Source organism: Sinohyriopsis cumingii, chromosome 15 (genome assembly GCF_028554795.1).
Source record: "Sinohyriopsis cumingii isolate HCF-2022 chromosome 15, ASM2855479v2, whole genome shotgun sequence".
Taxonomy (NCBI): Eukaryota; Metazoa; Mollusca; class Bivalvia; order Unionida; family Unionidae; genus Sinohyriopsis; species Sinohyriopsis cumingii.
Genome location: NC_142975.1, coordinates 61,612,880 through 61,684,968, shown reverse-complemented (window position 1 = coordinate 61,684,968; position 72,089 = coordinate 61,612,880). Strand labels below are relative to the sequence as shown.

Here is a 72,089-nt window from a genome sequence, read left to right as displayed (position 1 = left end):
ATTCAGTTATGTTTATTGTGCAAGGTGTACGCACTATATTGTTGTGAACAAATGATCAACATTTAAAAAGTTTCTTTTTTTGGCAATTCTGGCAAGAATGCAATAGCAAGTCAGCAGTAAACATATACATACGTACAACTATTTTAATGAAAACTAGCATAGAGATAAGAGGTAAACAACATAACCTAACGGAACTATACACAACATTTATCATGTTTTCAGAGCAAAAGTAATGTTTTCTAAGCCTTGTCATTTGACCTTTAGGCATACATTGCATGAAAACGCACAAATTAGGATGTATATTTTGGCAATATGCGTGATAGGAGCTGTTTAGTCATTTTTTCTATTTTCCACTAATATAGATACCACTAAGAAGAAGAAAACCATAGCCATTTAACTGTTATTTCCTTTTATTAAAAGCGGTTATGGATAAAAATCAGATTTGTTTTTTAAGGAAAATAGAGAGGCACATTTTATTCATATAAGCTTAATATCGATGCGATTATGGGGGAGGGGGGAATGACTCTTACAGACCGAATGGACCACTTTATCACTATAAACAGAGTTATTCAAGCGTTTACATTTCACTTGCCCTCTGCATATAGTTAAATAAATATTAATCCGAGAAGCTTTCTTTCTTCCAGTAACATCGTTTGACTTTTTAATACCCACTAAAGTTAATGAAAACGTCAATATATATATATATATATATATATATATATATATATATATATATATATATATATATATATATATATATATATATATATATATATATATATATATATATATATTTGTGTGTGTGTGTGTGTGTGTGTAAGGATTGTCGTTAATTGTGGCGGTCTACATGATCACAAATGTAGATAAGGCATTTCCATTTTTATGTCTAAAGATTAATAGAATCTCTGTTGGTGCAAACCCAGGACAAGAAAATCCCAGTCGCGGGGCTATGTGATTTGCATCACTACGAGGCCCTTCCTTATTATTTTACTCACCCATTTTTCCAATAAAAAACAAACATGCATCATGTAGTTAGCAGATTCAACACATACATTACTAATCACCTACAAATTGCCTCTCACTGTATTTCAAGGTCATCAGGTCTTGTACTCTTATAAAAATCTGAATAATTATGTAAGTAGAATCTAGCTATATATTCAGGTCTTAGAAGAAAAAATCAAGACAAAAACTAACTTATAATAGTTGTGTTCCAAGTATTGCATCATGACCGTCTCGGCCCACGTGCTATTATTTGTAAACGAATATATTAATGAAGGCAGTAGGGAAGTACACAACGTCTACACATGAGAGAACAGAAACATAAAATCATCTGATATCGTTCCTATATTATCACATTTAATCGATTGATGTCATATGAAAATAACAATGAATAATGTTATATAAGGAAAACGTTTGATTTTTTTTATCAGTTTTAATTTGGGAATGTTCTTTGGTAGCCAATGGTATGATAAAGTACACCGCTCTAACGAAGTGTGTAATGACTGCGAAGAGATTTCTATTTCATGATTTTCTTGGAAAGTTAGATTGTCTGTCCTGGAAATATGGCAAGTGTTGCTATTACTAGTGCAGTTATAAGATACATGTAAATCTTCTCGTGGAATAGCTTGTGGATTGATAAATGAACCACTCTGACTGGGAAGTACATGGCTTTTTATCTGCAATTACATTACAGTGTTTGTTTCAATTGGGGGTTGGTTGAGGGTGTTGGCAAAGTTGGAAGAACGTACGTCTGATACAACAGATTTTTGGTTGTTTCCGGCTTTGCCATAGCTCTTGAGAAACTTATGATTTTTGTAGCCTGTGATGTATTGCCCGTGTGTGAGGAACAGTGTTTTCTGTTATAGTTCGTTCTATACAGCATCTCGAATGCTATCCTATCTGATGCTCAGTAAATGATCAGGTCAGCTTCATTAAGTCTTCCGTATTTTCACGTTAAGTAATGTATTCAAATCAAGCAAGATATTTTGATATAACTGTTGCTCATTTTTTTTTTTTTTTTTTTTTTTTTTTTTTTTTTTTTTTTTTTGATGTTTATTACAGATTAACTAAATAGTTCCCTGTTTAAATGACTGGTTGACTGACTGACTGATTAAATGAGCAAATAAATTAAATACCAATTGATCAATAGAACTCGGTTCGTGTTGATCTCTTTGTGAGCATACATGTGTACAATGTATAAATGTAATCAATGTTAGCCAAAGTGTTTAAACGAGTTAATAACAATATTTTAAAGGTGGGCATCATATGGATTTGAATGTTTACACAAAGCTGGGTAATAGGTCGCATTAATTGCCTCGAGTTATATATGCCACATTTTTCTTTTCATAATTTTTTATATAAAAATTCTCTTCAAATATCAAGTCACTCTCAAACATATGGGACCAAATTCTTTGTTTCGTTACTGGTCGACCTGGTGTCAGGATAATGTGACTGGGTGGGACATCATGCTACATGTCTGCGGCATGATGCCCCAGTGCTAGACATCACTATAAACTGCCACACTGCAGACACCACAGCGATATGCCTGAAAAATTGTTAAAGCTACGTTAAAAATCCAAATCACACACACTCTTTACTCTTTACTTACCGTTTGTCCGTCCGTATGTCTGTCATTCCGAACGTAACTCAGTAACGTTTTCTCCTCTAAAACCGCTAAATACAATAAAACAAAAATACAAATCAAATATGCATCATTTTGTTAGGATTAGATATAAATCATTTCGAAAAGCGGGGCCCCGTGTGGCCGAGTGGTCTAAAGCGCTCACCGTTACAAATCATTGCCATCTCACCTCTGTCTGCGTGGGTTCGAGTATCGGGCTCGGCCAGTGTGGGTATGTGAAAAAGCTAGTAGCTTCTAATGGGTCAGTGGTTCTTCCTGGGTTTTCCCTGGTTCTTCCTCCGCCATTTATACTGGCCGCCATGTATAGCCTATCTTGTGTTGAAAAATGGCATTAAACTCTACAACAACAACAACATTTCAAAAAGTGTCCTCAGCTCCATGTTCTGTTACATAATGATGTGGATCGAATAAAGAAAGATGCACGTAATACAAAAGACTCATAAATTCTTACACATTATTACATACTTAGAGAGAGAGAGAGAGAGGGGGGGGGGGGGACTCGTGTTGTATTTGTAGAGTGTTGAATATTCCACAAGCATATATTGATAGCAGCGGAGGAAAACATGGAAAAGACAACACAGTCTAGCTCCAGAGAATGGGACGATGAGTCCGTGCATACAGTTTACATCTTTTGTTATTGTTGAATGTTAAAAAACCCAACAGAAAACAAGCTATCTCGTGATCTAACGGCAAACTTAACTGATCACTTTCTTCCTCGCTCTCAGTGCTTTCTATATAATAAAGTATCGGTTGCTGTATAAACATAATGACATCTATAAATTGATTTATTTTCATACGAAATGAAACAAAGAGAAAACATGATGTTAATAACCTATAAAATAGCAAAAAGTGAGCGGTATATAAAATAATTTATTTAGTAAATATATATTGTATTTCGAGATTAAGTTGAAGCATTCATATACAAATATATAACGTGTAAAGAAGAAAAAGGAAAGCAAATGGGGTAAGTTTAATTGCTTTTATTAATTAATTTTAAGGTCTCCATGTAAAAACGAAGGGTTAAAAATAGTGAAATTAAGTTGGTCAAAGTGCATGTATATGTTGTTTACATGTCCTAATGGGCGCTATGCAGTCTAGTTTGGGTCGATATGTAGGAAGCACATTTGCCTTGAAATGTGCTCCGTGATGATTCTGACTTAGGTTTTATTCTATTTGTGCCTATATTTTTGTATTATTTGCCCTTTGGGGGATTGCATAAAAGCTTGCACGGCACTATATAGCCAGGACTGTTTTGACGTGCCGTTACATACATACATACATACATACATACATACACAGTAGTAATCTTAATAAAGCTTACATTGATAAATATCATTACATGTAAGTGGAAGTAAATTTTCTGACATATTATTTTACGTTTAGATCTTCAACATAATGGCATGACATTTGTTTCATGATTTACTTTATAAAGACAACATAAGCATCTACAGATTGTTGATCACTTCATTGGAGTTAGATATTGAAAGATGTGTTATTGATTCTCATATATTGAACATGGTGATAAAGAAATTGTTATCTAAAGAATGTCGCTATCAAAATTATTGTTTAAAATATTTCACGTGATTTCTTCTTTTTTGTGCCTATTTACCGAAAGAACATGTCATACAAGTGCTTAAAGATAGTTTATATATATATATATATATATATATATATATATATATATATATATATATATATAGAAATTAGAAAGTCTACTCAGATAAGAGCATATTGTACCTGCATGTGATTTTAATGCCTAATTATTGCTCGTCAGAAAGAGAAGATCTACAAACAAAAACAAAAAAAAGTAACTGCTGTTTTGTTTCAAATTGTTTTTCCTTTTTTTCCTCCGTAAATTGTAAAAAAATAAAATAATTAAGATAAAAATTATATGTTGTTATAGATCAAATGATGATAGACCAAATATTACTAAATTCTTTATCTTTGAAAAGAAAGTTTGATTGGAAAATGTGAGAAGTTCATTTATTCATGACATTTGGCCATTTGCCCATCTGTCTCAGCCTTAATGCAGGAGTGCGCAGCAAAAGTTTGAACGAGACGCTCGCGCTATAAAGGATTACTAGTATAAATCAAGCAGAATGTTGTCAATGTTAACAGGCCGAATTAAAAAAATTAAAATTCATTTTCAATTCAGAATCTAGCCTTGTTCAACCAGACCACTCAAGCAGCTCCGTAAAAGCTCCACCTAACGAGGATCTGGTATAGTAAACAAAGAAACTACTACTACTACTACGACTACTACTACTACTGCTAATAATAATAATAATAATAATAATAATAATAATAAATATAACTTTCCCTTGTAATGCCAGACCGAGGTTTCCCTAAAATTTGGAAAAATGATTTGATTGGTTGTTGAGACGACGTGACATAATGTTATTGTTACCATGATATGATGTCATGTTCTTCGGTAACATGGATAGTATTATTGGGTTATTGAAACACGTATCCTTCATTGCCGTCCATTTACAAAGTGAGGTTCCGAAATACTTTCTTTTGGAGCTAGCAATTGATTGTTGGCTTTAATAACGGCCGACAGTATTTCTAGATAAATAGCGAGAAATGTCTTAGTAGTTTCGCTTCAATGAAGTTTGAGGAAAACGCATTCTCTCCGTACCATCGATCAATTAAACATTTACTAGACATTAAGTTTGGCGGAGATCTTACGTTACCTGCTAGAGTCTAACTGAACAAGAATAGTTAGAATTCAAATATAATGACTCGAAAAGAGAGAGCTACTACAAAACTAATACATGTTTCAAATTTGTTTACACAATCCTCTTAACTGATGCCCCTTCAATATTATCTTGAATCAGAACGGGTTGTACGTAAATTGATCGCAGCTTACCTTGACACGTCAATTCAAAAGCGTCTTTCCATTCATGGGTGGGCTTTGATCTAGCTGAGATTAAATAAAACCGTTCCGAACTTTGTTACTCGCTAACTAAATTGTATTGTGACATATGTCATCATGGGAACGAAATGTAAATTGAAACAGTTTCAGGTATGAGAAGGTCTTCCGTGATATTTGGCTTTTACTATGCGTGTGTGGCTAATATATGAATATATGTAAGGTGCGTGATTAGAGTTTACCAGGACACATCAAACCAGAAAGGTTGCAGCTGAATCAAGTCTACCATAAGACAGATGCCTTTGTTTGTTAACTATATTTTTTTTCCTTTCAAAAATAATTCGTGGTCATAAACTGCATGCTACAATGCCTTAAAATGTTCCCACGTTTATAACACAAGTGCCTAGATATATGGTAGTGAAAATATTTGTCCTTTTCATTAGTAGTCTTGTGAATCACGGTACGTAGTACACAATGGTAGTATTAGTAGCAGTAGTAGTAGTAGTAGTAGTAGTGCTAGAATTAGTTATATTATTGTAGCAATAGTAGTGGTGGCAGTAAAAGCAGCAGAACCAATAATGGCCTACGTAAGCTTTCTTTTGTCGACAAAAGTAGTAGTAGTTGTAGCAATAGCAATAGCAGCAGCACTAGTGTTTGTGATGACTGTGTTTGTAGTGGCAGTTGTGGCAAAAATAGTGTTAATGCCAGAAGTAGCAACCATTGCAGCAACAACTCGGAGTAATTGCAGTAGCGTATGACCATGCTTCATTTTGTTCAATCAATTTAGGGGTAATTTCAAGAGAATGGTCACAACCGTAAGTGTGTACCGTATAGCATTAATCAACTAAAAAGGCAGACACATCAAGGAGAGGTCACGTAGCAATATGTAATTTGCGAATCACAGGAGCGATGGTCCTTGTGAAAGAGTTATTTCCCGTTCCATATGACGAACATCCCCCATTGAGTCATATAAATGTAACTATACTTTTAAAACTTCACCTTCATATGAGATTGAAACAATTAAAAATACTGTGGTCTAAATGACACGAGGATATCTGCTAAAACAAAAGAAACATTTCTTTTGAAATATTTGGGCAAGGAATTGGCTTAGCAATGTTTGGGTTCTGAGCCCGTCATTAAAAAAAAGGACAACTTTAGGTAAAATCTGCATTTAACCGTTACTGTTGGTAAATGGTATATTGTACCTGAGTATACAAAACATGTATGAAGCTATTTAAATCTATACCTGGCACCAGTCTCAGGGCAGTAATGATCTAAACTTGACATCAATCTCACAGGGGTCGAAGGAGGGAGATTGACTGCATTTAGCCATTTTAAATAAATCAATTAGCAGTATTCGTAACTGAGTATTTACAAATATCATTCACAAAATGTGTTTCCAATAACAGCAGTCATACGCAGAATGGGAAGTTCAAGCGTTTTACAGGATGTTCAGCAATGATTTGAACCCAATGTTTCACCTTGAAACGCCTAACATTTTCATTTCGAATATAATGTACAAACAAAACAAACGTTATATGTTTTCTTTATTTGTTCATTTTGAATCAGATACTATTGCTATATACTATCTGAAGGAAGGCCCACATATATGAAGATGTGATTAAAACGCTGTGAACAAAAATATCCACTTAAAATAAACTGACCTGATTTGTCCAATCATGTCTGTCTGTTTGTCTGTCTATGTAGAAATGTGTGTGTGTGTGTGTGTGTTGGTCTAATTCATAAGCAGAATTGTTCGTGTTAAAAGCAATTACATATTGATATATTTCTTCAAAATCTCAGCATATTTACGGTCTTTTCATTGAAAATAAAGTAGTCTAAAGGGGGTTCTTCCCATATCAAATTAAATATGTCACAGGTTGTGATGTCGGCTACATAGAAGACCGATACACTAGCTTTGTCTGTTGTACGAATTTGCAGTTAATAAAACATTAAAATAAAACAGTCTTGTCTTTTTGTTCCAGAATTAATGAAGATCTCTGGCTTCTAATGTTCAGAAGAATGGATAGTGTCAATTAAACTTACCTGGAGCAGGAATGAGAAATCTATCCGAATAATATTTGGATGAAATCGGCTCCAACTAGTTCAGAATTGGGATAGTTTAATTAAAATACAAACATTATCTACAAGTTGTGTAAATACATCCACGAGACATGTTTTCAGCCAATAATGTTATTTAGAAGCTTCTATCGATTTTGCCAGACTTACGCCTCACAACTCCATGAAAATTGTAAGCTAGCTAGAGAAGTTATTATCTGTATGAGGAATTTTCATTGGTGTGACTCGTACTTCTGTTTAGATGATATATACATTCATCTATTTAATTACAGCATATGACTTTCATCACAATAAGTTCAGTGAGACCTCTTGCATTTACGCCTTGCTAATCAGCAAAGAAACATACACAACACCGCACTAAAGACTGTGACTGAATTCAGCGTGGTAGAGCTTGATAGTGTATGATCAAAAGACAACTGTGCAATTACAGTGATGTTCATTTTTCATTTGACTTTATAATAATGCCTTGGACTTGTCCTACCATGACAGCATGCATGGTGGGGAAGGCGCATAAGCCTTACTGTAAAGATATTACCCGTTTGCCGATACGTCTTCTTTGCATTGCGATACTGTTACTTCAGGATGCCATTATAAACTTTTACCTTATCTCCTATTATCACGTATATTGTCTGGGCTGGCTGGAGTCAGATATCGTTGTTATTATCATCTTCAGTGCAACATTCGTGAAGTCTTACATATACCTCACTACGGAGAGGACAATAAAACTAGACAATTATCCATTATACACCAGCCATTTGCCATTGGGCGTTATTTCATGGGTTTTATTTGCTGTTGTGCTCAGCTCCAAGTATGCCACTCTTCTAAAATACGTAGCAACGGAATTGAATGAATTAATTTTCTTTGGTCCCAATACTTTGAAGACATCCGCCGCTCTAGCCGGGGTTGTGTTTTTGCTCTTGCTATCATCCCAACACGACGATAAACCTGGGAGCGACAAGAGGAGGTACATAGACGAGTTAACATGCACGGTAGTCTTTGATATTCTTGACGGTGTGGACAGCACGGAAATTCTTTTCCAAAAGGATGACAGAGATTTATTTATGCCAGGGATGGATAACGTCATTATTTCATTTTGTTGCTTGAATTTCTCCTCCCTACTATCCCACTTATTACGCTTTCTCGAACTAAATTTGGTGAGGAAAAAGTCTCACATAGACTCGTATTGATGATACACAAGCTGTTTCTAGCATACTTAGTGAATCTCCCGCTTCTAATAACACGACTTATAATTTGGCATGGCAGTGGCAGTGCCGTTTCCATTTTCTCTCTAAAAAATATCATCGTCATCTCAATCATATCATATGATGTCTACGAACATTTCCACGATAAGGAAGAATCATCAGTCATTAGCCTTGATGGTGTCGACGGTGGTGTTGTTGTTACGTATATTTAATTTGTATTGTTTATTGGCGTTTCTTAATGATTATATATTATTTATATCTGTATTTTGCACTTGTCCTTTGTCCAAAATCAAGTTAGTGAATTACCTGACTGGTGCTATTTAATTTGTAAGCAACGCAATACATAACTAATATTTCTCTATGATCTGGATTAAATATACAGATCAATACTAGTAGTCAACATGTTTACTTCAATCTGAGTTTAATATACAGTCTTGATTCTGACCTTAGAAACTTCCAGAATGGAAATTTCTTCTTAAGTTGACTGAAGAAAATGGTAATTGCGACCTAGGTCAAGTTGAGGGTTATGTAATCTTGTTTACATTGGGATCATTCATTCTTGCCTTAACATCCGAAGCATAATCAGTCTTGTTGTTGTGTTCAGATTTTAATTTGGGCTGATTTATTAATTTGAATTATCCACTGGAAATACAAAGAACTCAATAATATTCTTAGACTAAAACATTAATCTGGAGTTATAGTCAATTTAGACAAGAACATTTATGATTTTATTATTGTGATACATCATAAGACTGTTTACACATCGCCTCATTCTAGGCCATTGGCAAATTAGTACGATCCAGAATGGAACCACATCAACACGTTCAATATTGGAATTTAATTGGAATACCACTCAATTTTAACTTCATACTGTTGGACTTGTGATTGTCCGTTTGGGACTATTTGGGATTTATTTCACCATACTGTAAGTCCTTTATTAAAGTTGTATTTTCTATTCTAAGGAAATAAATTATTTGTTGAATTTTACAAAATGTTTCGGTTTTCGTTCTTTTCTGTTAATTAGTTTAAGAGCATAGTGTCGTAACAGGGAACTTGGGGCTCATCTGGGATTCGAACTGCACTAAAATGTTTCAGAAAAATTTGTTTTTGAAATTTAAATTCACTTTGTTTTAGAATTTTCTAAGTCTCAGGAAGTTTATTTTCACATATTTGAGAAATTTATAGTGAAACCAAAATGTTTTCACAATGTTATCTAAAGTGAAGAATTTTCTTTTTATCTTAAGCAGGAAGATTTGGAGTCCTTAAGAAGCATGAATAGCTCCAGATGGCAAATAATATGATCTTTCTAAGGCTTCTGTATCAAAGAAAATATAGCAAATAGTTTGTTCCAGTATCATGTAGAAAAGGATGTTTTGATAAAATGATTTAGGTTTGATTAGTTAGTCTGTATCGGGCTCTGAAATGAAAGTAATAGAATTGAAGTTAAAGCACCAGATGGAAATGGAGCAACAGCTTCAGATAGAGGAAAGAGAGAAAGAAATGCAGTTGCGGAAAGAGGAGGGAGAGAGAAAAGAGAGACAAAACGCAAATGCAAATGAAAAAAGAAGAGATGGAAATGCAATGTAGACTAAAATAATTAGATTTACATACAAGTTCAGTTCGTGATGTTCCCAGAAATAATAGGTTTGTACCCCCTTTTAAAAAATGAAATAAATAAATATTTTCCTCATTTTGAACAAGTTTCTGAAAATTTCAAATGGCCAAGAGATCACTGAAATCTATTATTACAAAGTGTTGTTATCGGCAAAGCTCGTGAAGTCTGCACTTCCCTGTTAGTACAACAAAGTGCTGTTTATAAGGTTGATGAAGAATGTATTTTGAGAAGATATGATTTGTTACTGGATGAATATCGACAAAGGGTTAGGAGTTTGTCATGAAATCATTTAATCAGCAGCTTTTCGGTAAGAAAAAAACACTTCCCAGTCTCACGCGAGTACTTCTGGCAAACCTTGTAGGAATCATATTTCTGATATGCCTGATAAGAAATTCTTGTCTCGTCCTACTTGCACCTCTTTCAGAAAGAAAAGTCACGTTATTTCTGATATCTGCAGATTGAAAAATGGAAGAGTATCAAGATAAAGCTATTGCAAATGCCCCTTTTTTGTACGAGGTCCAGGTCATGGTCATATATTGAAAACCATACATTAGTTGGGTGAAAAAGAACCCCCTCTTATAAATAATTATAAACCATTCATGTCGAATGGTTCTATATCATTTATTGGAAATTCTGCCAATCCTATTAATATTAAAATCTTAAGGAATACAGAACCTTCTCAGATTCTTTGATTATTAGGTAACTTGCGTTTTTTGAGAAGTCTTCTTCTAATGAAAATGTTGTTATTCGGGGAGTAGAGTGCGACTTTGTTATTTTTCCTTTCAGGTGTGAAAATTTGTCACCAGAATTAGTTGCAGGACCCGTTAAAGTCGGAACAGTGCCATCTTTACCCATCGAAGGTATTCATTTATTACTAGGCAACGACCGAGCTGGAGGTAAGGTTGTGGTTAATCCACTTATAACTGACAAACCTTGTTTGGATCAGAAAGTCCATTCTGTATGAAAAAGAAATCCCTGATTACTACGCAGCTTGTGCAGTTAGTGTTACTGTATATACACATGTTATACCTGCATATACCCATTTTATACCTATACATACTCATTGCATACCTATACATACACATTTTATACATATACATACACATTTTATACCTATACATACACATTCTATACCTAAGTAATGCGCAGATGATCACAATTAATCTGGGAGATTCGGCGCTGCCCTTAACCTTCCCTGCAACTCAGTTAAGTTGACAATTTACTAGACAAAAATGTGAGTTTGCCAATAACTCTTTAATTCAATTCTACACAAATGAATACAAAATTGATCCTAAAAAAGACTTCTTAAAATGATTTAATGACAATGTGCATTGATTAAGAAAGAACATACATTTATTTTCCATTTTCATAATAGCGATTCATCTTGCTTTATGTATTGATTAATATATCCTATTACTTTTTTGAGTTATTTCTTTTCCTTTGTTCTTTTATCTTTTCTATTTCTATTGTTGTAAATGATTCACTTGAATGTGGGTTGGTTTATTGATTTTATCCTGCCTGTCTGTTTTCTGATTGTGACTAATTCGTCTTCGAGATTTTCTACCTCACGTTTGCAATGCTTCACCCTACAAGGTGTAGTTGTTGCATGCTAATTAGATCCAGATCCGGTACAGTATCTTTCAGGCACGCTTCATTGTCAAGAAAATAAATCATGTTCTTCTTTCTATACACCCGTCTGCCCATCCATTTTTTTTTAATGCAACTATCTTATCTTCATGAGCTGCCTGGACATTCACCGAACATGTGTTAGAAAATATCGGTAAGGTAAAAATATATAAAGGGTGGTGTATTTATTTAAAACAAGTTCCTTTCCATGCGATCCAAGAAGTGAGATACTTTTAGGCAAGGTTTGCATAACTAATTCTTGAATAAAGATATATATATATATATATATATATATATATATATATATATATATATATATATATATATATATATATATATATATTACGTATATCTCTTGCTCCTCTCTCTTGTTTGTTTAAAGCGCTAAGTTAATAGTATTATTGTTATTTATTAAATAAAATTAGGGCAACACATTCCTTGCTGAAACGGAGGAGAGAGCATCTTTAGTGTTTTGCTAATGGGAACTCTTTTGTAAAATGCTAAATTGGACGCACGAAATGTCTTGCTCAAAGCTTTTACGAAGCATGCATAACAAATAAGAAGATATTAATGTTGCCTATTAAGAAGTACGATATATTTCATTTGTATATTTTATATTGGAAGAAGAACAAATATGAATAATTCCAGGTGTTTATTTATGCCCACACGCTGATTAAACATTGTGTCATTAAAATTTAACAAATGCTTTTTAGAAGAAAGAAAATCGATTACTTGGTACTCTTTTGTGAAGTAATCCACCCAATCAGTCGTCAAGGTATTTGTTGGATTGTTTGCATACAAACAAGCAATTCAGAGTATGAACGGGCACATCAATTTATATTGGTATTTCGTAGGGATAGCACAAATTTATAGTAGGAAGTGTGAACGTTTATGGGCAAACAATGCGTCGATTTACTTTTGATCATTACAATTATCATGATCCTATCTGAATAACCTAGGTTTTTGATTTCATATATATATATATATATATATATATATATATATATATATATATATATATATATATATATATATATATATATATATCACAATGCTACATTCTGTGCACACGAAATAAGTATTAGAAACTAAGGAAATGTTTCATTTAGAGGAGAGGGTGATTGTTCACGTTTAATAGTCTTTTTATTTTCAGTTACACCTGATAACTAATTTGCGATGCGAGTAATTTGAAAGAAAGACGATGCAACAAAAGAAAAACAAACACATAAATAAAAAAACCTGATATGCAGCCATAACATATCTTCTAATAAATGGCAAACGTGAAGAATGGTGTCATTACCGCCAGAGGAAGTATTCATGAAAACGTGAGACCTTTAAGTAACTGACGTCTTTTGTCCATCAATTCCGGAGGAGTAACGATAACAAGAACTTTTAGAATGCCGCTGTGGTAGTCGTATTGGATATCATATCGGAATGATTTTATTGAGGATCAACTAGACACCATAAGAAATCTTCCAGTGAAAACCTCCTGTTGACACGAATTTTCATTAAGTAGACGTAGCGATAGAATGAATTTTAAGCTTTCTATCCTGGCGGCAATATTTGAGGTCATATCGGCATCTGTTTTTTTTTTGTTTTTTTTTTTATAAATCCTATTAGATGGTCTAATTTGTCTTCTTGTGAAAATCCCATTTCATTATGGCTTTCTGTTTAGGAGGCATATCACACAAGTTGTCAAAGCGAATGCGTTTTAACCGTCCAGCTCTGGTCCAAACATTTGCCATTTTACACTGATATAGGAGGCCAAAGCACATTGTTCATGCTATGGAGTGATGCTGTCTTCCATGAATGCATCACTGGTTTGAATCAGAGGTCAACAGCTGTTGCATACCGTTACGACTCTATATTATATCTGAAAAGAAAAGTAAATGATTCTTCAGACTGAGCTTATGGTGGGAATAAAGATTTGTTTTACACCTATTTACATACAAACTGTCACTTGACCCACGACACAACAGAATGCCCTGTATTTGGAACATCTATAATGGAAGATTGCCAAATTATTGTCAACACGATCGTTTCCAGAACAGTATAAGATTGTAATCAAGGTCAGTTTTGAATTCAGATTCAAGTAAACAGCTTAAACACACGACAATAATCACGTAGGCAATTACTTCCCCAAGCGAGGCAGCTGCTAGTAGCATTTTTATAATTCTTTGGTATAACTCGCCGGGATTCGAACCCGCGACCTCCCGCATCCGAGGCGGACGCTCTAACCACTTAGGCCACCAAAGAGGTCATAAGGGATGCACCTCTATAATAAAACAAGACCATAGATTAGATAGGAACGACTTCAGTATTACTCGTCAACCTTTTGTAAGTCTTTCCACTCAACATCCACTAATCTTTGCAATGTTCTTATGCTACATGCTGAAGTCGTTAATGAAAGGCTGTTAGTAATAATAAAAGGCTATTAGTAATGCGAGCAGGTGTTAGTGTGTGTGTGTGTGTGTGTGTGTGTGTGTAAATGGTGTGAAACGGTGACATCGGTGGACAAACACACCAACAAACCGGGGATAAACCTCGAACTGTGGACGTCCCCGTTAGATAATAGTGGTAAAAGTGGATTCCTACAATGTTACTTAGTTATAAAAGCCTTGAACTAAACGTAGCTGAGCACGTCCCCATTTGGTCGGTAAATTTTTCACATTATACCTTGCGCAGAAATAAACAGGTCACATTAGACTTAACATATCGTTTGTATCAGTCGGAAAACTCAGTTCCCGTTCACGCAGTAAAATTCTCATTGTCATCCCCGCTGCTATTTCGCTCACTTCGGTACCGAATTACTTGGTGAAGCTGGTATCTAGATGGTCTTGCAGGAGTCAGATCAATTATGCAAACACATAAAAATATTATCATTTTTCACGGAAAGGAAGATCCATTATATGTTTGCGAATGAATAGCCCACAGTAGATAACATAATTTCGCCGAATTAGAAAGATCAGGAACAAATTAAAATTGAAAAAACGGTTTTGCAAATGGAGTACACCACTTTTCCAAATAAATTAATAAAAGTTCTGAGAAACAGTACGATGGAAAAGATAAACGAGACACTCACTTATGCTTGTGCAGTTTATATTTTGGTTATATGTAGGCGATTTGCATTCCAAAAGATATACATCGCAGAAAATGAATACTTGAAATGTTTGCTATATGATAGTGTCTGCATGATTTGGATTTGTAACGTAGCTTTAACAATTTTTCAGTCATATCGCTAGGATGTCTGCAGTGTGGCAGTATATAGTGATGTCTAGCACTGGGGCATCATGCCACAGAGATGTAGCAGTATGTCCCACTCAGTCACATTATCCTGACACCAGGCCGACCAGTCTTAACACTAACCTTTTAATGCTGAGCGCCTAGCGAAGCAGTTGTTAGTACCATTTTAATAATTCTTTATTAGGACTCGGTCGGGGTTCGAATCCGCGACCTCCTGCATCCGAGGCAGAAGCTCTAACCACTATCCCTCCGGAGAGGTCCTTGTTGTATGAATGATTGTTATTATCTGTCAAAAGCATGCGTTCTATGAAATGAAATTTCATTTAGATATTGTAACAACGGTAAAATGTTACATAGGCATACAGTTTACAAATTTGCATTAATCAAGTTTACAATTACTATAAATCATCATCATCATCATAATGACCAGGACCACTACCACCATCAGACCACCAACACCACCATTATTATCATTGTTGTACAGGATCATAACAAATGTCTACACAGTAATCAAATAAATAATGTTAACTGTTCCTTTCTACCACTTTAGAGGGTTTGAAATGAATCTGATAAGTCGATCTAAAGTCCACTGGAACTATACGTTTTGTAAAACGTGTACATGTGACACGTCACAACATGAACTATAAAACAGTTTTCATAATTATATTAAGTGTTTCTGTTTGTATCTTAACTGGGCGACCATGTTTTTGTATAAATAATGTAAAGCAAAATATTTATACTTTTGCTGACTCAAAGCTAAATTGTCGAATATTTCTTTCTTTACTTTTTTCTTTTTCTTCTGTCTTTCTTTTTATCCCTTTCTTTTATTACTCAGTTGAGTCGGTACTTTTTATATTCTGTACATGTTCCCAAATTTTCTTCTTTTATTTTTCTTTTTCTAACAGACTTTCTTTTATCCTTTGTGAAAATCCATAGATAATAGCAATTTTTTAAGATTTAAGCACAACTTAAATATTTGTTCTTTGACTTGTTAATACCATTGATCTATTAGTGAGTCATATTACACTCGTTGTCGATCAACGTTACTTTTCACTAAACTGAAACAATCAGCTTTCATTTCTTTAAAAACATATATATCTTCCGTGATAATATGACAGCTTTTCTTATAGTTTAATCGAAAAAGTCCCCCTTTCTTATAAAAAGTGCCAATCTTGGTTTACTTATATACGAGTCATCTATTATACCGTTAACGGTGGTAGTTTAGTCGTTTTACTTGGGTTGCACCGACATCGTCTTAGGTGAGACAATACATTTGCAAATTGTTTTATTTTGTTGTTGTAGGGTTTAATGCCATTTTCAGCACACGAAAGGCTATACATGGCGGCCAGTATTAATGACGGAGGAAGAACCCGGGAAAACCACGGAAAGAACCACCGACCCACGAGAAGCTACTGGCAAGCTTTCTCGCATACCCACATTGGCTGAATCCGAGACTCGAACCCACGCAGACAGAGGTGAGATGGTGAGATGGCTATGATCCGTAACGGAGATTGCGTTAGACCACTCGGCCACTGCCCGCAAATTGTTTTAAGTTACTTTGTTGGAAAATAAAAAGTTTGAATTGCTAATACCAAGATAAGTGCGAATTAACTAGAATATACAGGCGTGTTATTGTAGTGTGGGTCTTAGAGCTTGCGAACGGCGAAACGTAAATAAAAACATTGATTTTCAGGATATAATTTATGAGGGAAAGGATCGATAAACAGACGCCATGTATATTTTAGGTCCTGCAAGGGGAGTTACTATGATGTCACAGTAATACTGAAAATATATTTTTACGATTGTATATACCCGGTACTTGTCCATATGTAGGGGACTTGGTGTATATGTTGCACAAAGTGTAAATCAACTTGAAAATGGATTCTACTTCCATGGCACTCATTCTGCTACCTATGACATCCAACATAAACTTTTCTGAGAGAATCGAAGAAATGCATATGTAACCACCTGTGACGAGGTGAGTAGCGCCGGGATTGTCGCTGAGAATGGACCACCAACATGAGCGTAAAAGCACATGTCCACATCAGACTATTTAAGGAACGAAAAGTAATGCATTGTGTATAATAAAGTTTTAAAGTCAATACCTTTCAATTGCGAAAACAACCAGGAAACAACAACCGTTCATAATTCACATTTTGACTCGTATTTGCTACGTTATATTCGATCACTTGGATCTTGAAAAATAGGGTAATAAAGTGATATAACTCTTGCATAACACCATTGGACATTATCAGACGACAAACTCGTTAACCGATTTGTTGCAGTGATAGAGAGTATAAGAAGATATAGATTCTAATTGAGAACATGGGGCACGTCCATTATTTGGAAACAGTGATACTTATGGATGTATTTTTTAAATAGTGTACTCGCAAGCAATCCCGAGATTCTCCCGATATCAGCTGGTGATGCAGAACGAGTAATGTATGGTCATGTGGTGTAGATAAGATAAGTACACGATAGGTGGTTCTATGCAGAAAAAATACCGATAACTTCGAATACCGCTAATCAATAGAACCCACGATAGCGTAGGAAGCTGCCATACATATCACTAAAAGTCAAGCTTGATCATGATGAAAGACAATTGGCCCTGGACTAATCCGTGTGTATGCGTATGTGTGTATGTGTGTTTATGTGTGTGCGTACGTGAGTGTGTGTATATAAATATATATATATATATATATATATATATATATATATATATATATATATATATATATATATATATACATATATATATATATATATATATATATATATATATATATATATATATATATATATATATATATATATATATGTGTGTGTGTGTGTGTGTGTGTGTGTGTGTGTGTGTGTGTGTGAAAATATGACCAAGAGCTCACTGATTCTTCAGTGAGTGACAAGAACTGTTTGCAAGAACTGAACTGATATAATGTATTTAGTGTTGCGGAATACGGCCAACAATTGGTGTCAGCAAACTAATACAGTCATTTGTATGTGTGTATGTGTGTGTGCGTGTGTGTTTATGTGTGTGTGTGAGAGAGAGAGAGAGAGAGTTCATACTCTGCCAGATATCGAGCCAAGACCACGAATAATAGCGTCCATCGCCTTGCCTCTATGCACCAACTCCCGTACCCTCTCGGCTAAGCGGGTTTCACTAAAAATAGATGGAACCTTGAAATAAAAATTGTTATTATAAATAGAACGTTTGATGGAACATTTACAACCGATAATCTATACATAAGTATCGTCGTCATAGTTAAAATAATCAAAGATCTTTTCATACGTAGTGGGTACTATCATTAATTAACTATCCTCTAAACACAATCATGCTTGGGAACTTTTTATGATGTATAGCATCAGTAGTGCACTCTTGTCTAAAGTACGATTATGTCAACTCTCCCACATACTCCATCCCTGTACGTGGATGTAGAACCAAGAAATGGGCAAGAATATGCTTTTCCGCAGTAGACCGGAAGTTCATGTTTATTATTGCACTGTTACATAGAAATGTTTTGCATGCATGCATGTATATATATATATATATATATATATATATATATATATATATATATATATATATATATATATATATATATATATATATATATATATATATATATACATATATATATATATATATATATATATATATATATATATATATATATATATATATATATATATATATATATATATATATCGTGTCGAAATTTATCATTTGAACGTTATGGCGATGCAATCAATACACCTTTATCATGACTATAGTAACATAAATGTTTCATTTCTTTTCTATCACATTAAATAATCTAATGGGGATTCATGTTATAAACATATCAAATTCAATATTGCGGTACAGGTGATATATAAACCAATGATCGATAAAGTACCTTTGCTATACAATGCAGTTCCAATTAATAAAAAGGTCTTGTTAATTGATAGTTTTGTGATATATTAGAATCGAATGCAACTGGCAAGAATAGCGAGAGAAAGGACATTAGGAAAGTACGCATTGGACTTTAACCCCGAGATACTGACTACCGGTCAATAAAGTTGTTCATGTTACGTCACATTTTCTCCTAAGAGACACTGACGTTATTTTCACATTCTTTCTTGGGAATTATTGTCCTACATAATATTCTGGTGGTGTAAGGTGCCAAAGACGAAAGACAATAAATTCTAACCACTAGGCAATACTACAGAGGAATAAATCCCTTTTAATAAGCAAAATTAAAGTAATTTATCATACTCTGGAGGGTGTCAGAGAGACCACACATGTAGAGTTTTCAACAAGTTTATGGATTTTTTTGGTGACTTTTAAAAGAGTCGCGTTTTTATATGCATCGTTATTTTGAAATTTGTATAATTTCTTTCGTTTTGAAGAACTGTCTATGCTTTCTTTGAAAATGAAGTACATGTAAATTATATTAGATTTCATGCAAAGACAAGTGTTTCAGAACTACCATGCGTTTCTGCCGGAGAACAGATGTTGCGAAAAGTACGGCTCTGTCTGGTTATGGATCTTCGTGGAATATTTGGGTGAAAGGTTATGGATTTGTCTTGAAATTTTTTTAGTCGCCCTGAGATACCTGCTTGAGATAGATGGTATATGAAATATAAGAAATGAAGAACCCGGCGAAATCAGCGAACTTTTGATATGCAATCATTTTTGCAAGTGCTGTTACCTTTTATAGGAACCGCAGTTGCTCAGTGTTTAGTGTATTGGACCCGCGACAGAAAGGTACCGGTTATAATTCTACCATCGGATCAGCCCGGCTCCATTGCCGTAACGTCATATGTTTCTAATCTCCCATTCATATAAAAAATCTTAGAAAAGGTTGTTCTATCCCAGCTTGTATCTCATCTAAATTCAAACAGTCTTTTTAGCAATGTACAGTCTGCATATCGCCCTTGCCACAATACTGAAACTACTCTTCTAAAAGTAGTTAATGATATTCTCTCTGTGCTGGATAGTGGAAAGATTACAGTCCTCACCCTCCTTGATTTGTCTGCATCATTTAACACAATAGACATGATATACTACTTCCCCGTCTTCAGTATGTATTTGGCATTCATGATACAGCCTTACTGTGGTTCAAGTCCTACTTGGTCAACAGGACACAAATTGTATCTGCAAATGGAATACACTCCAGCCCAGTTGATCTACATTGTGGTGTTCCACAGGGGTCTGTTCTTGGACCTGTTCTCTTCATTCTGTACACTCAGTCGCTCTCAAGTGTCATAGATCATCATCCAGTGTCTCACCAATTGTACGCTGATGACACCCAAATATACAAATCTAGCCACCCAACTGAAATTGATGCTACCATCCAAGGTGTAGAGAGGTGCATTTCTGATGTGAAATCATGGATGACATGTAACAAGCTGCAGATGAATGATGATAAAACCGAGGCCATTCTGATCACAACACAAAGACTTTCTCATTCACATCCTTTACCTCAAACAATAAATATCAGCAACACCAACGTTAAATTCACACAATCAGTACGAAACCTAGGTGTTACTCTGGACAGTACTCTCACATTGCACCAACATGTCATGAACATATGCAAGGCTGCATATCTTGAGCTGAGACACATCAGCTCAATTCGCAAATATCTTTCAGTTGATGCCACTAAAACACTTGTGTGTTCATTAGTACTTTCAAGACTGGACTATTGTAACTCAATTCTGTCTGGTTCATCTCAATATCTGCTCCAGAAACCTTAAAAAGTCCAAAACACAGCTGCTCGGATCATACTTAGAGTACCACGATCAGAGCACACCTCCCCGCTGCTCTGTGCCCTACACTGGCTATCCATTCGATCCAGAATCAAACACAAAATTTGTTCTCTGTGCTATGTTTCACTGTCGGACTCTAGTCCAACATACCTATCTGACCTCACCCATGTGTACACACCAGCAAGATACTTACGCTCCTCTTCTGACAATCGTATACTCATTATTCCCACTCTGAAAACAAAGTCATATGGACAGCGTTCTTTCGCATTCCAGGGTCCAGCAACGTGGAATGAATTGCCCACTGAACTTAGACACAAAGACACATTGATCACATTCAAGAGGGCTCTCAAAACTCACACTTATTTCGACTGCAAGAACAAAACTTAAAGACCTAATAATGTTTCCTACCTTAAATATTTTCATCATGTTTTTTTCTATGTTTTCTAATTTCCTGGTGTTTGTTTTTATAATCATATCATTATATGTTTATTACCTTATAGGTGTTGTCTAATGTTGTAAAGCGCTTAGAGCTTCTTAATATTATGTGCTATACAAAGTCCTCATTATTATTATTAATATTATTATTATCATTATTATTATTATTATTATATGTTGATGCGTTATTCATGCCAGTATCACTAGTTTTATTATGATGCCCACAGGGATAAATGTAAAGCTTTGTTTTTTCTTCTTACGATACGGTACGGGATATCTAGTTCCGGGCAGTCTTGTGACTGACGTAGTTTAACGATCAAATATGTCCGCATAAAAAAAAAATCTTGGATTTTTATTTTATATCTCATTGTATCCATTTGTTCAACTTGCTGAATTAATATACAAATTATGTTAACACAAATTTGTTTTTTACAAGGCTTCTTCTATGCAGACTTCATTGTAATTTCTGTCTTTATATGTCATTATTTTGTACATTTGAATGGGAGGTGGAGAAAATAAATTCAAAGATGCAGCCTCACCAAATATGAAAGATTCATGTAGAGAAGAACTTGGTAGACAACTTACAAGAGAGCTAAAGGAGTACTTTGAAGATGAAAAAGATCGATCAAGATAAGCCTTATGAAGAGAAAAGTATATGGATAGCGGAGCAATTATAGTTTTCATTGTGATATATATTAGGATAGGAGATTTCGACTATTCGAAACTTGCTACAACATTTTGTACACAAGGTATGAAAAATGTAGTAGTCCTATCCTAGGCGTTTGAGACTGCGGTTCCTGATCCGCCGGGTGCGCATCTTCGTTACCTCATCACTTTAAACATATATGCCAGGGCAAACAATGATCCTGCATGCGCACACAAAAACACGGTTTCGCGCAAAACCGTTTACTCGATTTTTACTGCATGTAAATCAGTTATTTGTTTTGGGGATGCCTCGAACGCACTAGCGTCCCAGTTCCGTATATGTGCACTTTGTGTAAGAAGTTTTCAGCTTGGCCGTGGTAATCATTTCATTTTTGATGGGTACAAATTATCGTTTTCTAAATGTACTCAAACTGCTTTGGGCATCGGCAATGTTTTGGAAATAAACGCATTCTCATTGATGTAATCGTTATGAAATTTGTTTTTCCTGTGCTTCCTGTCGCCAGTTTTAATTGATAAAACCGTGATGGCAAATCCGCGTGACTATGATAGTCGCCAGCCACACCCAGGTCAACGGTTGTTGCTACGACCAGTCTACAGATTTCAATGAATCAATATTTTCGATGGGAACAATACACAATAAATTTAAATGCTGATGTTTTGATTTGTACTTATATTTCCATGCTGACCAGAATGTATTCTGTTGAGTTCATTATGTATTGTGCACAGATTGTGTATTCGACTTAAAAAAAAGTGCAAAATTTCTAACTAATCTGTTCAAACCCAGATGGGTTAAAATCGTTTATTCTTTTTTGAAGAAATTCTCCACTGATGTATGTATGGTTGCAAAAACATACTGATATATATATACATATATATATATATATATATATATATATATATATATATATATATATATATATATATATATATATAATTCTTAGTGCATAGATAGGACAAAAGCGTGAACAAACACACTTAGATATGCATATTGCATATGCACGTTGACATGTATTTTTCTTTTACATGAAGTTATGTTATTTCATTAATTCTTTCTGGGCCTCAAGAGCATCGAATCAACAAAGATGAAAACTCAGCTGGAGGGCTTTAATATGCAAACATTTATCATTTACTACCTCAAATGCGTGGTTTTTTTCATTAGTTAATTTTGTTGATCGAATCAATTGAAGTCATTGTGATTCTAAAATAATATAACCATAATAATAAATGTTCAATACACGTTTTAGAAGTGTATGAGAGAATATGTCATTGTTGTTTTTTTATCCATACTTTGCTAAAATAACTAATGTTTCTAAAGTAATGAGATATATCACAACGAAGGAAGCATATTTCTAGAAAGGTGAAAGCAAGTGCTTAAGTGTCTCAAACCCGAGGAGTCCATGATTCTTGTATTGAGGTACGGTAAAGCATCAAAGCAAATCTACGGAAATGCAGCCGAAAATTCACATATAAAAAAGTTAATCTGCTTTGCCCACGAGAAGACAAAATATGACTCAATGACTGTATCAAGTTCCATTATTAATAATTTTATCATTTTTTACCTCATACAGACGTATGAAATAAGGCTTTTGGTATGAAAACTGTTACCGATTTTCCAATGTTAAATATTTTCAAGGTTGTGGATTAAATTGGTATGTAAAATCAAAAGAAGCAACTCCATCAAGAAAAAAAATGAAATAATCCAAACCACTTACTTAAAACTAAGGGAGAAGCTTAATTGTTTTTATAAAGAGAAACCTCATTTCATTAGTCAGAGACTTGGAACTGACCCTAACATTTCTCCACACATTGAATTAGTGGTGCAAGGAGACTACGTCGTAAGCACGTGATTTTAAAGCACTGAAGTTGAATTTTCAGTTCGTGAAATTTCAAAATTGCAATCACTGCACCAGAATATTTTTGATAGATTATATTTGGTATTTTCTTCGGAAATCATAAACAATCTGTTATTGATTTGCATGTAATGTTGTAAAATAACACAATTGTATAGGACAGTGTACCGACCCAATTCGACTGGCAGTGATAGGAATTAGAATAGGTTCGCCGCCATCTGTTAAATTAAGTAAAGAAACGTCTTTTATTGAATTGTTGCATTTCTCTTAGAACGTCGTCTTCAGCATTAAATGCTAAGAGGGAAAAAAAACTGAGGTCTAGATAAACAACTTAGTTTATTAGTCTGGTGCAACTTCCCATTCGACCGATAGTGGTAAAACGGGATTGCCGCCAGCTGACGAATTGTGTAAAGAAACAGGTTTTATTTTTGTTATACTGAATGTTCCATTTCTTTTACTAATACATGCTCAGTATCAGATGAAATGGAAAACAGGTTAAAAGAGAAAAGAACGGTGTAAAATGTGTCTTGAATATTATTTGGTCTCGGCTCACAATTATTACTGTCGGTTCAGTACCCACGAATGTAGTCCCAGTCTATTTTCGGAACTTTTGTTCCTCTCTCATTTTGGTAGTGATACAAGAGCTAGACTGATGTATTCTTTGTATTGATTTAAAGCTAGTTGCTTTTTCTGTAAAATATTAGCATTATGGTTTGGTTGCTTCTGTGGATTTTGGCAACAGTGCACAGTGAGTAATGATGCTGATCCGGAAGTGAAATCTGTGAGTTGCTTTTTTTTTTACAGTCCACCTGTCAAGTAAGTGCCGGATAACCTATGACAAGAACTTCACAGAGAATTTATATTTGAAGGTATTTTAGATTAACATATGATTTATTATTTATCAATTTAGAAGTTTAGATGCAGTCAAGTCATATATATATATATTGAAATGCAAATGCAGATGCCTTCATTATAGTTCATGTTATCATTGCTGTTTTTCAAGATAAAAATGTTATGCTTTAAAAAGAAGGTATTTGTACGCAACAATGTTAACTAGATTCCCTTTACTTCACTGTGCCACAATCTTCCATGTATCAAGTACCAGTATAATAGAAAGGTCTTATGATCGGGAGGTTGTATTTGTATCTAACCAAAGAAATATTTTTCTCCTATAACCGAAGAAGGTGACACTTACTCCCAATTCATAAACCTTTGGAAACGTTTAATTATTGGGTAGGAAACTCTTTTGAAATAATATGTTTTCAAAACTTAACCACGCATTTACCTTTCATGCTCCTTTTTTGTCCATATAATTGTCAACCCTACAGATATCCCTCCATAACAATACATATGTTCATTGTTTACAGATTGAGGTTGGTGTGATGGTGGATACATAAAAAATGTTAAGTAAAACAATGTGTGTGCTGCAATAAAAAATATCTTACATGTAGCACTTTTAACGTGTGAACAAACTACTGTCAACGGCATGCAACAGAAACCAATATGTTATCTCATTCCGAATAACAATTCTTCTATCAACTGTACCAGAACTGCATGTTCATTCTGACACATTCCCTTAGTAAAACAGTTAAAACGCAAAAGGATGGCACATTAGATTTAAAGTTTCACTTTTTATTTTCTCCAATAAATTTATTTGAATTATATCAGCCATTTTGTTTAGAATAGATACTGTTTCCGTAGCCATTTAGTTTTAAGAAAGGTCAAGGTTGACATTTACCAATACTAGTCGTGATTAGATGTATAAGTATGATAGAGGACCAGTCTATATTAACTACTATTACTAGGGATGGATGAGTAGGGATCTTTTATCGAGTCTGTTTAACTTGGTCGGCTTTGTTCTCTCCCATTTAGTCTAGTTCCCCACCCTCTTTCCCGTCCGCATTTGTGTTAGCCATAAAACGGTTTTTCGTATTTTTTATATTATTTTCGATGGGGGGTGGTGGAGGTGGAGGAGAGGTGAGGGAACCTGGCCAGGCAAGATCAAATTTTTATCTTAAAACCCGGGCGCATCCATACCTAACTACAGAATTCCCTCAATAACTCGCGCACAACAAAGGCGAAAACATCAGCTGCACTATAAGCGAGGGCGCGAGTTATGGACGGATCTATACAAATAAAATAATAAAAAAGGAAGGAAATTGACGAAAAGAGGCGAAAGTGGTGGTGAAGTGGCAGATTACTTTGTGCGGTTCTTATTTTATAATGATGTTGAAATTGGTCTTTAATAAAAAATCTTTTTATAATGGTAAGATTTGTCTTTCATCATAAATTTCCTTTATTTTCAGGATAAACTATATCGAAAAGATCGTTAAAAAGAATATTCCAAAGGGTTTCCGCAAACTTAACATGTGTATCCTTGATCTGTTATGGATATATGTTTTGGTAATTGTAAAAAATGTTTGGCCTTTGCAATTGTACATGGACTCTGCCAATATAAAGTAATTCAATTTCGTTTGAAAAATTATCCCATTCCAGCGTTTAACGAACATGGTACCATCTAGTATAGATGGCTGTGATGCGTACATCGATGACGATATCATAAACAACAACGCATGGGAAGATCGCCTGAACACGAGTAATCTGGTATATAATATTCATAAATTAGCTGTTAAGAAAATACAGTAATAAGAGCTTCAACAGATTTTACAGACACCAACTGCAATATTAACAGGCTTTGACCATTCATCTAGAATGTGTGTCCGCACAATTGCAAGCACAGGAGTGCCCTGTTTTCAATTTGCTTTAATTTCCTGGCACTGAATAAGAAACAAAAAGAAAAACAAGCTAAAAAAGGAAATCGACAGGAAGATTTTAAATATTTAATGATTTTGCTGAGAGAATTTATTAGAAGTATGAATTTCCATTATTGATTGAGGAGACTTTAGTGTGGACATTCACTGTCAAACTGATCATGTTAAAGAACCCTTCTTCTTGCCCAAATATCAAGCTTCACAACGCCAGGAAGAGAGTAAAGTGAAAGACTATCTTCTTACCGCGAAAGAGATTGCGCTTTCTGGCATTAAGCCAGTCGACCTCGAAAGGGATTCATCTGAATAAAACTTGGCATATTTGATCACGATCCGTTCATAGCAAAAGTAGAGTCGATCAAACGTCATCTTTTGACAGCTGTTCTACTCTCATCAGTATGGGTGAGAGCCACAAGAGCCCGGAGACACGAGAACACAATACGTAATTGTGTTGAGCGAAGTTACACTTACAGAAGACTGACCGCCTTACCCCATAATTCGCATGACACTGTTGCAGCTTCGGCTAGCCAGTGAACATGCAGCAGATATGGTGAGGCAGGAACTCAGACACGAAAGGATCATTAACATCAAATAAACTGATGTCCAATTTAACTTGGACAAGATAGTGCAACATCCTCGTATTCACAGAAACTTAGACCACGCTTGATTTCACTATTTTCATGATGCCAAGGATAAGTTTAATGTTCATAGGACTGCATATTTCTCTAGCACGTTTTGTGCTGAAAAGGCGACCCCATTCGAGCTTAATGACCTTATCAGCATGCAGATCACCTAGTTCCAGGCAAATGCCAGATGCACAATCAATGTGCTGCTGAGATTCTGACGTCCCTCCACGCGGGCAGCGAATTTTTCATCTACACCAAGGTTGTTAACCATGACCAGAATGGACTGTGGTTAGATCACAAGTGTGCATGGGCAGGGAGTGGTGAAAACTACGCTTGATACAACAAATATGCTTTTTCCCGATATTGACAGGCGTTGCTTCGAAAGTGCTTATCCTCTGGTTACAGCAGAATATAGACTTTACCCTATCCTTGAGCGCGAAAGCCTGAGTGTAATATCCAAGAGCTTTATAACATTAAGAAGTGATGTTGGCCTGATTGCATGGATTTGTCAACTTCTTTGACGTCGTAAGATTTAACCACCAAATCTTTGCAATCCTTGACCTCACCTGGAATGGTTCTGTAAAGTGTAGGGCAGGTCTTGATCAAGTATTGACAGTTACAGACTTCGAAACTCTCATGAATACCGTCAAAGAAATAGTTGTTGCATACTATTAAAATGCACTGTGGGAAGGAAGATCATGTCTATAATAAAGTAATTAAAATTACACCATGTCTTATACGATACAACGAATTTTTCAACATTCCTCGAGCCATACAATGTTCTGTATCTTTTATTATGGCATGCATTTGGAATAATGATATATCTGTCAAACATCTAATATTTTTCCAAAATCATGCACAATTAGTACATTGTCTCTAAATAACTTTTTATGTTGCATATATGACAATCAAGGATCTGAATACACTTGTATTAAGGCATCAGGTCAAACAACTGGCATAATGGCATAACCATCTTAATGAAAATCTCCCCCCCCCCCTCCCAGCACATTATTTTCTGGAGATTTTATACATTTGACCGTAAAATGTCTGTCAATATTTAACCACAAATTTTAAATATCCGTTTGTGTTACTAAATTACAAGATCATAGCTTATAGGTGGTGCATACGTGTGTGCGTTTCTATGGATACACTGCGAGGCTGATGTTCCCGTTTTCATATTGGTACCAAGTGTTTTTCCATAGATCACAATTCTAGCATTTGAGCCTGACATAATTCTTACATAATGAACCAATCACTGCTAGCGTTGTTGTTTATTTCTGAATAAATATTCCCGTCACCATTATATTCACCCCCACCTCAAAGTAGTATAGTATTGTGTGGTTCAGTAATCTGTAACATTGTTGTACAAGTAAGCGTTTTAGTCTGAAAAATAATTTTATGAGATCTCATTCAGCATTGTGTATGAAAATGTCATTGGGCTTTTTCAACGGCTGTTTTCCTACATGTGCTATACTAGAAATATAGTTTATTTGAATACAACAAATTATTTTAACTAGGAGTTCTGTTGGATTCATCTCAGCACTTAGGGAATTTCACATTGGTGAAACGGGATGAATCACATTAAGTCATAATATGTAATAACCAGGTCAGAGGTTAATGTATTAATTAGCACAAACTTCTACTTCAAAGGGGAGATTTTATCTAAAATAAAGGACTTAATGGGGTTTTTTTTGTAGTCACAGATCTTAACATCAAGGACAGGTGGACATTACCCAATGCTGTTATAAAGTATAGGTTTTCAGCTTACTGCAGGTACAAGAGGTCACTAGCCCACGTTCGTGTACACCTGTCTCTGCCTACTCCATCCTTTCTATAACATTTATAGAAAGCTTCATCTGTTGTGCAAATTCAGACTGAGTTTCAACTTTGGGAAGGGTTCACAAGAATTTTAGAAACCAACACAGAGACATTAAAACACGTGTAAGGAGGAGGCATTAGAGAAGGTAAGACTTTACATTGGAGATAAAAAAAAATACTGTGATATAATTAAGTAGCCAAATCAAAACGTATCGTAAATGGTGTAATTTTTGCATTAGCTTTGGGATTATTGTACTGAAAGAGTTCAGTCTTAAAAACTTTTGTATCTGATAAACTACCTCAAATATTTTACCACAAAATAGCAGAATAGACAAACAAACGAAGTTCATCATGCCCCGTTAATTTACCTCTTGCAGTTATTTATATCATGGTTTATAAGATCTTTAACATGTCTGTAAAGTCACCAGAATGGATTCTAAAGAAGTCATAAAGTTCATTATCATTGTCCCAGTTTCCAACTGATTATCGAATGACCTAAGGGATATTACCGGAAAAAGTAATTAGTAAATAAATAAGTGATATTTGACTTAAGGATTTAGCATGGACAAACTCTAATCACGTTTCAGTGTAATAAAGGAAACCAAATAAGCTTGTGGACAAGACTATCGTACAACTCGTTAAGTCTAAGCTGGCTATTCCTAAATGCGAAAGGGATGAAAATATCAAGCTCATCACCAAAGTATAAAATGCTTCATTTTCTATGGTAATAAAAGACTTTGGCATACATTTTAGGTTGAGGAAAATCTATTATATTAATTATTATTTGGCTAAAGAAATTGAACATTATATATTAAGGGATCAAGATTTGCCGGCTCTCACATGCAAATCTATTGCTGGAAATGAAATATAATAAACAAACTTATATACAGATGGAGAACTGGTTAATAATATCGTTCTTGTACAGGGGTGCATTGACAAATTAGACTGATTGGTGAAAAGATGACAAGATTTTCATTTCGTATAATAATACCTTGCAAACGAAGCAAATGCATTTAATGCAGACCACGAGTAACAAGTCTAGTCGCAATCAGTATTAGTATTAATAACCTAAAAGCTTAAATAAAAGACAATGAAAACAAAATGACGGAATAATTTTTACCTGAAATAAACACAAATATTCCTGTCAAAAATATTGCAATAAGCGCAATACTTGAAACTAAACATAGCTTCAATAGAATGGATTAAAACTTTCCTGGAGGCATATTGCTTTAAGATTTACACTTTGCGCCATATTTTACGGACCAACCGTCTGGTGTTTTAGTATGTCAAAATGTGATCCATATAAAACAAAAACGTTTGAAAAAAGTATTGATATAGATATATAAGGCCTATTGAATATATTTGATGCCCTAACTACACCACTAACATTAACTACTATTTAAGAAATAGACTATGCTCCATCACATTTTTATATGCAAGTTACAAAATATGGACCTTAAAGCATTATTTTAAAAAAATTCTGATCTATATAAAACTATTACCAACTTAATAGTTCAGATGAATAATATTGCTGATTGTTGTATTGGATTAGAGATAAACGCTCAATGTGTAATTAAAGAATATTAAAAAACCTAATGGTGACAATGTATACAAGAATCAGGTATATATAAACTTGAAGACAAACGAAAGCTAAAGGAGAGTCATTGAAACAGTCGCGTAAATATATTTGTACTTCTAAATCTACTTATAAAAGTCACTCAAATGTATTTTTATCATTCCAAGACATTAACTTGTCTATGATTAATTTGATTTTTCGTTTGTTTGCCAGGTTAAACTTTTGACAGGCAATAAATGACTTATGGATCAATCCTGCAATCATGTGCATACTGCATTACCATGGCCTTACTTCATGGAACTCTTTTCTTTCATTTTACGAACGTTAGCTTCCATAAAATACTCATGATTTCTTTTTTTATCATATCTGTCTGATATTATGTTATTTCCTCTTCCAATTCCCAATTCAACTATTAGAAACATTTCATATTAGACCTTGGGATGGCCATAACACCATATCCCTTCGAAGGGAATTTGTGAAGTATGTTTTTATTTTTGTTTCCTGGAAGCTTCCTGAATATTAGTTCAGGTGGCATTTTGTTTACAATTTGACAATTGCGTTCTTTTTGGTGTTTGCGGCTGGTGAATTTGGTATCATAATATCTCAAAAATGGAATGCGAAAAATAGAGCGATACTTTTTTTTCTTTTTTTGACAACTAAAACATCTTTCTCAAGCTTAATGTGCCTTATTTGATTTAATACATTATTCACATCTCTCGTCGGTGCGATATGATTTTGGAAAATATTTTGAATTATAACGCAATTATGATGTTAGATCCAATCCCGGCTTGAAAGAAAACTTAACCTTATTTATATGCCTGGTTGTAGCTAATGTACATGTCTCTTTATATTATTGTAAATCTGGAAATCGCCGAGAAACTTCCGATTCACCTGAAGACTTCGAAATGTTCGAAAACCGTAGAGTGCTGGGTCGGAAACATCAAAATTCTGGAAGCTCAGATAAAAGCATACGCATATAATCGAGAATGTTTTTTTCTTTTACTGAAGGCAATATTATTTAACATAAGAATACTGAGGGACTAAATATGGCACATGATTAATATATATGATTAATTCTGGAAATCAGTCCAAAAGCTTACAACAAGAACTATCAATGCAAACTGAACGACATAATTAAATAATCATTTTTAAAGAAATTAACTTTTGGCAACCCCCTAATTGCTGTGAGCTTGTCTACTTCGGTGATACTATTCAAGGAATGCAAGTATCTTTTGGAATATTGATGCTTCGGATAAAAGATCATCGCCATCATGAATCGCTCTGGGTACTGTCAGTCATATTTATAAACAGTCGAGTTTGGAACAGTTAGGTGCAACAGCATCACAGTTAGTGATTTTCATTTAGGACCAACTAAATGTCATAAGAAGCCTTCAAGTGAAAATCCGATATTGATATGACCATTCTTTCATGCATAGCGATTAGATTTTCGAGATGGCCACTATGATGGCAATAATGGAGGAACAAACGGATTGTGGATCACCATCGTATGGAATCATCTGCCAGGATACTTCAAGTCGCATTTAATCAAATTCTGTTGAGTTTTTCTTAAGAAGTGCTTCAAAATGTGTTTATATTTTTAGTCATGGCGGACATATTTGACAACATAATAGCACTATCTGTAAAAAATTTAGAACAATTTTTCGGAGGATATTTCCTGACAAATTTGGTCAAATTATGTTGAGCAGTTTTTCAGAAGTCATTTTAGGGCTTTTCTATTTTTAGTTTCTACTATTTGATGGTGCATCAATATCATTTGTATAAAAAAGAGAGCCGTCTATGATAGTATGCTTTAAAATCAAATTATGTCAAGCAACTTTTGAGAAGCAGTTGATAGGCTTTTCTACTTTTTGTAGAGCTCCCGTACCTCACGGTGGTTCGATATCATTTTAAGGCATACTGAATGATAGATAGGCAGCCTTTGAACATGATTCAAAGGCCTTGATGTAAGAATGCTCTCCTCAAAGTAATGTTCATATTGGTCAAATGGAGTTGAAAGAATCTGACTTATTAAAATAAATTTTAGCGTACATCTAACAGAGCAGTTGTAAAATAATAATAATAATAATAATAATAGTAATAGTAATAATAATAATAAATGTCTACAACTATCATTCGCACTCACAGACCGTCGCTAGTGAAATCCAATTTTCAAATCTATATCTTTAATAGGGTAAGAATTGATAGAATACGCTGCAGTGATACCGATGGGTAAATTTCATCTGCATCCCACAAATTGCTGGGGCACTAAAAGCTATAACGAATTACCTCAAATATCACGGAGAACTTTGGTTATTATGTAGCTCTTATGAGGGCAGGTTTGTCTTTTTTTAGATGCATGTGAATTTTACTGATTAAGATTCTTTTAACAGCTCTTTGAGTGAAAAAAAAACAATGTGTCTGGTTTCATATTGTTTTTAAATAGTAAGAGAACACAAGAAATCCACTTTCTCTGCACCTAACATTAATTTAACTACTATAAAAGTTACTGCTATGTCCAACTTCTGCCACTGTGGGCTCAAGGACAATTACATGACATTGCAAACTGTAGGAAATAACACTAATCTGTATGCCTTTAGCAACACATTCCGCCTTGAAAACTTTTTATGTCATGAACAATCAAGCTCTGATCGGAGCACTCTTAAAATGTAGCATTAGAAAACTCTGGAAAATGCACCCACCCCTCAGCTAATATATCATTACGCCATGCAAACTACAGGCTCGAATGTTCTGAATGAATTTCAAATCGCCGATGTATTGGTCTCGTATCAGTCCTGATATATCCTAAAATGCGTTGTTCATAAATCCTTTTAATAAATTCACAATAGTCCAAGAATAATATTTTAGTCCCGTGAGCACTTTGTTATTCCAATGAAGAATCGTAGTAAATGTTTACTGAAAAAAATATCTAGACACATCATTAGGTACGTCTGCAGACTCATGTTACAACAAGAGCAAGAGAAATGAGACTCCAAAATAGGAAGCCGAAAAAAGAATTAATTAATTGCTCCGTTCTCTCTTTATATTTATCATCATGTGCCTTTTATAACTATATGTTGCAAAATAACCCACGTGGTAGACCATACTACTCAATCTAATATTTCACAATACTACTCACGCAACCTTCTCATCAAATGGGAAATAATTTAATTCTTCTAAGAACCCATCTGACACCAACAGCTAGTGAGAAATTACCCCAAACTTGTCAACAGGTTTTATTATTAATATTATTATTAATGATCGTAAACACTTATTTATAGAACCTATGTATTTTACAGTCCTAATATCCTAAAACAGAATTGTATAAACCATGTACAACAATTATCTAATATTTGGATTATAGATGCTAATTACAAGTTACAGATATTAACAAAAATTAAATATAATATAGATACAGTCATCTACCAAGAGTTAAACAATCTAGATATAAATAACAGTACACATTCAGAAAAATGAAATAACGTATATAAGTAACGCAAGTACTTATAAAGGAGTAATCATCTATTAAAATGAAGAAAGCAAAACAAAAGCGATGAAGGATACATTGATGACAATGATGTGGATGCTAATTTTAATCAAAACTTATACAATTTTGTAAAGGAAATTGACATTTAAGATGGTGGAGATCGTGATCATAATTTCGTAGAAATAAATCGGGTGAATAGTAACTGGTCAATTGTTTCTTTTTTGTACTTAGATGTTGATAATGATGAAGACTTCAAAGGTTTTCAAGCTAGCTGGTCAGCTGAGAACTTTGCTCCTCGTAATGTGCGCCATTATACTCATGTGGGAGGGTCAATGAATCAAGACCCAGACAAAGCTTTACTGAGTAATCATGATTTGATATGGGATCAATATCTTTGGCAAACAAAGAATCAAACCTTTACGCAGAACAGGAGTGTAGGAAGAACCCAAGCCCTCTGCACCAGCCTATACACCAGTTGATATTCTAATTATGATGGGCAATGATGCATTTCAGTTTTGAATTGGTGTTTTACGTCTCCCATCCAGGAACGACTAAACAGATGTTCAATAACAATTTCAATAGCATTATAATAGTATTATGTTGCATGATCGTTTTAATCCAATTTAGATCTTTAAGCACTTGTACTATCAACTCAAACGTGACTAGATAAATATTACCCAGGATGTGTTTGCTCTTGACTAATCATACTTCAAATCAACTGAAAGAGCAATACATTATAGCGAGTAGTAGTTTGAAATACTTTTACCTGTCATGTATCGACGCTTGCTTGCTAAATTTAAACTATGCGACAACAAAAGGTAAATCCCAACAAGCACAATGTAATTCAATATCGTTGGCAAACATATAATATATATAATACGATGGACAGGATCAGCTTTGAGCAGCTGTTAGTTGCTAATGCGCATAGTCATGATTCAGTTTTATATATATATATATATATATATATATATATATATATATATATATATATATATATATATATATATATATATATATATATATATTTATATATACAGTACAGCTCACGTGTAGTTAAGGAAATCCACGCAATGCGGTGGGGATGGAGAGAGAGAGAGAGAGAGAGAGAGAGAGAGAGAGAGAGAGAGAGTGAGAGAGAGAGAGAGGATTAAGAAGAAACAAAACTCCACTATGAGTCCGCTCGTCCTGGCAAAGCTGCCGCGGTAGCTGGCAGAAAATTGCTCTGCCCGTCACGCTTTCTGGTGGAGTCGTCGAGGATGACCACCGCGGAGTGGACGTGGTCTCTATCAAATGGGCGTGGTTTACTGTGTATAATCTCTTCTCTTTAGAGGTTCATGGAGAGAGACAGACAGACAGACAGACAGGGAGAGAGAGAGATATACGCCAATTTATATACATTGTTATCAGATAATTATATTCATTTCCTAGTTCTCGTGAATATAGTGTAAGATATAATGCCAAATCAAATTCAAGATAATATTAACATAGACGCAATGTCTCAAAAACTGTACTAATACTACTGTACTTTTTATTTAGAAAAGGCTGCTGCTCGACACCTTAGCAACAAGTTTACGCTTTTGCTTAATTCAAAAATATTTTTTAACTATCTTTAGATAACAGAAAATAAAATATCAAAAAAGTTCGCTGCCCATTCACATATCAACCCCATGAAATTAAATGGTCAGTACCTTATTTGTTATGTGTATGTTGACTGATGTATCATTTGTAATAGAAACACTGTAACTAAAGAGGGATGATTCAGCCCATATTATAGCTGACACCCTGTAAAAGACGTGCTGAAATTTGAAGGCTTGGTGATCAAAATGGGAAGTGTTGACAATGAAGCCTACAATGTACTAGCTACGCTAATGATTTAGTAGGGATGGAAAGTTTGGATGGTATGACAACACCCAGGAAAGATATTTATCAGAACGGGCCAGTAAATAATAAAGACACTTAGTGAACAAACGAAAAAATATTTAGTGGAGAATGGAAAATATTTTAAATTCAAACAAAAAAAATATTGCTATCTTGAAAATCTTAGGATGATGCGCACATACAAAGGAATACCTGTATCTTGCATAATTAGTATAGGCTAGTAAATAACTAAAAACGACACTTTTTAATCCGATCTTATTAGTCTTTCACAACATCGCATTAGGCCAAACATGTGATTATAATGATCATAAATATAAGTATATTTGTTACATCAATAATTAATTTGTGACGAATACAATTGTTTTGCAAACAAAATTAAGAATTTTGAATTCTTTTCTGATGAAAAATAAAAATAAAAAAATGCTCTCGTTATTAAATTCTTGACAAGATTACTCGGAATTCTCCTAATATTAGTCAGTGACGGAAACTATCGAAGCACCGACACAATAAAAAAAATGTACTGTTGAACGTAGCACCTGAAAAAATACCGCGGTATTACTGTGCACCGCTACTACATATATATATATATATATATATATATATATATATATATATATATATATATATATATATATATATATATATGTATATAGTACATACACTTCATTATGGATTTATAATGTAACTTTAGCAATTTAAGTCACATTACTACGATGTCTACAGTGTGGCAGTTGATAGTGATGTCTAGCACTGGGGCATCATGCTGCAGACATTTGGTATCATGTCCCAGTTACATTATCCTGATAACAGGCAGACTACTCCTAACTCTAACCTCTTAATGCTGATCGCCAAGAAAGGCAAGAAAGGCAGATGCTAGTACCATTTTTATGTCATTGGTATGACTCGGCCCAAGTTCGATCCCGCGACCTCCCTCATCCGAGGATAGTCTACAATTGATTACTTTTGATACGTTTAACTAAAACGGATAAAACCCTAGTAATCACCTGTGGCAAAATGAAGCAGTAGTTCACTGGAGGAGGAGATCTGAAATAATAAGAAAATGAAAGAAACTATAGACATCGTATCCCCTTTCAAATTTCGCCAGTTTATTACCATCTAATATCTAACTTTCCCCATACATGCAAGGGAAACCCACGCGATTTAAGATAAGTTAACATATGCACAAAAGTACAGAAAGCCTTTCACATGGGGTCAGAGAACATGAGGGACTAGTGAAGTATATCAGGGCTATTTCGTATTGCGCTATGTGAAGTGGACAGGCCTGCGAAGGATCATGATAAAACCAAGGAACAGCACATGGGCACTCAAACATACAGATTAAAGGGAGATTAAAATACAACAATATTAAAATAGAATGGTTCCGTATATTCTAAATTATACTGAATAATCGCACGCACGTAAAGACATACAAACATGAACTATGCTTTCACGAAATGAAACCATAGCTCCAAAACTAAAATGAAGGTTCTTTTTAACTCACTATTTTGAGATTTGACCTTTGTTCTTTGCACTAGTTTTAATTTCGAGAGCCACCTTTACATAACGCTGAGAGACAAAATCACACGCACGTCACACAAACACACATGCTTTTATTTTAGTATTAATTGTTCTATTTTTGATAAATGATACTTGTCTCTCAGTAAAAGAAAAGGAAACTAGCGAAAAGGAACTCAAAAAAGGAAACACATGAGAAAAAAAGATAAAGAGGGAACGCTGTTCTTTTTCGAAACAGTCGTGATATATATATATATATATATATATATATATATATATATATATATATATATATATATATATATATATATATATATATTAGACATCAATAATTCGATTTTGGTCTACTACGCCAGTCCAAACAAAAACATAAGGAATGCATACAAACAATATCTCATCAAACATAGCAAATACATGACAATAGGAGTATCTCTTGGTAAAGATCACTTACGAGAAATAGTGTGAAGGAAACCGGCCATTGGCTGGTGCCCATGGAAGGAAGTACGAACCCCATAATCTAAACTCTTTAGAACTTGGTAGTACCAACTCTCCAAGTGTTTAGGGAAACCCCAATTCCAAAGCATATTTAAATAAATTGTTATTTCTAAATTGTTTTTGATTCGTTACGAGAAATACACAACAAGAACCATGGGGATCCGGATATATAAACATATAAAATCCTTTATACAATTTAGGACCAATTGGGGACTCCTCGTAGGTTACTAGCAAAATTAGCTAGGAGCTTGGGAGGGGCCCACATATCAAGCTTATTGTGAAATCAAAGTTCCGTTATATTTTGCAATTTGATTCATTTTATATCAAGGCGCATTTTAATCACAAGTGTCAAAATCTCACCACAGAGGACAACTATACATGGGCACAAGGGATCGTCCATTTATAGATACTGCAACTGAGAAACCAGGATGAATTATAGCCATTGCCTGTTATCATAATGTTAATTATATTAGAAGTCCATGCACAGAAAGTATTCCCAACTTCACATTGCTACAACATTTGTATAAATGACCCAGTAATAGAGATAAAGGTTCGTTTTGTTTTTGTTTTGTTTCGGTTTATTTTTTGTGGGGAGGGGGAAAGCATAAAATCAATAGAGTAAGAGTATTATTTTCTTCAGCATAATACATAATAACATAAAGTTTCATACTATTTCCCCCAATGTATCCTCCGTATAAAAATAATTTCTGATCTTCACCTATAAAAACAAATACAATATTTGTTTCATTTTATTGTCAGTACACACGGAAATGAGTTCATATGAGACATTTAATAAAGATATTATTTTCACATTTATCAAATTATGTTTAAGATTTATTTCATTTAGTAGTATATTAGACATTTTCGTCCGCGATTACTCCTGACATTTATTGATATTAGTAAAACGTGTGTGTTTTTGAGGAAATTATTTGACTTATATTGTATGTAAATCCTCTACCACGTTGTTTTTATTTGTGCTCGGAATCGTCGGTGATTTTCCATTTCTACGAACATAATTTCGAACTTGGCCATGCTAATTATTTTGTCCTCAGTAGCCACCGACTGCAGTTTGTTAATCGTACTGAGACTGCATGTACTGGCGCGAGAAGTTCAAAGTAAACACGCGTTCAAGAATGCAACCGAATCGAAATTAGTTTGCTAGCAACGATATAGCCCTAAAAATTACTCTGATTGGTTCACCTTTGATTGTTGTTGTTTCCGTGATTCAAGCCATACCAAGAACAATAGTTGTTGCCGTGGCAAGCCCGAGTATATCATCTACAACCAAACACACGCGTTTGTACTTCATGATGAACACAATTCTCTTTGTGATTCCATTTTGCAGTTGTTGTTCAACTTCAGTTATTTGTTTTACATTGGTAACATTGAGGGTATATCATAGTTCTTGTACTAGTAATGTAAACGCGTATTATAATTACGCAACAGGCAGACCCTGTCCGGACTCATCACACATACTGCTAACCAATTACCTTATTTTATTGGCACTGCTGTCGTTCGATCATAAAATATCTGTCTGAAGAATATGACACTTATTCAACATTTCTATGTTCTTGGGAACAAGCATTGCGTACATTGAAAATATACTGGTCGTACCCTTGTACGTTGTATTAAATTACCGTTCTCATTTTCGCCCAATAACTGTTACCCGAAAAAGTGCGCCATTGCTGAATATTAGTCGAGATCTGTTTTATCTCAGTTGAGTCAATGTTGGTGCAACATATTCGTTGGTAAATATAACCGTGGTGGACACATTGTTAAAATCCACTTCGTCGTTCCAGAAACAATCAATGAGTGACTTCGCACCTGGTGGTGCAGTCAACGATTGAGTGCTCTCGCGTACTAATGCGAATACTCCAAGGTGGCTTCGAGTTGGTTATGGAACATCACGGTGATATCTCTATTAGGCCCTTAACAAGATTATATTTGAGTGGGTAGGAGGGTCTGGTAATACCATTTGTTTCCAATCGATCCAGATCTTCATCCACGGATACGCATTTGAAAACTTTGGTTGTTATGATAGCTTGGGCTGATTTATCTTTCAGTACACGACCACTAAGACCTTTTCCAGTATTTGCTCTTCTGGTGGGGAAATATATTTATCTTCCTTAGGAGGCACATTCTCTTGCTGTCGTTGCCAATCAACCCCAAAGATTCTTCGCAAAAATATTTGAAATGTTTGCTATTTTTGTTTTGGTCCACTTGTCAAATCAATAGTGATTTGGGCAAATGCAAATATATCACAAATTTCTTCCCAAGAGCAATCTACGGCGATTCCAGGTTAACCTTCTTAAAAGCGTATTTAATAACAATTGGGTAATTCCTGATCCAGCTTGACCAACGACTAATGCGCAAACTGAGTATGGAAATAGTGAACTGTTTCCATCGGAACTATCCTTCGGGGCATTAGGTGCGGCTTGTGAAATGGAATCAATTAATTTCATTTTTAGTGATGTCCTTGAATAATACAATTATTGTATATAATACAGTTATGTCTTCATATTATGTGCGATGTTGCAAGAAACCTCGTACTTAAACCCGAGTTCACACATGCAATGGTAAAACTGCAATCATTGGAATTTGTGTTTGATGCAAAGCAAAAAAGTTCACGTATGTGAGCGGACGCCAAAGAGGTCTCACTTCCAGTTCTATCGGTGGACGCTAGAAAAAGTTTTAAAAATTACCAGGAACGCCATGGAATAATTATCCTAGTGAAAAACATATACCTGGTTATAATTACCGACATGGCCTTGTTTATAAAACATATACCTGGTTATCATTACCGACATGACTTTGTTTATAAAACATCAAATGATATCGGTCTACGTTTGATCTTATCCACGACTTGAATGCAAGTAATCCAACACTCCGAGAAAGAATCTCTAGATGGGTCATCAAAGTCGGCATGAAGGCCAAAAGTCTTTCACGTGGTTTGCAAAGTCCACCATTTTAGGTAAAATGCATTGTACAATACAACAACATGGTCATCCAGCTGATATCTAAATGATATTGCCATCTTCGCATTTTTTTTTTTTTTTTGTTGTTGACCAGTGAAGCTGCTGTTAAAAAATTAGCTAGAGATGCAAATGTTACTCATGGGGTTGCTTTAGCATGGTTGGCCAACGAAGCATTGTGGCAAATTTACCTACCGGTGCCAGGAAAACTTTCGACTATGCAAACATGTACTAATCAGTGTCGATATTGCCAGCAAATGTGACGAAACTGAGCCATTAAGCCTAAAAATTCAACTAACGTCACTGACGTACTTAAAGGTATTACGCACACCGACTATTAGCATGCCTACGGGCTATTAGAATGCCCACGATTATTACAAGTCGATCAAAGGTAACGCATTTTTTGGGAACTGTTCTTGTGTCAAGAAAACATGATGGGCGAGTTTGTGTTGGGCATGTCAATATTCACTGTAATCAAGCTACTCTGGAACTATTTAAAAGCATACTTGGCGAGCGGTTACTCGGACATCAGTAAACACACAAACTATCAATGGGATCTCATACCAGATCGCACGGAAGGGTACACAGACTTACATTGCTCATACATGCTCTAAACAACGAAATCATGCATGTAATCGGGTTAAAACTAGCTAATGATATTCGACAAAAGACTGCCACGGAAGGTACCGCATCCATTTCACAATCACTGCCGTTAGAACCACATGCAAATAATTTTGTTCTGTATTTATATGCACAAGGAGAGTTAGAAGGTGGTCATTGTCGCGCTATCGACAAAATATATTAAATTGAATTAGGTATTTATAGTTTTTAAAACTATTGATTTTTCTACGACAACCAATGCATTTTTTTTGGCATCGTCACCGAGTGGACCAAAGCTTCCTAGCGGGGCATATGTGAGACAGGAATTGCAAGTCGTTACAGCGAATACGGAATTACAACCAGTATATATTTTATTACGTTAAAGTATCAAAATCAAGGTGATTCACAATCGCATGATAACCAAACACATTACTGATAATTTCCTCGGGCAATATGCATCGCTTAGTATCAAGCAGTTACAATGTCACTCTGGTACATTGGTAAACACTCATGCGATTTTTCTCTGACCTAATCATATTTGCTATAAGTGTGAATTCATATCGCTAACGAAGGCATTCCACATACATATCATGGCTGAATTCTTTTTGCACAATAACACGTGGAACACCTTTCGCCTTTTTAATTTTGTTCGTTCCCACCACAGTCATATTCATCTAAGGTCGAAGTCCGATCTATTTATTCTTCGATTGGTTAACACGAGAATTCGTCTTTGAATTTGCTAAAAACCTTTTTATTTGTGTTACTACACAACGGGAGTTCTTTTGATAATCGTTGCTGTCACTTTCGTTTACGAGTGCGCCTGATGGGATATCTGAATAAACGGCGAGTCGGTGTCAGTATAAATCATCTTCACACGATCCTGGTAAAACGTATTCATTTTATCATAAAAAGTTCCAACATGAGCAGACTGGACAAGCCAGATATTGAGAGCCAAAAATAGATTGGTTTTCACAACTTGTGTTTCTCTTTTTTATTACGAACGGTATTAAGTCCACAATCAAATATCTTTCGGGACTCAAATGCTAAATCAGCAACAATCCTTTGAAGCCTATTTTGTTCACTATCGCGAACAAGGTCGATTCGAAATCATTTCCGCAAAGTTTCATTGTTTTGAAAATCATGGAATTATTCATGAGTTTAAAGAAAATCTTTATCCAAATCGTTTGAGGCTTGGGTGCGAAAATTATTATTCATTTGAATAAATTGGGTTGCCCAGGCTTTTTAACATAATCCAAGCACTCGAGGGAATTTAATTTTCGCATACCTAATCGCGAACACAACTGTAAAGTTCGTATTTTCACCATATAATTGGTTTTGGTCCTGAGATTTGGTACATTTAGTAAATTTACGTCCCGATTCTTTCAAGATTATGCACAGATTAGGTGAAAACCACTCACCACCAGACAATAACAACGCTTCTGTTGATAATGGATAATCATTATGGTGGTAGAAAATGTCTTCAGGTTAGTCTAAATCAGCTTCAAAGACATCTTGGTGGTTGCCTTTGTTGTTGTAATCGCGTACGTGCTTTCTATGTCAATACGTGCGGGGTCAGATTACGAAAACCCATCAACAGGTAACTTGTTACATAAAGATTATAGATATTAAGATACATTATGTAAATGCCTGGGGCAGTGGGTTCATACTCGTCTATGTTTTGGTTGTTAGTACTTGCATATTGATGTTATTGCTATTACACCACGAAGTGAGCGCTCGATAAACAGACGCATATCAATATGAGTCATCATTTCCAGCTTGAATTTTGCTTTGATAAAGGCGCATCCCAAGTCATTCGTGGTGACGAGAAGTAATGTGCAGGGTCAAATTTGTACACATGTATAGCCCAGTCACGATATTTTTCAAATACATCAACGAGTAATAACACATCGGCGATTGCTTGCATTATTAAGTGGCTGTCATAAAACACTAAAGGAATTTTCGTTTGACCTGGTTTAATTCATAATTGTAAATTACATGCGCTGTGTGCAGCTCCTTTATACACACCAGTGATATAACTTTGACCACGAACTTTACTTGCACTGTCAATTTTATTAACTGGTGCGATCACAAATCCAACAATGGGTGGCCTCAGAAAACTAACGAATATTAACACTGGTCATAATCATGTCAGGGGGGAGCGTAAAGCCGTTGTCCTATCCGCTTTGCTTTTACTTTAAGCTATTTAAAAAAAAAAACAAAAAAAAAAAAAACATGTTATTCGATTCCACATCATAATATTGGTGACTCAGTTTGCCCATCAAGTCTGACAGTGAAACAAATTCCGATGGGATTGTTTCAGCGACTAATGTTGAATTTGTTTTATTTATTTTTTTCAGACGTTGTTCGTTAAAAGGAATGGTAAGGCAATCGAAGCCAGCATAGCTTATATAGGGTACTTTTATTTTTTGTTGCACCGATGTAAATTTCAAAATGTTTTTACCATGTTCAGGCATGACCGTATGCTGATTTTTTCACCATTAATTCCACTGCTATATAAGTCATGTTCGTTAAGCAGTTGTTGAGTGATGAATTCATGCATGCAACGTTTACATGGAAATTAGTTGCCCTTGTACTTACTACGGTGATACAGCATTAATGGTAAATTCTTCATCGACACATAATGGCACATCGACTCTGAATCCTGTAACAATAGCAGATAAATGCTAAATCGCTTGCATGTATATGGTGATAACTAATCATTAGCATATCTTTATTCCAAACAAATACATTTGCAGTGATATCAAAGTGGAGTTGTTCAAATTTGACTATATCATTAACTTGCACAGGCAATTCAGTTTTACTAAAATTAGGTCAACTTAAGTATTGCTGGTATTTTCGAGGCTGATGTGTACGATCACTCGCTTGATGTAACACCGACAAAATCTCCCCTTAAAAGAAATGTTGTCATCATATTCTACGTTTATCACTGGTCGTGTTGGAATACACTCTGGCATTGGAATATAACTTGTTCCTCGAAATGGTTGACATGTTGAAATAGGTATTTCACCTAGTGAACATCTCTGTCAAGACTCAATCCTGGTCAAGTCTTGGTGTATATTTCCAACACGTTAAGAATCTTTCATCATTGGTAATATTAGTATTGCTACGTTTTAGGATAATACAAGCACCGCTACAGTGTTGCGATTTAAAATCCATTCTTGTCTTATAACTTTAAATTAAGTAGAATAAATAAATGAGCATCAAAACAACTTTCCGCTGTAACTCCTCAGGTAGCAGAGTGTTGTAGCACCGACATGAATTGAGGAGTCATAATTTTTTAAAATGTTCGTTTATCTTTAACTGGCTTTGTATGCTTGGAGAATAATTGCCACGAGATTTTCAAAATTGCATTTTTGTCCCTCATTACGCATAAAGGGTGTCAAAACTAGTATTGAATTATACGACCCTTTGCTGTAAAATACTTTTCACCTTTGAAAATAATGTGCAAATGCGGGGCATCGTATTTTAACGAAACACGTTGACAATGCACCATCAGCTGAATAGTATTATCAAATAGAGTTTTGCGCTTGAAGATTATTTTTTAAATTAGGTATTTGGCCAAATCAGTGCATGCTGACTGTGCAGCAATTTATCAAGAAATATTATTCCAACGTGTAAATGATTGCCATTAAAACAATGGCATGCGATGACATCAAAATGATATACACTTCTTGTATATTGACTCCATAGTTTCGGCGCCTTTACACGAAAGTCTCTTGCTATAAAATTCATTACACTGTGGCATTCGTTTAGGCTCTTGATTTCATATATTAACACCAATAACATTTCTCTAACTGATCTTTAACATCTGCTACCATATTCACCTGACATTTCAATGTTGTTGTCATCATCATTCGTTTCAATGCCTATATTTGATGTTAGCCCCTTTATTGATTTCATCGATTTTTTTTCTGAAAATATGGGCATAATCTACATCGATTCTGTTCCAAGAAAATGTCTAAATAGAGGACTAATTTTTCAAGATGTTTCGGATTGAGTTCAAAAACTCATAAGTATCGTTTGGGTCTCTATGATAAATCTGTATGACTTATTCAAACGCAACAGTGATTTGATATTTTCTGTAATCTTCTGGCAACAAATAGCAGACTTCTGCACAAATTCTATCCAAATTATTCATTGTTTATTTGTGATTTTCTCGCCATGTTTATAAAACATTATCATTCATCAATACACAAAATCTATTGCAACTGGCATAAAGTATCCACTGCCAGTTTAATAAGTAATATGTAACAGCATGAAATATATTTCTGCTACATTATGTAGTGACGATGAATAATACAGCATAAGTATAGAATTTTGTGTAGTATAGTCGCAATCAGTAATATAGGCCTGACTGAAACCTTTTTCAAGCAGATCATTATCGTAATAAACGTTAATTTAGTTCTGTCATAATGAGGATTCTGTAGTTTACTATTATAGTCCACCGCCTTCTTTCCCCATAAAGATATCTTGAATGGTCGCATATTTATCACTTACACGGATTATAATCAGTTGGCTGTGCAGACACAATTGAGCTTATACCAATACAAAATGAGGGATAGGAGTTAGTGGCCTATACCAGCCATAATCTAGGTCCAAAAGTCATATTACTACACTACAAACATTATTTGTGAGTTACATATGCCTCTCCTGCCTAACGCCTCTACACCAAAAGTAACCGATGTTTCTCCCCAAAAATGTACATAAATCTATTATAAAGCCTTAGCACACATGAGTGTTAGTCAAAATCTTTAATCCGGTGAACATAGTTTGCCGATGCTACATCCGTTTGCTCGAGGATAACATGTTTTGGGCTTATCCCCCTGTGAGGGAGTTAAAGGCCAAACATATACAAATTGCACATACAGTTGCACGTTTTAATGTGTTCTTACAAAACTTTATACCTGCAGTCATAAAGAGAAGTGATGTAGTATATAATGGGCTTTTGGTTACAAGCCCTGTGCCAATATCGGAAAGTGTGGAATAGTTTGGAGGGGGAAGGTGGAGTATATGTAATAAATAGCTTGTGGAGCGTGAAAGTCCGTCTAGTTCTTAGTTTTCATTATCTTACGATTTTATTGTAGCAACTTGTGTACACAATGTTTATTCAAACTGTTCTCTGCCCATGACAACGGATCTGCCGAATTTGCTTCTATACAAAATGATGCAAACATCTAACAAGGAATTTGATCATATCTGAGATTCAAGGTGGAGGATTCGTCCCTGAGCAGAACTTTCTACTTCTGCACAAGCAAATGGGGTATTTGAAAACGATTACGATTAAACAAATTACGATACAGCAATGAACAAACCAAACAGGCATCTCTTTAATTAAGATTAAATTCTGGGAAAGTGTCCTCAATTCCAGGTTCTGGTAAGTCATGTTGTATGTGTCGACTGTGTGTTGGGTATTCCGCCAACATTCAAATGATAGCAAATTTAAATGGCACGAATAAGAAAACATGACCATCGCGGTACTGAGTGATGTGTGTCGATATAAAGTAGTATATCATAATTCGGACAATTCAAAAAACGTAGTCATGATTAATCTTATAATAACTTTTTTTATTAAAATTCTCAAAAGTGGCTGAAACCACTATCTTAAGAAGTACCTCAGATGTAATTAATATCCACTGGTTAACGTTTAGTATTAAATGGAGAAAAAAAGCAAGCATACTCATGACCACACGGCAAAATTAAACGTTACTTTTTCTGCTGATCTCTCTCTTTCTCTCTCTCTCCTTGCTGACAACATGCACTGATCTTTAGTTTACTCATATATGACTACAGGTACTCAAAAATGAACGCATAATTTGGAATCACGGATTTCAGTTTTTGAAGGCTTGGAGAGCTCGTTTAAAATATGTACATTTGACTTAAAATATATTAAACCATTTTGATATATTTGAATCAACAATGTTTATAATATATATTATTTATTTGATGAGATACCTTATAAAACTAATTCAATATATATTGGGAACTTTATCAGATATATATATTAAGGTAAATGCCATGTTTCTCCTCAATATCAATATTATTGCGTGATTGAAACTTGCCTCCTGCACTGCTATCTATTTACAAAATGATTTTTAGTAATATTTTTGGGAGCTTACAATGGAAAGTTGGTTTCAATAATTGCAGAAAGTAGTTCTAGATAAATTTGGAGATAGGGAGATATATCTTTGCGGTTTCGCTTCTTTTAAATTTTGACCAAAACATTTCCTCTCCGTAACATTGACCAGTGAAACATTTTACCAGACAATCGTATGGCGGATATCTCACATAGCCACATAGCCAACACTTTTCAGTCTCATGTTTTCAGCCATGCTCACAGTATTGCCTTCAGAGATGGTGACGTGGAATTCGGCATAAGATGCCGAATTGGTGGCAAACTGTTCAACCTGAGGAGGCTTCAAGCAAAAAGTAAGGTCATGACAGACATCGCCAGAGACGTGCTATTCGCTGATGACTGCGCCCTCAGACTGAACAAAATAGTTAGAATCGAAATTATGATTTGAAAAGCGATAACTATTTGTAAAAATGTTGTTTGCTTCAACTTTGTTTACATAATCGCCTACATTGAGAATCCTTCCTCATGTTCGTGACTCAAACCTGCTGTTACGAAACTTAATTGAAGCATACCTTAACAGCGAATAGGATGGTAAACACAGTCAATTCAAATTCAACTTTTAAATCGTGGGTGACCTTTGATCTATCTTAGATTAGATAAAATCGTTCCGAGCTTTGTTACCCGCTAAATAAATTGTATCGTGACATAAATGTGTCATAATGTGAAAGAACTGTAATTTTAAAAATATGTACGAACATGGGAAGGTTATGCATAGTAATTTGTTTATATATACATAATCAGGGTGGTTTACATAAATGTTCCCATTTTTATCAAACAAGTGCGTAAACCTACGGTTACTGAAGATGTCTATCCATTTCATCAGTAGTATAGTGAATCACGGTAAGTAGTACAAAATGGTAGTAGTAGTAGCAGTAGTAGTAGTAGTAGCAGCAGTAGTAGTAGTAGTAGCAGCAGTAGTAGTAGTAGTAGTAGTGGTAATTTAATCAGTAGGACCAGCATGACCAGTGATATTATTATGTTTGGTGTGAATTATTCGTTTTTTCTTTATATAAACATGCTTTTGCAGAAAAGAACAGTAGTACCAGTAGTATTTGTCTAGTAATAGTCGTAACTGTAGCTGCAGCAATACATACAGCGCGGTAAGAAAGTAGCAGCACTAGTGTTTATGATGGTTGTATCTGTGATGGTAGTGGTGTGGCAAAGTCAGTATCAATACCTTAAATAATAACAATAATGACGAATGCTGTGACAGGAAAATGTATTTGTAGTTGTGCATCGTCATATTTAATATAGTAGTAATTTAAAGCAAACAGTCACACCTTATGTGTCTACCGTGAAGCATTAATTAACTAGATCAGAAGACAAATCCAGGAAATATGCACGTGCTACACGGTATAGTCACAATTGGTGATTTGCGAATTAAAAGAGTAATGGTTGTTTGGAAAGAGTTATTTCACGTTCAGTAGGACAAAATTTCTGCCTTGAGTAATCTAAACGAAATTATACTTTGAAAACGTCACCTTCATTAGATATTGAAACAACTAAAGACACTAAATATCATAATGATATCTGCTAATGCAAATGAAACATTTCTTCTGAAACATTTGATTACGCGTTCTGCTTCGTCAAAGTTTGAATTTTGAGCCCGAATATTTTACAGAGAGAGATAGCTCTTACAAAATCTGCATTCATCTGGTTGGTAAATTGTACATGAGTATACTACCATGTGTAAAGCTATTTAGATAAATACCTCACATCAGTCTCACGGTGTATGGAATTATACCCGAGAGCGATCTATGTGGGGTGGCGGTGGTAGTTACATATTTTCTTCATTTGTTGATGTATTGTTAATTTCTAATAAGGAAATATTACAGCATAATGTTTGAAAAGAAATCAATTAATACATGAAGGCGTGACTAAAAAGACTGGACAAAATATTGGCCTTACAAAATATTGACCCCATTCGTCCTATCATCGAGCAAGTGCAAGGTATTGTAGTTATAACCAATGCTAAAATGATTTCCCAGGGAAAAGAGATGGTATCGCACAGAATTGTATCACGTGATTTGCTCAGTGATTTGCTCAACGTACTTGCCGGTGGTCTGGAATGCGAGCTACATGGCCGGTCCATCGCAACTGTGACTGCATCAGTATGGTCTTGATTCTGGGCAGGCTTGCCTGCCAAGTACATCAATATCCGGGATCCTGTCTTGCCACTTGATGTTGAGGAGTCTTCTGAGACAAGTTTTGTGTAAGTGGTTGAATTTCTTCGCACTGTCTAGGTTTAACAGGCGTACAGTAGTTTAGGGAACACTATCGTTCTGTACACCTTCGGCTTTGTCTGAAGACTAATACCTCGTCTGTTTCAGACAGTGATGTTTAGTCTGCTGATGGCTGCGTTGGCCTTTTGCATTCATGCAATTAACTTCGTCATCGATTACGACGTTCTGTGACAGCGTGATTCTAAGATAAGTGAACCTGTTCACTGCGCTCATTTTGTGGAAGTTTACTGTAAGGTTTAGCTCAGAATAATGTTTTCCTGGGCATAGCGGATACATTGATTCAGTCTCCTTTCTGCTGTGCAAACATCTGAGAACTTGTTGACGCTGCATTGCACGTCAGCTTCAGAGCCAGCGTTCAGTGCGCAGTCATCAGAAAATAGCACGTTTCTGACGATGCCTATCGTGACCTTAGTTTTTGCTTGAAGCCTCCTCAGGTTGAACAGTTTGGCACAAAGTCGGCATCTGATGCCGATTCCCACGTCACCATTTCTGAAGGCAATACTGTGAGCGTGGCTGAAAAAATGAGACTGAAAAGTGTTGGCACCAGCACACAGCCTTGCTTCACTCCGTTCGAGACAGGAAAGGTTTCAGACACGTCACCATTGTACTGGACTCTAGCATCCATGCCGTCGTTGAATTCCTACATCAAGGTGATACGTTTCCATGGGCAAGAAAGCCAGACGAGTATCCATCATACACCAGTCATTTGCCACTGAGCGTTATTTCATGGTCCTTAATTGCGGTTGTGCTCAGATTCAGGTATGCAGTTCTTCTGAAATACGTCGCAATGGAACTAAATGAACTGGAGTTTTTTGGTCCCAATATTTTAAAGACCACCGTCGCGCTAGCCGAGATTGTGTTTTTGCTGCTACTATCATCGCATCAAGACGCGAAACCTGGGAGTTACAGAAGACGGTACATAGATGAATTAACATGGACGATATTCTTTGATATTCTTAACTGCGTGGATATCACGGAAATTCTTCTCCAAAGTGAGGGCAGATATTTATTTATTCCAGGAATGGATAACGTCATTATTACATTTTGTTGCCTGAATTTTCTCGTCTCTACTATCCCACTTATAACGCTTTCTCAAACTAATTTCGGTGAGGAGAAAGTCTCGCACAGACTCGTATTGATACACAAGCTGTTTCTAGCATACTTAGTGAATCTCCCTCTTCTAATAACAAAAATGACAATTTGGCATGGCAGTGGTAGTGCTGCTTCTATTTTCTCACTCAAAAATATCACCATCATCTCAGTGATATCATATGGAGTTTTTCAAACATTTCCACGAAAAGGAAGAAACATCAGTCTGTAACTTTGATGGCGGTGACGGTTGTTGTGTTAAAAATCGAGTTTCTAGAGATAATTACTGACGCTATGCTTGGACGATCGCTTTCACTACACGAGCTTGTACAAAAAAAAACTTTGATAACTCAGACATTAAAACAGACATTACTTGAAAACGTGCTTATTTCTTGTGTAAAATATTATATTGTCTTCGTTGCTGGAAAACTATAAACTGCTAGAAAAAATGGACCCAAAAAGCATAGGTTTTAGACAACAAGGAAACCTATCACTGACTTTCTTTTATTTCTGAAGAAAACAAGTTTCCGACGAAGTGTTGCAAACATTGACTTGTGTTTAATTTTCGTGGTAAGAAATTCTATCTTGGAGTAAAATGTAATTATTTATGTCATTCTTTAAGTTAGTATCTTTTGTCATTGAGTTATAAGAAGTACTGTACATTATGAATTAATTATTATTTTAGTTTTTATTGAATTATTTGTAATTGCTACATAAACATTTCTATGCCAACGTTGGGGGCCTTAGAAGCACCGTTAACAATTTAGGAGGAAATATAAATATATGAAATATCCACAATAGTGGATGAAACGTACCAGATAAAACTAAACCTAGTATAAACGTGTCAGACGTTTTTTGGGAGAGAGTGGGGGGGGAGACACAAAGGGAAAATATGTATACATACATACATATATATATATATATATATATATATATATATATATATATATATATATATATATATATATATATATATATATATTACATATAGTATTTTCATACATAGAGGAGCGCTTTCACTACACGAGCTAGTACAAAACCCTCGATAACTCAGATTAAAATCATGTATTACTCAAAGACTTGATCAGTTCTTGTGCAAGAAATTATTTTGGCTTCCTTCCTGTGAAAATATAAACTGCCAATATCTCTTGCCAATAGTTTGATTCCGCATAGTTTTGAGTTTTCGTTTTTCTAGTGCCTTCGTTTTCTTCGACTAGTTTTCAAAACAATATAGTACTTTGTAAACTCATTCGTGCAATAGGTATATATGCAAATTGTATTAGACGGTAGCAACTGCTTGTCTGCACATATATTTGAATATTATAGTGGTCATTGATTTAAAAGTTGTTAATTTGGAAACTTCCCGACTCCCTTCTCATTTACGCCATATTACATCCTTTTCCTACTCCTCCTTCTCGTCGTGTCTTAGGCATTAGACAACGAGGAAACCCATGTCTCGTTTTGATTTCCGACATAATGTGGTAACTTTAATTTATGTTTCATTTTCTTTGCAATTGATTCTATCTTTGAGTAAAATGTATATTTCTAGTTCATACTTGCAAGCGGCACATTTATTCATTGAACTATAAAGAGTACGGTACAGTATGAAGTAATTATTATTTTCAGTTATATATAAGGAAATATGAATATGAAATATCCATAATAGTGAATCGAACGTACCAGCTAAAACTTTAGATAGTACAAATGTATCTAAAAAAATTTGAGTGAGTAGGCGGGGGTGGGATGCAACTAAAAAAAAAAAAGAAGCAATGCTATAAATACTTGAGAGTCCATGGCCTGCATTTTATCACCTGCAAGTAGAACTTGAGACGAAAACAATGTCATTACAGAGGCTTCTGTGTGTACCTTATGTCAGTTCACACAGTTGATATTGCATCGAGTTTTTTTTAAATCTTATTAGTTTTTACCTAGTCAAGCGCGTTTTTTGTGGTCCAATATAATTTGCATTGTCATGCCTTTGAGGGAAGGTCTCTTTCGTAATAAACATACATTGAAAAATATGCTCATTGTGTTTGTATGGTTTCTAACGATTTTTCTTCTATGATATTACTGGATTTATAATGCCGAGACAAAGGAAGCTAAGTACCTTTTGCAAGGACACACCGAACCAGCCGACTGTGGCTGGTCTGGGCGTATAATTAAACCCGCAACGTTGTATTACGAATACTTCGTCTGTTTCAATTGAAAGAAAGGCAAACAGTTGACAAAGACTTCAGATAATTTAGACAATTGAACACTTGTATCATACTGTGGTTATTTCCTCAAAACGTCTGCGAAATGTGTTTGGCATGGTTACGTTTTGTCTCACTTAAGAATGCATGGAGAAAAAGAGCCATTTATCGTGCACATCGGATACATCTTTTTGGAAGCGCATGTCAACAACATTACGTTTGCTCATTATTAAGTAAAATTGCGACATCGAAGGTGTTTGCAGCCAGTGGACAAATAAGACGCTCGCGTTTTATAGTAACAAGTCAAACAGACCGCAATCGGTGTAAACGGTTCAAATTCAAATTATTTTTCATGTTCGAATCAATATAATCACCTGAAAAGAATTATATTTTTCAAAAAGTGCATAATTCCTTTCACCTTGTTTCACAATCTAACCCGCACTGGATAGCCCACGTTTATTTAAATTTGAAACATCGAACACAGGATGTTGTCGATTGAAATATGAATCTTGTTTAAATTCATTTATTTCTTAAATTCAATAGAGCGAAGAACGTTTTTACTAAAATTAACTGGATCGTACTTCCTCAGTGAACGCCCTTTATTCATATTGTTTTTTTATTATTAAAGAGTATGCCTTGAATACCGCTAGAGAACCCACGATCTTGGAGATCGTTATGTTGGCCGTTAACTGAATTATATGCTTGTAGGTGTTATCAGTGTAAAATAACTGTGTCGGTATAGCATGATGGTAAATTGTATTTTTAATCTAGTATGTTGTAAAGCTAAAACGTATTGTGTAGAATGCACATAAGTGCAGTTCTATATAAATTCGATGCAATGTTTCACGTTTCCGATGTAAACGACACACTATCACACACACACACACACACACACACATGCCATTTCTTCTTTACTGAAAATTATGATATCAGACTGGTTTATCACTCAATAACGGGACTGCAATATTCAACGTGAAGCTTTCCCATGCCTCAATTCATGTCATTGTCAGTGCTATCTATCTATCTATCTATCTATCTATCTATCTATCTATCTATCTATCTGTCTGTTTGTCTGACTGTCTGTCTGTCTGTCTATCTATCTATCTTGAAAACGGAATATGAGCAAAAACGGGTGTTGATGTATGCTCATAAACTGATTAAACATTGTGTCATAAATGTGTACCAAATGCGTTCCTTAAAACATCACTCATATTCTTAACCTTTAACAGCATTTTAACCTGTCACTATGGATACCATTTTGAGGAAGAACGCTTCAAAGTAATGTAAACTCCTTCCGACTCCGCCATCACTGCTTCTTGAATGCTTTGATTCAACGTTGCCTTTATTAACTGATTTTATCAATACTTCCCTCTCATCTGGATAATTTTCATCACTTTTGAAAACTTCCATTGCAAAGTCTCTGCTTAAGAAACCGATGATTGACCATACCGATTTAAAGAACTACCGTCCTGTTTCTAACCTCTCATTCATGTCAAAAGTCGTAGAAAAAGTTGTTCTATCCCAACTTGTATCTAATCCAAATTCAAACATTTTTGTAGCACAGGTGTCTCGCCAATAATACGCTGAAGCTGAGGCTAAGATACAAGGCTTTGAGAGGTACATTTTTCTGATATGAAACCATGGGTGACATTTAACAAGATGCATATGAATGACGATAAAATTGATGCCATCCTGATCACCATCCAAAGACTTTCTTATTCACATCTTTTACTGCAGACAATAAATATTAGCAATACCAAAATAAAATTCAGTCAGTACGAAACCTTGGTGTCTCTCTCGACTGTACTCTCTCCATTCACTTCTTTTGGTTGATGCCGCTATTGCATTTGTGTGTTCCTTAGTACTTTCAAGGCTGGACTACTGTAATTCACTTCTACCTGGCTCGACTCAGTATTTACTTTAGAAGCTTCGAAGCGTTAAAGGCACTGCTTCTCGGATCATCCTTAAAGTACAAAGAACTGCGAACACGTCAAACTACTCTATTATCTTCACTAACAACCAGTTCGATACAGAATTAAACACAAAATCTGTTGACTATGCCATATTTCCTTGACTGTCTGCAGTCCAATATACCTATCTGACCTCATTCATGTGCGTATCCCATCTAGAAACTTCTCATAGTTTCGACTACAAGGTCCAATGTTGCTAATATAGGTCCTGATTTCATATACCGGTATACAAAATACTACATTCTACGCACATGAGAGAGATATTAAAAAACATGTAAATTCTTCACTTGGAGGAAAGTGGTACTGTTTAACGTTTTAAAGAGTCTCTTTTTATTTTCAATTACACCTGAGAAATAAATTTTAATGCGATCATGAATTTCAAAGATAGATGATGTAACAAATGATAAGAAACCCTGATATACAGCTTTGACAAGTCTACTAAGGAATGGTAAAAGTTAAGAACATTATCTTCACGTGTTGAGGAAATGTTAATTAAAATAAGGGTCCTTCGATGGGACCCATGCCCGATAGTCCATCAATTCCGATGTAGTAGCAATATACTAAGATATGAATTATTTTATTGAGGATCAACTAGATATCACAAGAAGTCTTCTTGTGAAAACCCCATACCGATAATAACTTTCCATTAAGGAGAAATAACGATAAAATTATTTTCGAGCTGGTTGTCCTGGCAGCCATATTCGAAGTCAGATCGGCACCATTTTCATTTAGATCCATACATATCCGATATTTAGTCTTCTGGTGATATTTAGTCTTCTGGGGATATTTAGTCTTGTGGTGATATTTAGTCTTCTGGGGATATTTAGTCTTCTGGGGATATTTAGTCTTGTGGTGATATTTACTCTTCTGGTGATAATTAGTGTTCTGGTGAAAACGTAATGTAGAAATGGTTTTCAGTTTATGGGGCATGTTACACGATATTTTTTGTAATCATAAGCTTTTAAAGCATTCAGTTTTGGACCAAAAATATTGCCATTTTCCATTGACGTAGTAAACCTATGTAAACACCATGATATTACAAATTCAATAACTTTAAATTTCTGAATGCCCCTAAAGAAACCCTTATTTATCAGTATAGACACATCCTGAATGGCAACTTCTGTGTAAACAATAAACATATGAGCCGCAGCATTTTCTGGTTCTAAGTGTGTTTCAAACATGTGCTTACAATTCCGCACCAAAGAAACAGGTGTTAATTTAAGTAATGAGTATTCCAAACTCAAGCCTGTTAAAGAACTGAAATTCCATAAACAAAACAATGTATATTTTCAGTTACAAATATGATAAGCTCTCTAGAGATTAATTTTACTAAAATCTAACTTTCATTGTCAGCCAATCCTGACCAGTCAAACCCATATATACTCTATTTTATCTTCACCAATTTCGAGACGGGATTCCATTTTCCCATACCGTTATTACCGTAAGTCGTGAAGGCATATTGCCTCTGCCTTGGGGTGAGTCTGCCTTCTACGCATGCATCACTCGTCCGCTGAATATACATGTATTCTATTTTAATAGGAATTAATGCCCAAAATATATCGTGTGCCAAAGGTCCTAGTGTTATTGAAACATGATTAATTTTTATTCTCGCTACGAAGGGCAGTCGAAATGGATTCTGTCTTAACACAGTTATTCTCTGCCACCATCATGCCAAGTAAAAATACTAACGCGAACGAGGCGGAGAACAATTTACTGTCTAGTTTACCCCCTGCCCTCAGTATAAGGAATGCTCCTCTATAATTAAACAGCGAATTATATAGGAAGACATATGTATATTTAATTTAATTGTTTGTCTGTCAGTTTTAAACATTTTTAATTCCATTACATCATATTGTAAGGTATATTGTTTACTGTATTTGACATTGGCCAGAACAGAAACATTGTATCTAGTTTCTGACCATGTTCTAAAATCAGTGACAGTTTTGGTAAACAACCTTTCATAATTGTTTATCTTTCTCAGAGTAGGAATCATTAAGCTGAGTCAAGATGATACCTGGGCTACGTGATATTTATCATGCAACAAATTTATATTTTCCCAGAAGAATGAACTCTTGACCCCATCCGGGAATAAAGTTTGCATTTTAGTTAGTCTTATAACTGATGTTATGATAAAGGATTGCAAGTAGGGCTTAAAACATTAGACACGTAAATTGTATTATGTTGTGACCAGTTTGAATGTTTATTTTCTTCAAATTATTGAATTTAAGTGATGATTGTCTTTGGAAATACAAAAGTGCTCTGAAATTTCATACTGCATTTTAGGACATAGAGATGGAATTGAGCGATTGTGATGTGATCATCGTGTTGTATAAATGTTAAACAAGATGCAAAGAGTGTTACAATTTTCATGTAAGTGACTTCTGTGTCAAAGATTACATTGCAATGTAATGGAGGGTGCCATAATGCTATTCCAGTTAATACAGTATCAGAACTGTGAGTAATATTACAATATTATGTGTATCCCGGTGGTTCTCAACATATTTCCATATGGCAAGTACAGCTGTGATCAGTATCGTTAGTAGCGAAGTCAATTCCGAAAGGTGAAAATGGGGTCGGTACTCGTGGCCCGAAATCTTAAATTGCAGTTTATTTATTTTTAAATGTTAGATGTAATGTCAAAAGAACTAGCTCATGACGTTATATTTGGATATAAAATATCAATTTTGTGCTAACATTGGAGCCATGTTTAAAAATTTAAGGTGGTCCACTTGCGACCAAATTCATATTTTACAGAATTTAAAGGTATGAGTGAATAACGACTTATTGGTTTGTCACATGCGCATCATTTGAGGAAACGATCAAATATACAGGAGCTAAAGGGTTAAATACCAATTTAAAAGGAAATTAAGAACTAAGGAGATAATGTTAAGTTCTAATTGGTTATGCCACAGTAATGATGTCGATGATAAGGTCATCGGTTCGGAAAGAAATGCTCACTGCAACAAATACATTTGTATTAATAGGTCTTACTGTAATGTGTCTTTTTGTCTATCATCCATTTCTGCATTATCATACTCAAGTGTCTTTTGATCCTCACCAGAATCGCATGACCTTTATTATCAAGATTACGTAAATATAACATACGTTGTAATGAGTTAATGATATTTTTGACCAGTTCTGTGGAATTAGGTATCGAAAAGGTATGCTGTCATTATTCTACCAGTAGAATGTATTAAACACGGTGGCAAGGATATTCTTGCCTGTTAGTCTTAAATAAATGTCGGTATTGAAGTTGTTGTTTAAAATATTTTTTAATTTATTTGCATATCTACCGAATATGGCATACAAATGCATAATTATACATTGATATATGTACTTTGTAATGTCTACTCTGATAAGAACACGTTGTTCTTGCAGTTGATTTTAATAATTATAAGTCATAGCCAGAAAGTGAGGGTCTACAAATAAAACGAAGCTATGGACTTTCACTGAGCATTTTTTGCGCTCCGCAAATTGTGAAACAAATGTAAAGGCAACAATTGTACGTTTGTTACAGCTCAAAAGATGATCGACAAAATATTATTAGATCTTTTATCAGTAATAAGAGATTGTGATAGCGAAATATTGTCAGAAGATTGTGTAATCATAAAATTGGATCACGTGCCTATCTGTCTCACCGTTTAAAGGATTAATACTACGTCAAGCATAATGTAATGGCTGTAAACAGGCCAATTAAAACTTATTTTTCAAGTAAGACCGTAGTCTTTTTCAACGGGATTACTCGATTGGCTCCGTGAGAGTTATAACCAAGCAGGATATGATCTCGTAAACAAACAAAAAAACATTATATTACCTTGTAACACGAGATCGAGTCCTAAAATTAAGAAACGTCATTTGATTAGCTGTTGAGATGAGGTGACATAATATCTTATTGATATCATGAGAAAATGTTATGTTTTCGGTAACATGGATAGATTATTGTGTGACTGAGACACGACTGTTTCATTGCCGTCTATTTCCAAAGTGATGTTTGGTAATAGTGTATAAGTTTACAATTGAATTTTAAATCGATCAGTGAAGCATTTTACCAAACAATCAAATGGCGGAGATCTCATATAGTTACGCGAAAGAGTTACTGAACAAGAATAGTTAGAAATGAAATAATGACTTGAAAAGAAAAAGTAATATTTGCTTCAAGTTTATTTACATGAGACCCCTAAATGAGGATCCCAATTTACGTTCGCGACTCAGATCAGATTTTACGTAAATTAATGGCTTCTTACCTTCACAGGGGATGGCATAGTAAACACAATCTATTTTAAAAACAACTTTTAATTCATGTGTGCATTTTGATTTACCTTAGATTAGATAACCTTGTTCGGAACATTCTTACCCGCTGAATGAAACGTATGGTGACACATTTGTATCATAATGTGAACAAAATGTAAATTTTTAAAAGAGTATGAAAGTGAGAAGGTATAGGTGGTAATTTGATTGTGTTGTTTAGAATCACGTGGATGTTTGATATCATAATGTGTTTACAATTCACAAGATACTCTCTGAAATAATACTGGACATCCTCCCAGTAGTCCATAAAGTAAATGTTTTTGAAAACATGCATTCGGCAAAGCACATTGAATCCGTGACTCTGAATCACGTCTACCTTATAAGCGATTTTAAGTGTTTGTATGTTAACTATTTTATCTTATTTCAAATACTTTGTGGTGATAAAACGAGTATTTTACAACGTAAAACATTCATTTTTTATTATACAACGGTCACTGAAGGTATGTCTGTCTCTTTTCATCACGGTATATATAGTACATACTGTTTGTACTCGTGGTAGTAGTGTTTGCAGTAATACTGGAAATTGTAGCAGCACTAGTGGTTGCAGTAGCAGCATTCAGAACCAGTTTTAGTAATTGGTTTGGTATGAACTATTCGTTTCTTTTTTGTGGCCATGTAAGTCTGCTTTTAACGAAAAGAAACGTTGTAGTAGTTGTAGTAGTGGCATATCCAGCAAGAAATACAGCGTAGTAAGAAAGGGGGCGTTCACCAGTTAATATGTACTTTTGTGAGAGTGACGTATTTAAGGTGAAGTAGTTCGCATTTAAAACATGCACAATGGAGAGAATGTTATCATACCTCTATGCTACATTAATGTAATGTGGATGATATTTCTTTGAATATTGTACTTTTGGAAATTTTACATGATTTAAGCACACTGCTAACTAAAATGACTGCTCCCTTGTGTTAAAAAAATTAGTCTGAATTAGTCTAAAGTGCACTATACATAGCAGCTATTAAAATAGGGAAAATGAATTTTGCCAGACTAGACAATACAGCTTCTGAAAGTGTAATGAATGAATTACCAAAATATATAAAATGTAAAAAAAGTTATCGGCTCTTTTTTATATAATTTACCTCTGAAGTTCAGGAAGTGAAAATGACCAAGTAGAGCTAGCACTTTTTTGAAAGGTGCACTTAAGATATGACTTGGTTCGGATATATGTTTACCCGTGCAAACAACCTGGTGTCTGTTTGTAAGATACGACGTGAACCAGGCAACTGAGTTTGGAGAAAACTTGTAGGCTGAAAGTTTTTTAATGAGCACCCAATGGTCAACCAAATCGAATGCTTTTTCAAAATCAATGAAGATTGTACCAGTAAGTTCACCTGATTCTACTGCTAGTAGCCATTGGTCTATAAGTTTTGTCATTGCAGTCTGACATGAATGATTCTTTCGAAAACCTGATTGTCATCTATGGAGGAGTTGGTACTTGTCAAGATATCTGAATATATGCTTGCTGACATGTTTTTCCATAATTTTTGAAAGTACGGATAGAACAGATATGGGTCGATAGTTGGATGGGTCATTCTTTTCATTTCCCTTATAAATTGCGAATACTTTTGCTAACTTCAATGACTCCGGGAATTTATTGGAAGTGATACTGTCGTTAATTATTTCTTTCAACGACTCTGAGATTGATAAAGCCGACATTTTCAGAGTTTTGGGGTGAATTCCATCTAGAGAAGCTGATTTGTTTGTGTCAAGTTTATTTATAATATCAAAAGTACCATTTATTGTTATTAAGGGAATGTTGAAACAAACATGATCGGGTACCCTTTCATTCACGAATCTAGTAAGTTTGTCTCAATTAGGCTGTGTATTCTTAGACCTGTCAAGCGTTTGGGAGATATTAGTAAGAAAAATGGTTCAGCTGGTTTGCAATATCGAGCTCTTTAGTATATTTAGTGCCATCGACTATAATTTCACATGGAGCTAGAGGCACAGGTTTCGTTGAAGTTAGATTTCATAAGTGATTCCAGATGGATCTGTTATCGCACTTTGATGTGATGGCTTCTTTGAAAAAGGAGCGTTTGTGTTTTACAATGATTGATTTGACTTTGTTTCGCCATGAACGGTAGTTTCTGAAGTCTTTATGTTTATGGTAGTAGTTTCGTTTGCGTTGTGCCTCTGCGATTTCATTAGTATACCATTCTGGTTGTTTTGATCGTTTAATTCTCTTGATGCGTATGGGGGCGTGTTTATTTAGGATAGTAAGAAAACAGTGATTCCAGTTAGACAAGTCATAATCTGGGCCTATGTTAGGGAAATATATTGCGTTAATGTTTTGTGATAGTTCGGAGAGAAATTCATTTTCAGAAAAGTTTTTGAAACATCTGTACTGCATGTAGGAGTGTAAGTTGTTTTTCTTTGCGCTCTGTTGCTTACGAGTTGCACATATAGGATAGTGATCACTAATAGGGAAACATGGTACGTTTATCTCGTAGAGATTGGTTGGATGGGTAGTATAGATGTGGTCTATCAGAGTAGAAGTACAGGCTGTTACTTTCGTTGGAGCATATATTACTTGTGTAAGGTCGTGCAGTTGTATCATATGTAGCCATTTAGTGTTAGTATCACAGATGAGGTCAATATTAAAGTCTCCATGATAATAGCTTCATTGTTGGAAGATAAAGCAGCCTCTAACTCGTGTTCAAATTGGTCAGTCCATGAGGAGAGGGAGTTTGGGGGTCGGTATGCTGAGCAGATATAGAGTGATTTGCTATTGAGGAAACTTAACTCGATCCATATTGATTCGATAGTAGAATTTTCAAAATCTGTTCTTCTCTTATATGTTAAGTTATTTGAAACGTACATGACTATCCCTCCTCCTACGCCTTGTGGTCGATCTCGTCTTTCCAAAGAAAAGTTGCTAACAGAGATAGCACTGTCAGGTACATTACAATCTAGAAACGTTTCGCATAGTCCAATTGCTACAAGGTTGGATTCATTTTGTATTGTTAGTCTTAGTTCATCGATCTTTGGTAAGATGTGTCTTACATTGATATTGATAAGTTGCAGACCTTTCTTTTTCAGACCAAAGGATGTACAGTTTAAATTTTTCTCAGTCGTTGTAGGAATGAAGACAGATTTATTAGTTATTCCCGAGTCCGTAGGAGAGACCTCATAACCTTGGCATGTACAATTAGAATTTGCACTTTGAACAGAGATGCCGTAGGAACAAATATCTCCAAAAACATGATACTTATTATTGGTTGAGGCGTATGTATAATAATCATTGTATCTAGCTGGACATACCTAATGGTTATAATTATAGTTTGGTACGCCACGTCTGTCATGTGCGTACTGTTGTATGATCGAAGTGTCACTTTTCCAAGGCCTTGTATAACGTTCGAGTCTGCCTCGATAACCATGCCATGTATTCTGTGTATTGATGATTCTGTTCCCACCCATTTCGGGCTTGCATTGCAAGTCTGTGGCTCTTCTGTTGCTTATGTTGGTATTGAGCAGTTGGGTAGTGCTTACTCACGTTGGTAGGTGTTGTTCTGAGTACAGGAGTAACACCATGTATATTTTTCAATAGGTTTGCTATGCCCGCATCTTTCAGGTGAATCAGGTCAGAGTGAAAGAAAGTAGATGGTAGCTGACCCGACGCTAGCAAAAAGCTTTCATGGTTTGATACGTATGGCAAGTTGAAAGATCTGCTAATATTTATGAGGATGTCATCATATTGCGTCATATCGACGTCACGTCTTGGGATAAGACCAGATATAACGACATTGTCTACTTGGGCTAGCAACTGGTTGAGGGACATATATTTGACTTCAAATTTGTTTATTTCCAGATCTCTATCGGCGTCATTTTCACCTACTTGTACAATAATCGTATGGTAATTATTTAGGTCAAGTTTGTTCAGTTCTCTTTTCAGACTGTCAGTGGTGGCACCAGGGTATGACTTCACATGTACCTCACGTGAAAGTCCTCTGGTGTTGATACCTTTCAGGAGAGATGATCCTGTAATCAGTGTCATTGATGGTTTTGGAAGAGAACGACTACGTTGATTTTGATCTGTTTGAGGGTGTTCGTATCTATCATTAGCTCGTGTTGGTTTATCAGTTCTTGGTTGACTCCTGTCGGTCTGGCTATTGGCCATTTCATTACCTGACGTTGGGTATTTTGTATTAGTTTTTAGCAATTCGATTGTATTTTGTGTTTTGTTCAACAATAAAGCTGTCTTTTTGTTTGTTTCAAGTTTGACATCTAGTGTTTGCTGTTTGATTTCTTCAAGTTGTAGTGAGGTTGATTTGTCATGCACAACCATGCGTTTTGCGATGCTGGATATTTGGTCGTTTATGTTTGCAAATTTTGATTCCATTTTGTTTGACAGAATTTGTATTTGGTTTAAAATGACCGTTGTACAAGCATGCATTTCATTTACCGAAGCCTGAATCGTTCTAAGGTCTTTAGGCATATTTCTACGTAGAGTACAAAGCCAGAATCCTATTGGGTCTGTTTTGCTAATACCAGCACAAGTATCATGATACCAAGACATGCAAATATTACACCTTGTCATATTTTTAAATTTTGTTTTTGACTTGCCTATTGCTTTACAGTCAGAACTACACTTGTACTCATTTTCAGTCACAGTTTCTGTGTTTTTTTTCGTCTGGATTCGTCGACACACTGCTTGAGGTTTTATATGTCTGTTTCAAGTGTGTTATACTGTCGTCTCCAGTACTTGGTTCGTTCTGTTCTTCGTTCAGGGTATCGCGATATGCAACAATGCTATTATCATCTGGTTCGTCGTCTTCCTGTTCTAAATTAGGGTCATCACTTTCTTTGAATGTGCAAGAAGGACTTTTGGCTGGGATTGATTCTTTTTCTTTCTGGAGTATTGATTTTGTTGATTGTTGCCTCCGTTTTCGAGCTTTTAAACGCTGGACCTCATTTTTGAGCATGTTACTGATGTAATGTGCTGCGCTTTCAAGAGACGTCTTGTTATAATTGGATAAATGAATACACATGTCGGCACAAATCTTATCTCTGTATTGAATTTTGTTGAAGCAGCATAATTGATCAAAAGAGAGTTCACTGATCAAGGATGTGTATTTTTCTCGTAATTCCGTGTCAACTTTTGCAAGATGAGGATCCATTTTAACTGGTACAGAGTGAAGGTCGTAGATTCACTATTTAGGTTTTGTATTTAAGTTTCACTTGAATGCACTTAGAGAAGCTTTGCACAGAATAACAATATAGACGATATAGACGAGTAGTTATGGAAACATGATATCCTAAGGTAGATCTGCTATGGAATGATAAACTAGAAGAATAGTGTCTTCATCTGGAGCTGACACTCTACCGTCCATTAATTTCGAAGATGTAGCAATAGCAAAATTTTTAAGATGGCTATTGCGGTGGCCGGACTGGATGTCAGATCGAATTCATTTCTTTGAGGATCAACTACACGTGATAATAAGTATTCCAGTAGAAACCCCACAATGACTTTCCATCAAGGAGACAAAAATAGTTTCAAGCCAACTGTCCTGGCGGCCATATTTCAAGTCCGATTTCCACCATTTTATTTCAATAATAATAATAATAATAATAATAATAATAATAATGATAATAATGTGAACTTTGTATAGCGCCTAATCTTTAGAAGCTCTAAGCGCTCTACAACATTAGAAAACACCTAAAACTTAAAAAAACATACATAATTATATGATTACCAAAAACAAACACCATGAAATAAGAAAACATAAAACATGCTGAAACTATTTATGGTAGGAAACATTATTAGGTCTTTAAGTTTGTTTTTGCAGTCGAAATAGGTGCGTTTTAAGAGTACTCTTGAATGAGATCACTGTGTCTTTGTGTCTAAGTTCAGAGGGCAGTTCGTTCCACGTTGTTATGCCCTGGTATGCAAAAGAACGTTGTCCATATGACATCGTTTTCATAGTGGGAATAATGAGTATACGATTGTCAGAAGAGGAGCGTAAATATCTTGCTGATGTATACAGATGGGTGAGGTCGGATAGGTATGTTGGACTGGAGTCCGTCAGTGAAATGTAGCACAGAAAACACATTTTGTGCTTGATTCTGGATCGAATGGATAGCCAGTGCAAGATACAGAGCAGGGTGAGGTGTTCTCTATCATGGTAATCTATGGATGATCAGAGCAGCTGTGTTTGAACTTGTTGAAGTTTCTGGAGTGGATATTGAGACGAAACAGACATAATTGAGTTACAATAGTTCAGGCTTGTTATTGTTGTTGTTATATGGTTTAACGCCATTTTTCAGCACACGATAGGCTATACATGGCAGCCAGTATTAATGGTGGAGGAAGAACTCGGTAAAACCCCGGAAAGAACCACCGACCCACGAGAAGCTACTGGCAAGCTTTCTCACATACCCACATTGGGTGAATCCGAGAGTCGAAACCACACAAACAGAGGTGAGATGGCAGTGATCCGTAACGGAGAGCGCTTTAGACCACTCGGCCACTAGGGGCCCACTTAGTCCAGTCTTGAAAGTACTAATAAAATCACAAGTGTTTTAGTTGCATCAACTGAAAGATATTTGCGAATGAAGCTGATGCGTCTCAGCTCAAGATATGCAGCCTTGCATATGTTCATGACATGTTGGTGCAATGTGAAAGTACTGTCGCGAGTAATACCTAGGTTTCGTAATGACTGTGTGAATTCACTGTTGGTGTTGCAGATATTTATAAATTGTTTGAGGTAAAAGATGTGAATTAGAAAGTCTTTGTGTTGTGATCAGAATGGCTTCAGTTTTATCATCATTCATCTGCAGCTTGTTACATGTCATCCATGATTTCACATCACAAATGCACCTCTCTACACACTGAATGGTAACACCAACTTCAGCTGGGTGGCTAGATTTGTATATTTGGGTGTCATCTGTTGACCAAGTAGGACTTGAAACACAATAAGGCTATATAATTATTTTCGTACATACATACATACATACATACATACATCCACACACATACATACATACATACATACATACATACATACATACATACATACATATACACACACACATACATGCATACATACATATATACATACACACACACACACATACACACACATACATACATGGATGGATGGATGGATGCATGCATGCATGCAGTATGTATGTATGTATGTATGCATGTTGTTATGTATATTAGATTTAATTATATCTGATTTAATATATATTTATTTTAATTTAATTGTTTGTCAGTTTTCAATTTTTTATATTTTTCATGATATTGTAATGTAAATTTATTCACTAGAGATGATACATTTTTTAGAAAATAGTTTGACATTGACTGTTAGTTTATTAACACCAGGTGTTGATCTAAATCCTGACCTTGTTTAAACAAGATCTAATATTATTTTAAAATGATTGGTTGTTTCCAAGGTCATGATGGGACCTTGTCTTTAAGATACAAACATTTTTGTTTATTTTTTTATTTCTTAGAGTAAAACTGATTGGTTTTGGTCAGGTTAAACTGGGTAAACGTGATCTGTAACAATGAATTTGCTTCTATAAACTTCCAGAAGATGATTACGTGACCCTTATTTACGTTTTAGAAAACCCATATAACCCATGTTGTGGAGACTTTATCTTTGTAGAAGTTGGGCTGTTAAACGTTTGTATATTGTGCTATTTGGAGTTATTTCAAATTACTTGGTTTGGAGTTATTTCAAATTACTTGGATTCAAAAGGATTAATTCTATTATTTTCCTGGAAAATACGTGTGCTCAGATAATATTATGGAACAAGAACAGTCTTTTTATATATAAAAATGTATTCAGCTATCTGAAACCGGAGTGATAAATCTTATTTCTACAAGGAAATGTAGACTTGAACACTACATATTGTAGCATACGTCATCGTCTTCCATCTTGGATTCTTCCTGAATTTTTCCTCCATCATTAATACTGGCCGCCATGTACAGTATATCTTGTGCTGAAAATGGCGTTAAACCCTACAACAACAACAACAACATACGTACGTACATATATACATACATACATACATTTTTCCTAATTATTTCGTGCGAAGTTCAAACGTTGACAAGTATTTAGTTGGAAGTTGCAATAAACTTATAAAACTGCTAAGTTGTAGAATTGGGGATGCAAAACAGCTTGTCAGTCAATAATGTTTTCCGAAGATTCTATTGATTTTCCTGGAGTTAAGCCACAACACTCTACGATAAATTATAAATGAACTAGAGAAGTTTTGAGGGGGCGAATTTATGTCGAGCTACGAAAAGCATATTAGTTTGGGCCAGATAACAATTAACTAGATTTATGGAGACAGGTGCTTGCTAAATCGCTCTACTGCAAGGATTGCTAATGTCTGGTCTGTAGGGGTAGAGGTTTTTAAATTAAGGATTCGTTACTTAACCGCGAGACGGACTATTAGGGACACGGCTAACTTCGATTTCATAGTGGAACTGTCAAATTAGAAATATTCCACAAACCGTTAGTCGAAAACCTGGAAGATCAAATTGAGCCAAAATTTTAGCGCATATATAAAACGTGGTAAATATATTTCATCCTGATTGGTTACGCTAAATAGGGGCGAATTTCCCACACAAAAATCGCCGCACCCCCATCGAGAAATCTAATTAGTCTAAGTTAAGCTATGCTGCAAGAGTAAAGGGACAGAGGACTCCGAAAGTCAATTTGAAAGAAATTCTCTCATAATACATTTGTTCAAGGGACCGGATGTCTGGAAGGTCGACGGACACGATTTTGGCGATAGAAGCGAGGAACAAAATGTATTTGCGTCAATTTCATAAGATTCGTTGATACCATTATAATGTTTTGCTTGAATTATTTGATAATATGTGCATGAATTTAGTTGTTTCATTTCGTAGATCAATTCTCTTGATATGAGTATAACTGTGTTGAATTTTTGTGTGTGTGTGTGTGTGTGTGTGTGTGTGTGTGTGTGTGTGTGAATTCGTACAATATTATTCTTTATGTAAGGTTGTCGAATTGTTTGAATTAGTCGTCTTTATTGTAAAAGGTTAAATAATAAAAATGACGCGACAAACGAATGTTATCGAATTTATTCTACATTGCAAAGTGAATAAACAACCGTAGTTAAATAAATGTACAATAACATAGTCATGCGCACAGAGCCCAACCCAGTGATTATTAAACTTCGTAGTGCACTGCATCATCAATCATTTGTTTTATAAATGAAGTCTCGTTTTCCTCAAATTAAACATTCAGTTTAGATTCATATTCTGAATATGCATATGCCATTGATAGTTTGAAATTATGAGCTACAAACATATAAACGTCTTTTCATTTAATTCTCAAGAAGGATTCAGTATTCTTTGCTAGTGCAGATTAAAGTTATTATGTTTTGGAGTGCAGTGTATTTTCTTTAGGAACATGATTTCTGCTGGAAATGTAGTCTAGACTGAAGTACCATTTAGCGTGGTGGGTCATGTTTTCAAAACCTATGTAATTCCAGGTAGTATAATTAATTCAGACTGTACATATCGCGAAAATTCAAGATGCGGAATGGTGACTGTACCAACTATTGATGACATATTTTGTATGCGCTGTAATGTGCATAATGTTTCATGTAGGAATCCCAGTGTTTCCTTGCTTAACGGTTAGTAATTCTCCCATATATGTCTACCCGTTATAAAGCTAGTTTCATCCGAAATTCCAATTGATTAACTCCCACTGGTATACTGTAATACCCGCAATTTAAATATTTCAATACGTAGCAACTATTTTTAATTATATTCTTTTGTGGATTACACTTTGTTACATATATTTCATTTAGTTTATATTTGATTTAATTTAATTGTTTGTAAGTTTCAAAATCTTTTAATTTCTTATTTCATTACATGTCAGAAAATTGTAGTTTGTTTACAAAGAACTCGATATATTTTCAGAAAATAGTTTGACCTTGACTCTTCAGTTGTAAACACCCAAAGCTGACCTACTTTCTGACCTTGATTTAGAAACCTGTTAGAGAAGTAAACAACTTTTTATTTTTTTATTTTCGGAGCAAAAATGATTGGTTTTTATCAAGGTCATACTGGGGCTACATGATTTTTTATATGTAAACATGTTCCATTTCGCAATTTTGGGCCTGCAGAAATTGGGCATTAGTTAATTTTAATAGGGATGCTTGGAGAGGGATTTCCCAGTTTGGGCTTAAAACACTTGATATCAAGGTGTTTGTTTGTGACCAGTTTTGGAATTACATTTTAATATTAATTCGAATTATTTGGATTCAAAAGGATTAATTCTTTCTCCTGGAAATATACGAGTGCACATACCGATTTCTTGGACAAAGACATTTCATTACATTTCATTGGGAAATTCAAACACCGGAGTATTATTTGTGAATAACACATACATGTTGACACAACCACACAATAACAGCTACAGTATACGTCATCACCTTCCATCTTGGATTCTTCGTCGGGATCGAATTTTAATTTATTAGAATATTTAATTATTAGGACTTTTATTCATGGATCAGTCTTGGATTAGTTTTGGAGTTGATTCTTAAAACCGTAAGTTCTTATCATTTTTTTTTCTTCATCTTTTACAGTATTTTTCCAAGGAAATAAATTAGTTGTTAAATTTTCCAAAGCTTGTTGTTTTTCACTCGTTATTGTGTTACTGTTTATTCGAGAATAAACACGTAACATAAGAACTTTTATTTATCGGGCATTTAATATTGTAATCAGGTTTGTTTTTGTTTGTTTGTTTTATAAATCTCTCAAGTTTTCTTATGCCTTCCAAGTTCTTTTTATCCATGTGATTGTGGAAATTTCTTCTTATGTACAGAGTACAATTTTCTTTCATTTTTTTTTTTTTTTTGTTTTTTTTGTTTTTGTTACTTTTGGTTTTCTTAAAATTCGTTCATTAAACAAGCTGTCTGAAATTTACTTAGGACTTAATTGCTTTGTCCACTGTTTTTGCTTAACATAACTTCATTAATTTAGTCTGTATAAATATGATTAACGTATTTGGAAATGTTCTGTCAGTTTCTGAAATTTAAATCATATAAAGGGGTTTGTAATCCACCATCTTTTCTGAGGGTGTCGGGTTTAAGGTTTTGATGTCCCCATCAGCATATGAATTATACTGGGAACCAATGAATCTCTAAATATTGGTACATCTCCCAACTTTCGTGTTCTTAGTTCGTCTCGACCTCTAAATTCAAATATGTTTGTTCCCAAAAAATATATATGGAAGTTGTGAGTGTCACTTTCAATTGTCTACTTTTAGGACTCAATAAACTTCATCATCTCTAATTTCAAATGGATCCAACAGCTTGTTTCGTTCATCCCCAGAAACATCTCTTAAAGCTCAAGCGCCATGTATGATACATGAACGTCCTTTGATTGTTCACAAAACAATTACTAATGCTGTATCATCATTCATATTTAAAACAACAGAGGGAAATAACCAAGTGTCCTTGATGGTCAAAACAACCATATCATGTATAATAATTTTCACAAACAATCCTTTTCAATCAAATAATACTGATTTTAACGAAAACGAAAAGAAAACACATAACGAGTTTAAAAAATTATTTTCATAACATCTGCACTGCAATGTTCTATACTTGAAAAACTTTTGATACCTTGTGACATAAAAAAATAAGTTAATAAATCCAGCTATTAGTGGGGGAATCTGGAGAATAATTAGATCGGTATACCCTGAGGTTGCAATTTATGTCTCGATAAACTCCTGCGTGACAACCGTATATCGCGGTGTTAGGTAAATTGTTTGGCTATCGATATTTTAGTAAGCTGTGCATAGAAATGGCTTCATAATTTTATCGATCAGCGGTTGTGGGCTTGTATTGTATTCACTATGAAATGTTTTATTGCACCTAATTTTTCTGTAGCTTTTCGAATTAGAAAAAAACAAAAACAAATATGATGTTCTGCGTGCAGTAACGCAGCAAGATGGCTTGGCTTGCATACAAATAATACCGCTGTGCAATTTACAAAGGATGCTGCACACAGATGATATTAAATCCCAAAATAACAGCTTGAAATAAATGCCAATGGGTCAGCAGTGAAACAGTAATATATGTTAAGGAAAATAAAACTGAAGGTAGAGAAAACATGCTGATTTGTATAGGAAACCAGTTTCTACCTGACAGTTCTTCATATACTTTTCCTGTGGAGTCACATGATATCAGATCCACCTAATAATCAAATCAAGTGATACTAGATCCACCAAACGAATAGATCAAGTGATATTAAATCCACCAAACAATAGATAAGGTGATATTAGATTCACCAAACAATAGATAAGGTGATATTAGATTCACCAAACAATAGATAAGGTGATATTAGATTCACCAAACAATAGATAAGGTGATATTAGATTCACCAAACAAAATAGATCAAGTGATAGTAGATCCACCAAACAAATAGATAACGTTTGTAAA

The 72,089-nt window shown here is 34.9% G+C and overlaps 1 protein-coding gene and 1 pseudogene across 2 annotated transcripts; both read left to right on the top strand.

Annotated features, from left to right (window-relative positions):
* The first annotated feature begins 7,892 nt into the window (after positions 1 to 7,892).
* On the top strand, positions 7,893 to 15,885 carry LOC149781918 (uncharacterized; annotated as a pseudogene). The gene is made up of 2 exons (XR_016414542.1): positions 7,893 to 11,269; positions 13,189 to 15,885. The product of XR_016414542.1 is annotated as an uncharacterized LOC149781918 (transcript).
* Positions 15,886 to 50,887: 35,002 nt separating this feature from the next.
* On the top strand, positions 50,888 to 51,421 carry LOC149781917 (uncharacterized). The gene has a single exon (XM_089935028.1). The coding sequence runs from the start codon at positions 50,888 to 50,890 to the stop codon at positions 51,419 to 51,421; it is 534 nt and encodes a 177-aa protein (XP_089791154.1).
* Positions 51,422 to 72,089: the final 20,668 nt, after the last annotated feature.

Excerpts from the sequence above, each read along its gene's own strand:
- LOC149781917 (XM_089935028.1), top strand. The coding sequence starts at position 50,888 with ATGGAACTAAATGAACTGGAGTTTTTTGGTCCCAATATTTTAAAGACC.